A 71,633-nucleotide genomic window follows, 5' to 3' on the forward strand; every position below is an offset into this window, starting at 1 on the left:
AGCACTTCACTTCCTTCCTGTAGCGCTAAAGGACGCAGGCGGGGCGGTAGTGGTGCAGCGCTGCACAATGTCCCGTGCAGCGCTGCCGCAATCAGAGGCTCCTTCCCTCACTTAAAGGGAAGGGCCATCGCTGTAGGCTTTGCATTAGGACCAGTTAGCTGGTCCCCGACGGTGGCTGCGATCTGGTCCGATCATCCCCATGCACTCCGGCAGAGTGCCGGGCTGATCCATCGCGGCCCAGGAGCAATCGAAAAAAAATCACTTGAAGCGTTGTTAAAATTTTTCTCCTACCCGCGCCAACATCCCCTTTAACTTGCGCCCCCGAAGCGCCCAGCCTCCCGAACAACGCCTCCTGCAGCTGTCGGTGTTGTCGCCCGGCAATACTGCAGGGGGTGGAACCAAAGTTCCGGTCCGGGGCGATGCGCAGGACAATGACATCATGATCTCTGGGCGCAGGAGATCATGGCGCAAAGTGTTACCACCGCCGCAAACCTCGCGGCCAATTTAGCAGGCGTTGTTCGTTTCACCACGCCCGGTCAGTAAGTCGTTAGCGCCCCGTTATCGCCCCCCGGAGGTGATAACAGGAGGTGCTAAGGTACCAAATTTCTCCCCTGCTAGTTTTCTCTCTCTATAAACCTCCTAATCTTTTTTTCTATCTCTTCGCTCACCCTAAACTGACCTTGTCTATTTCTTTTTGCCAACTTCTGTTGCTTTCGATTTCTCAAGTCTTTCCTCCTCTACAATTTCTGCACTCAAATGTCTTTTTTCCTGTCACGTGCTGTTCCCATACTCGACCTCCTGTCTGGTTATCAGTGCTCACTCTCAGGATCCCAGCACAGAGAGTTGTGGAAATCTCCCGTTATAGAGCTGAAAAAACTGCAATTCAAACAATAACCGAGGACATGGGTGAAGTGACCCTAAATGCACCTTCTTATTTCAACAAAAATAATTTCATGCCATTACCCACCCAACAGACATTGTACATTTGTGATAGTTTGAGTATAATAATGAGCCCTTTCTTGAAAGATTAATCATTAACTGATAAGACAGTGAATTAAAGCAGTTTGTTTTCAAATCCCTCCATGACCTCGCCCCTTCCTATCTCTGTGACCTCCTCCAGTCCCACAACCCTCCGAGATATCTGCGCTCCTCCAATTCTGGCCTCTTGAATGTCTTTGATTTTAATCGCTCCACCATTGGCGGCCGTACCTTCAGCTGCCTAGGCCCTAAGCTCTGGGATTCCCTCCCTAAACCTCTCTGCCTCTCTTTCCTCCTTTAAGACGCTCCTTAAAACCTACCTCTTTGATCAAGCTTTAGGTCATCTGCCCTAATTCCTCCTTATTTGGCTCAGTGTCAAATTTTGTGAAGCACGTTAGGATGTTTTACTCTGTTCAAGTTGCTCCATAAATACAAGCTGTTGTTATAGAAACAGCTCCATGATGATGCCGATTTATGATTTTAGTCACACCCACACTAATGCAACGCCCTTTACATTAGTAGATTTCTTTAAACAGGAACTCAATGTACAAAAGTTAGGCAAACCATTTTCTGTATTTGTAAGGCACTGCAATACAATGATACTAATCCAGCTGAAACATGCCCATTGCATTGCAAAATCTTGCCATGTGTGAGATCATTGCAAAAAAAGGATCCCCAATTATTTTGGCATTTCTCCTCTTCCAGTGACAAGGTTGACTCTTTAAAGGGCAACTTCATCCAGATTTGTGTATCCAGTTGGGATAGGAGTGTATTAGAATTACATTTAAAAATAATTGTGTGACATTTCAGTGCGATTTAGTGAGTTAAAATCAGCCCGAGGGCATAGAGGTTGCTGATCTGTGGAGTTAGAATTTTTGAATGTGATGTGTGGATTCATAACGATGGGATGTTGTTGTTTTAAAGGTGCACTGTCATTTAAAGGGGCACCGACATTTAAAGGGGCACCGTCACCAGGCTCTCTGCCATATTTGTAAACATAATTGTGGGCAATTATGTGATGATTGATGATCGTGTGAGCCCTGAAACACCCTCCCCCACCCCCACTTTAAAGCCAAACCAAGAAGAAAATCAAAAACCATATCAAAGTTTGTGCCATGAGATTTGCTGGGAAGCTTTCAATGAGGTTATCTCTAAATGTTGATGCCTGAACAACCCCTCCCCTCAACACAAACGCTGTTAGTGCCAATTTAAAAAGTGTAAACGCTGATTGGATTTTTAGCAATATTCTATCTAACTGCAATAAACATTGAAACTCCATTCATCTGAACCTATGAAACGATGATAGATCACGGGACGGATTTAGCCAGCCCCACTTTATTGTTCCCTCTGTCAAACACAGCATAGTAATAGCCTATGAAGACATCTCCCAGGATCCACAGCGGCCCAGCAGGGGGAGGGATGTCCATGCCTTGGAATCCACTGCTGCAATAAACTTGTCCCCATTCGTCCTCCTGCTGCATAAGTGGAATAAAGTGGAAGTGGTTAATCAGTCATTATCTTTAACAGCACTCACTATTCCAAAGGAAGAAAGAACATGCATTTATATAGCGCCTTTCACGACCTCAGGATGTCCCGCAGTACTTTGCAACCAACGAAGTACTCTTTTATTGAAGTGCAGTCAGTGTTGTAAAATAGGAAACGCGGCAGCCAATTTGCGCACAGCAAGATCCCACATACTGCATGTGATAATGACCAGATCATCTGTTTTTAATGATGTTGGTTGAAGGATACATATCGGCCAGGACACCAGCAGAACTCCCCTGCTGTTCTTCAAAAGAGTGCCGCGGGATCTTTTACGTCCACCCGAGAGGGCAGACGGGGCCTCGGTTTAACGTCTCATCTGAAAGACGGCACCTCCGGCAGTACAGCGCTCCCTCAACACTGCACAGTGAGTGTCAGCCTGGATTACGTGCTCAAGTCCCCGGAGTGGGACTTAGAACCCATGACTTTCTGACTCAGAGGCCAGAGTGCTGCCCACTGATCCAAGGCAGACGCCGTAACAAATAAGGGCATGATTATCATTGCAAAATTGTACATGAATGGCATTTATAGATCTGTGAGGTAAATGTTCTGATTTAACACTGCTAGTGTGGAACTTTGTGTGACAGGAGCACATGCAAAGAATGAGTGCAGAGGCCACTGCTCCTGACTTGCAGCCCACGCGATTTTTCGCCTATTACTCCTGCGAGGACTGCAAGTTGGGCATGTTGACCTCAGCACTGGAACTCCCGACATGAACCCCCCAGCGGGTGAAGCTCTACCTTGGGAGTGTTAACTTGAAAATGTATCCCGTGTGCAGTGATGTCGACATTCTGTCATATTATAAAAAAGTAGAATTCCAGTTTTCAGTTGAGCCAGACAGTTCTTTCTTCTTATAAAGTAAATTTCCACATACCTGAAGTGTGTAGGCCTGAGGAGGAAGAACATAATCGACACCTCCTATTGTGAAGGTCACGTCAGGCATGCTGGATAAATAACCGCAATCTATGGAGTACTGTAAAAACACAACAGTGTCCAGTGACTGAATGGACAATTTTTACCTTGGGCACGTGGGTGGCGGGTGGAGGTGCCCGTGAGCCATTTTGAGGGCCCGGGCCTCATCTTAATATCATCAGCAAGTGAGCCACCTTACACCACTCTGACCGATGTGAGAGCACTGACACAGCTGCACACCCTATGGAGGATGCAGTTGGTGAGTTTGAGCACAGGTTGAAAGGGAGCAAGTGGTGGTGTGAGAGGGACAGCAGGAGCTTACTGCCCGAATGGTCACATGGCTGCCGCAAATCACCCTGCTGAGCTTTGTGAAGTTCAGCGGCGTGGTGAAACCGAGCAGTCATATCATGCTGCTGTTGTTATTCGGTGAGGAAAGAGACCAGAGTGCTAGCCCTACTGGCCTAGGCACCAGTCATCTGCTTGGTACATTAGTGGGCAACTACTGACTGATACTGCAGCCGATCTCTATGCTAGTCTGGAAGGAGGCAGAGGCCAAAGAGTTGACTGCCAGAGGCAGATTCATCCCCGGTGCAGAGGTTGGCTACAGGCCTTCTTGCAGCAGACGGCACGGCCCTGCAGCTGCCTTGCCTGGTGACCCAGAGCCAACAAAGGCAGTTCCCCTTGATCATTAATAACAACAGAAAACGCTGGAAAAACTCAGCAGGCCAGGCAACATCCATGGAGAGAGAAACAGAGTTAACGTTTCAGGTCGAAACCCTTCTTCAGAATGAGAAAAAAAAAGCAGGGAGTGAAACAGATTAAAAGGCCAGTTTGGGGCTGGGAAATGGGGGAGGGGATGAAAGAACAAAAGGGAAGGTCTGGGATCATTGGTGTGTTTATAGTTGGTGGCATAATGGTGGGTACTGGCCGTCTGACTCTGGTGCCCTCTGATCTCTCTGGTATGCTTCCTTTGACCTTTTTCCCCGTCCCTTTGAACAAAATCATATGATGAGATGTTCTGAATGCCCTGAAGTCCCATATCTTGGAGTAACTTGGCAGTTGAAGAAAAAATAGTCTATTGTGGCAAAGCCACTAAGAGACTCTCACAGTGATTTGTATAATTGCCTTTAATCATGTTTATTACCTTTCAATGTTGGCTCTGGTTAAACAGAACTAGATCGACAAAATCGCGATCTGACGCGATGACGTCATCACGTGGGCCATGTGACGTCCCCAACGGCGGGAAACGTGATGATGTCATGACGTCAGAGGTAGAGGGCGTGGCCAGCCAGTCCTCGTGTGGAGTGATAGAGAAAAGGCCTGTTTAGAGCTTCTCCTGCATTTTCTTGTTTTGTAAAGTTTCAATACATTAAACTCAGTTTGTTAACTTCCAGTGAGTTCATAGATTCTTTGCTAGGAGTGCAGAGACTCCTACACTATGAAGAAAGATTAATTTACTTTAAATAGCTCCTGACAGGAAATAACCTTATTGGCCTTCAATTGCTATTTTTAAATGGATGGGTTTAGCGTTGGGTGGGAACTGCGTGGGAAATATGGAAAATCGAGGGCTGCATCCCAATTTGCGTGGAGTTTAAATATCTAATGAACCGTTCGCACATTATGTGAAGAACAGGTCATGTCAGTGGGAAAGCAAGTACCCGATTTTGCATGGTGTGTGAACTGAGTGCGGAGTCGAGTTTCCAAACTCACTACTTTGCAGCTCCCATTCCACTTGGCCTCTGCTTCACCCTTATATAATGGATTAAGCTAAGTTTCTCATAAAAGTTCCTGTGGCGCTTAACTGAAAATGCACATTGTAGTATTGCTATGTCATGACTTGTGCAATAATACTTTCCTAATACTGTCTTTACATTATTTTAATACAGAAAGGCAGAATTGGTTTAAACTGTGTGCTCACAAATCTTTTCTCACAGCAGGGAGGGAGGGGAAGTTTTAAGAAGGAATTCCGATTGCCAGTGTAGATAAGAGGAAACTTTCCTTTGCAATAAAGATTGGAAGAGATAAGACATGAGGGATGCACACAACAGGATATAACAACTGATAAACTGAACGGCGGCAGTTGTGTCAACAGGATATATGATACCCACAATTTGTCCTAGTAATGAAACATATTAAAATGCAACCTCAATGAAGCTCAGTAGGAACTTTAGCTACCTTCAAGGAGGTATCATGAGAGGCTTTGGAAAAGCATTGCTCACGATTCCTGAAAAGTTCTTTACACGTAAGTTTCTAGACGTAGGGGACTGCATGTACTGCTCTGTATGTAGTTTTAAGATTAATGTTTTCATAAAATCATAGAATGATACAGCACAGCAGGAGGCCATTCAGCCCACTGTGCCTATACCGGCTCTTTGGTGGAGCTATCCAATTAATCCCACTCCCCTGCTCTTTCCCCATAAATGTTCTCCCTAAAAAGTATTTATCCAATTCCTTTTTGAAAGTTACTATTGAATCTGCTTCCCCCGCCCTTTCAGGCAGCGCGTTCCAGATCATAACAGCTCGTTGTGTAAAAAAATGTTTCCTCATGAATCAAATTTTAATTTGAAATGATTTTGAAACATTAATGAATGAAGTTAATTGTCAGACATGTTACTGTCTCTAGCTTTTCGAATCTGTCATTAAAAAAGGCCAAAAGAATTGAATTGTCCTCCCAACAACGCGACGAGAATTGTAAAGAGTATTTCAGAAATGCTTCAGTGAAATCAGATTTTCTTGTACATACCATTCCATCATTGCTGGAGATTGCACCGATGCTCCTCTGTAGTGCACTGATGCTCGTACTCGGGCCACTGAGGAGAGACGTGCCAGTGTCTACAATGGCTTTACATCCATTTTCACAGAGTACAACAGTACCGTCAACCTTCACACTGAAAACATAAGAGCGTATGAATTAGGAGCAAGAGTCGGCCATACGGCGCCTCGAGCCTGCTCCGCCATTCAGTCAGATCATGGCTGATCTTCTACAACAACAACAACAACAGCTTGTATTTGTATAGCACCTTTAACATAGTAAAATGTCCCAAGGGTAAGCAAAAAAAATTGACACCGAGCCACATAAGAAATTAGCGCAGGTGACCTAAAGCTTGGTCAAAGAGGTAGGTTTTAAGGAGCATCTTAAAGGAGGAAAGAGAGGCGGAGAGGTTTATGGAGGGAGTTCCAGAGCTTAGGGCCGAGGCAACAGAAGGCACGGCCACCAATGGTTGAGTGATTATAATCAGGGATCCTCAAGAGGGCAGAATTAGAGGAGTGCAAATATCTCGGGGGGTTGTGGGGCTGGAGGAGATTACAGAGATAGGGAAGGGCGAGGCCATGGAGGGATTTGAAAACAAGGATGAGAATTTTGAAATTAAGGCGTTGCTTAACCGGGTGCCAATGTAGGTCAGCGAGCACAGGGGTGATGGGTGAACGGGACTTGGTGCGAGGTAGGACACGGGCAGCAGAGTTTTGGATGACCTCAAGTTTATTGAGGGTAGAATGTGGGAGGCCAGCCAGGAGTGCGTTGGAATAATCAAGTCTAGAGGTAACAAAGGCATGGATGATGGTTTCAGCAGCAGATAAGCTAAGGCAAGGGCGGAGACGGGCGATGTTATGGAGGTGGAAACAGGCGGTCTTTGTTATGGCGCGGATATGTGGTCGGAAGCTCATTTCAGGGTCAAATATGACACCAAGGTTGCGAACAGTCTGGTTCAGCCTCAGACAGATGTTAGGGAGAGGGATGGAATCGGTAACTAGGGAACGGAGTTTGTGGCGGGGACCGAAAACAATGGCTTCGGTCTTCCCAATATTTAATTGGAGAAAACTTCTGCTCATCCAGTACTGGATGTCGGACAAGCAGTGTGACAATTTAGAGACAGTGGAGGGGTCGAGAGAAGTGGTAGTGAGGTAGAGCTGGGTGTTGTCAGCGTACATGTGGAAACTGACGTGTTTTCAGATGATGTCGTCAAGGGGCAACACGTAGATGAGAAATAGGAGGGGGCCAAGGATAGATCCTTGATAGATAGTGGTAATGATGCAGGAGTGGGAAGAGAAGCCATTGCAGGTGATTTTCTGGCTACAATTAGATAGATAAGAATGGAACCAGCTGGACAATGGTGGTGAGGTGTTGTAGGAGGATGGAGTGGTCAACTGTGTCAAAGGCTGCCAACAAGTCAAGAAGGACGAGGAGGGATAGTTTACCTTTGTCACAGTCACAAAGGATGTCATTTGTGACTTTGATGAGAGCCGTTTCGGTACTGTGGCAAGGGCGGAAACCGGATTGGAGGGATTCAAACATGGCGTTCCGGGAAAGATGGGCACGGATTTGAGAAATGACAACACGTTCAAGGACTTTGGAGTGGAAAGGGGGATTGGGGATGGGGTGGTAGTTTGCAAGGATGGAGGGGTCAAGGGTTGTTTTTTTGAGGAGGAGGTGATGACGGCAGTTTTGAAGGCGAGGGGGACAGTACCTGAGGATAACGAACCGTTAACAATGTCAGCTAACATGGGAGCCAGAAAAGGAAGTTCTACATCAACGCTACCTTCCCGCCCTATCTCCATATCCCTTGATTCCCTTAGTGCCCTAAAATCTATCGATCTCAGTCTTGAATATACTCAATGACTGAGCCTCCGCAGCCCTCTGGGGTAGAGAATTCCGAAGATTGACAACTCGCTGAGTGAAGAAATCTCTCCTCATCTCAGACCTAAATAGCCGACCCCTTATTCTGAGACTGTAACCCCTAGTTCTAGACTCCCCAGCCAGGGGGAAACAGCCTCTCAGCATCTAGCCTGTCCGGCCCTCTAAGAATTTAATATGTTTCGATGAGATCACCTCTCATTCTTCTAAACTCCAGAGAATATAGACCTAGCCTCCTCAATCTCTCCTCATAGGACAGCCCTCTGGCAGGAAGGCAGAAAGCGATCGGTCAACCTCTTAGCATTTGGGGGACTATATTGTGTTTTATCAGCGAGTGAACTTTCCCTGCAGTGTGGTATGGTACAGAAGGAGCCTCTTGGGAGGGCATTACTTTTTTGCGTTGTTATTACAAAATTAAATGACCTAATTTGCATGGTTGCCTAATTAGCGACTTCGTCGTATTGCTCTCTGAACTCCTAAGTGCCTGACTGAAAAATCCCGGAACTCTGCCCTTTTGCCAATACAGTGATGCTGGTTGCAGTGATCGATTTGGCCTGTAACTCAAATGACCACCATAACCGGCTGATGGCGGCAGCCCATTCCCCACTTGTACTGTTGCTCGGAGCTGAGCGAAGCTTGATGCATTGCTCACCTTCTCCTTGCCTCTCGCAGACGATGCTAAACAGATCAACCTTTCCGCGCCCCCGACCAACACTATGAGCAGAACTCTGCTCAGCTGTTTAACCTGCCATCCGGCAGTAATTATCGACCAGCTGAGCAGTAAACTATAAAAGTGTACAATTCCTCATTTAAAAATCCCTCTTTATTCTCAAATTGCGGCTGTTCTGGGTGACTGGAATAGCGTTGTTTTTGACAGAGGCTCATCCTCGGCATATTTTAATAGTCAGTTAAAAAGAATTCTGCCTTTTAACATCCTTTTTTCTTGCTGTTGAACAAAATATTCGTACCATCTTGAAGCAGCGTAGACTTGGAGGAATTCCGCGCCTAACAGTGTGAGGAAGTTGAGCGAAGTCTCATATTTTAAGGTGCTTTTGTCTTTGCTAAGGTTATCCTCGGGCGGAGGCACAAGAGGCTCAAATATCACGCTCACTCTTCATTTCACCTAATGCTGCCCCCTCCCATTGGAAAGCACTGACCCAAGATTCCCACTGGTACAAGCCAGGGAATCCAGCTCCACCTCTTCACTCTTAAACAGAGGGGACCTCTCGTCTCACAAGAGCCATAAACAGGCTGGCCTCTGCTGCTGTCGGAATATCAAACCTCAGGAGATTTATATTTGGGTTGGGAGAGCTGTGTATTTGCTGTTGGTGGCAATTTTTAAAGCACCTTTTAGGTGAAAGACCCTGGGACGAGGTTAATGGCCGGTCTATGATAGAATGATCGTACTTGGACTCTGAATGGGATGAGCTTGATGGGCCGAATGCCCTTTTCTTGTTCTGGAATTTTTCTTGTCCTCATAAGACATGATATTGGACCATAGCGCCCTCATTAAGGTGAGAATTGTACAAGTCCTTTATGGCTGCTGCAGTCTGCAGCCCTTGTAAAGACACAGATACTGCAGAATTACATAGGAGATAGTATTAACAGCACAGAAACAGGCCATTTTTTCCCAACAGATCTATGCTGGTGTTTATGCTCCACACGAGCCTCTTCATCCAACTCCATCAACATATCCCTCCATTCCTTTCTCCCTCATGTACTAACCTGTGTCAGCTGTGGCTCAGTGGGTAGCACACTCGCCTCTGAGTCTGAAATTGTGGGTTCACAGTCCCACTCCAGAGACTTGAGCACATAAAAAGCTAGGCTGACACTCCAGGGCAGTGCTGAGGGAGTGCAGCACTGTTGGAGGGGCTGTCTTTTGGATGAGATGTTAAACAGAGGCCCTGTCTGCTCTCTCAGGTGGATGTAAAAGATCCCATGGCCACTATTTCAAAGAAGAGCAGGGGAGTTATCCCCGGAATCCTGGCCAATATTTATCCCTCAATCAACATAACAAAAACAGATTATCTGGTCATTATCACATTACTGTTTGTGGGAGCTTGCTGTGTACAAATTGGTTGCTGTGTTTCCCACATTACAACAGTGATTCCACTTCAAAAAAGTACTTCATTGACTGTAAAGCACTTTGAGATGTCTGGTGGTTGTGAAAGGTGCTATATAAATGCAAGTCTTTCTTTCTTCCTAGCTTCCCCTTAAATGCATCTATGCTATTCACCTCAAGTTGTGACCAGGGACTTCTATTCTGTACTAATCGTGATCAGTTTTATCACAGCTCAATCCCCTAATGCTAAATTCTCCTAGAGTCTGGGAACTGACTTCTTAACCTGTCAGCGTATTAAGAAGGCTCTTGCGGTTCTGATGAAACCTCTCTTTACTATCACCAAAGAAATCTCTTGCTTGATTCAAACATGTACCTGTGGCACACCACTTCCCTCCCAACCCCTGCCCGCCCCAGGAGTTTCCTGTTCCACATCACGTTGATGTTGCTGCTACTAAACCTAGTTCATAGTTAAGATCATATCAAAGTACCACTGAAGGTTCTGTCTGCGGGAAGTATGCTTCTACCGCCATCTAATGGTTGGGTGCAAAACTACACTCCCTGTTGCACCAACATGTAGCTTACACTAGAGTTACATTTGTCCCTGCATTTACCTATCTAGCTGGATTTGCCAGTATCCCTGAATAGTCACGGGAATCCAGTGGAGTTCACCAGTGAAGTGAGAAGTATCAAATCCACCAAAAATGATTTCACTACCAGCCTGATCATTTGGATTCCTGGGAAACAAAACACAAAGAGAAACCATTAAAGTTTGGTCAAGATTAGACACTGCAAAAGTGGCAGTACAATATAATACAAAACAGTGTTAGTTAAAAAAAAATGGCTGGAGGATTCCTCTGTTCAGCATTTGCAATGAAATCATTACATGTTCCTTATACTCACTATTATGATTTGTCTGCAAGTAGCAAGCAGGGGACATCTGGCCCCTCTACCCATTACCACCATTCCCCTCCATCTTGTGTTAACCTACCTGTCAGTTGAGGCAATTAAGTGAGTTTGGGCATCTTAACATGGTTCCCAGTTTCCACACATTTGCTGCAAAAACACTGGACAAAATGTTGGTACTGCTCAGGAACATGGGAGAGGGAGATTCCAGGAACACTGAGGCAGGTCATGGGATCTGGAATCGTGAAAGAGGGGCATTGGGGAGGGATTCTTGAAGTCTGGGAAAATTGGGGTTGGTTAGAGATCAGCGAGCACTGTGTCATTAATCTAAAGGCTTGTCAGCACTTGGATGGGGGTGTGGCGGGATCTAGGAGTAGGCGGGGGGGTATTGATGGGGGGCTGAAGCCTGAGGAGTGAGATCTTGAAGCCCAGCAGGACTCGGGAGAAGGTTTTGGAGCATTGGGAATTGCTGGGATCTGGCAGTTTAGGGAAGGAGCAGAGTCAGCTGGAGAATTCAATCTCCAGTTTCTTTCAACATCTTTCAGAAAATAGCAAAGAATCTCCTGTGATCGTCACAGGTTGAGGGGGACACGCCTTTCTACCCTTCAATTTCTGCTGTACACAGATTGGACGCTGGAAAATTCTGCAAACTGTAAATCCTCAGAATCTACAGATGTAATTAAAGCTCTCAACTATTGCAAGGTAAAAATACCCAGCCGAAGTCCAGGATCTTGGGAGAGGCTGATAAAAACTTTAACATGGCACTATAAGGCACAAAAGACAAATTAATAGGTACATTTAATAATTTGAATGTGAAATTGTAATTTTATATTTTTTGAAATTCTGTTTAAACCCTTATTTTAGACATTATTACTGAGGAAAAAATGGCAGATGAAAACATTGTCAGAAAGCATTGTAAGCAATTTATGGGAACAATATTGTGTAATCATAGTGATGGGTTCACATAGGCAAAACCCATTATAAACATGGGCATAGGAACTTATAATGGAGAAAAGTTGACACATAAAGATTGACAGAAACATGACAACAGGACGTGATAGGCAGTGGATGCAAACATAACAATTTTAGGATATTGTAGATAATGGCCCGGATTTTGCGGCGGTAATGACGGCGAAACTGTTAGCATTCGCCGTCATTACCTCTCTGAAACTGGCCATAGCTTCAGGATTTAGCACACGCGCAGGTAAACACGGGAATCCTGAAGTTGCGGTCAGTCATTCCTGGCTCCGCCACAGGTTGTGCTGAGGAACTCCCCAGAGCCGGCAATCAGTGCAATCACTTGAACTGATGAAAACTTCCCCTTTTCCGCTCTAATATTGCTGTTAAACACCCCATAAAAAGTTAAGCCTTGTTGAAATGGGTGTAACTGGAATTTTAACAGTGTATTGACTGCTGAACAACCGTTCTGGCCCTGAAAAACTAATTTTCTATTTGTGCAATGTCAAATTTCTCCATTATGATAAAAAAACTAGATTTTTTAAAAAGTTTGTTTACGATATTTCAGTTTTTACCTTAATCCCATGTGCATGTCCCTCTCTGTAAAACTTTTAAAAAGTGATTGATAATCAGTGCTTTTTATTTCCTGATTTGCTGTCTGTGAGAGTTCTTCAATGTGATTGGCTGCTTGGACAGCTTGCTGACATTACTGCTAACGTACGCTGGGGACCCCCTTTTGACAGTGTTACAATCAAATTAAGGTGGAGAAAGCTAAAGTTATTGCCACAGAGATCATTGGAACTTTGTGGGCAGCTTCTGTCAAGGTCAGCAGCGATTGCCGTCGCTTCGCCGCTGACCGCAATTTCCGTGCCATTCTGTATGAGCACTTTTATTGCTCATTGCAGTGACTGATCATGTAACAAACCCAAGCACTTCAGTAAGAAATTAGATCAATACTGTTTCACCCACCAATTCTGGGCATGCCAATTGTTTCAATATGGTACAGGAAACTCTTTATTATCCGGCACCAACGGGACCGGCGTGGTGCCGGTTTATCAAAAAGTCCGGATTACAGAGAGGTATAGTTTAAAAGGTACGAGAGCCCCGTACACAGCAACAAATCCAGGCTTCCCTGTTGCTTAGCAACATGTGCAGGAACTCCGGCCACAGACCAAGTGTCCCTGTTGCTTAGCAACAAGTGTATGAACCCCAGTTACACAGCCACAGATCCAGGAACTGCCACTAATATGAAGTAAAACTTACCTGAACCTACTCCTGAATTTTGCCGGTTAACAGAGATTTCCGGTTAGGTGCCGGTTAAAAGAAAGTTTCCGGATGTTGTCACGCTAATTCTCTGCATATAGCCTGGTTTCATTGCAGACCAAATCCCCCCCTCAAATACCGCACCCATTCACTCTTCATGTCTGTAATCCATGCAGTTTCCAGCAACATTACTCGATAGTGAACAGGAGCTGATACTCTGGCTTATTTTATTGTTCCACTAGACCAGGTACACCGAAGTCAATTCCGCCACAGCGACTTACTCAGCACAGCCCAGCAAACCAACCCAGGGGTTTCCTGACCTGTAGAAGCTCGGTTACAAAACTAGGCTGTGTACTTGTTAATTGGGCCATCAGGGAAAGGTGGAGGAAGATAAGAAAAAGAAAGAAAGGTTTGCATTTATATAGCGCCTTTCACGACCCCGGGATGTCCCAAAGTGCTTTACAGCCAATGAAGTAACTTACTTAAGGGTAATACTTACATTTAATTTCAGTCATCCTTTTCATAAAATGCCACAGCATTGTGACATAGTTTTGTTTAAACAAAAGTGAACGCACAACAACAACAACTTACATTTATAGAGCACAGTTAACAGGGCAGAACGTCCCAAGGCGCTTAACAAGAGCGATATCAATAAAAACATTTTTGACACCGATCCACAGAAGGCATATCAGGACAGATGAACAAAAGATTGGTGAAAGAGGTAGGTTTTACGGAGCATCTTAAAGGAGGAAAGAGAAGCGGAGAGGTTTAGGGAGGGAATTCCAGAGCTTAGGGCCCAGGCAGCTGAAGGTACGGCCGCCAATGGTGGGGTGATTAAAATCGGGGGCACGCAAGAGGTGCTGCAAACAGAAACGTATATTAATGGAGTGAATTTGGTTCAAGAATATCTGGATTTGCATTGATGCAAGGGTTAAAGGCTTCATTCTTCTGGCTCATATTGACCGACTGTTTAACTACGTTCCATGTAATTACAGGAAACTTTCGATTAACCGGCCACTAAATAACCGGAACGCTCTATCCACCGGCAAAATTCAGGAGTCGGTTCCGTTAACTTTTATTACTTTTATTACCTTTTATTACTCCATTTGTTGCTGTGCAAGGGTGTAGCTGAAGCTGTTGCTAAGCTACAGAGACGCTTGCAACTTGTGCCGATTGTTTTGAAGCTGTACAGGGCTTGTTGCTTTATACGGAGCTCTGAGCTCCGTATCTTTTACTATAGCGTTCGGTTATTCGGCATTGTTGATGGACCAGCACCAGGTCGGTCCCGTCCGTGCCGGATACCAGAAAGTTTCCTGTAGAATGCATGGAAAGAATTCCAAATATTCTAATCTAGAATGCTGTGTAGTAATAATGGTGTCAAAGAAAAGGGAACTTTTATCTCAAAGATATGGGGGGAGAAATTCAGTATCGCCCCGTTTGGGACGCAATTATCGGCCGGGCACAAAGTTTAGCGCCTGGCGCTAATTATCGCCTCCGACTGCAAACTTGGCTTCTATCGCCCCTGGAGGTGATTGGAGTGCTAAATCAGGCGCTTCACACCTGTCCTAAGGTGCAAAGGCCGAGGAGCGAGGCGCTACCTCAGAGCGCTGGCGAAGCTCATGTGATGTCAGTCAGCAATGGAACACAGACACACTGGCGCTGGCCAATTCTTAAAGGGGAGGGTCGATCTTGCTCTCCATCCACACCCTGCTCATTGCAGCCTTGAATCTTGGCCTGGAGAGACCTGCACATCAAATCTGCTGGAAAGAACAATGGAGAGGCCCATGGAAAGAGCTCAGAGTGCAGCCACCACAGTCTCTTCTAAATCGGTACAAGGAAGGGCAAATCAAAATGAACCTGCAAAGTGCTGCTCAGTACCCAAAACTCCTTCACACAGCGTTGAATCTCTCCAGAAGTCTCTCTCTCTCTCTCTCAGAATGCGTGGTGCAAAAATGTCACCAACAAAAAAGGCAGGAAGCGGTCGCCTTTAAATAGCGCTCCCCCAGTCCCTTCCTGACTGCAAAACGCTCCCCTCAACCTGTCGTTGCTAGCGGCAGGCGGTAAGGCAGGGGGCGCCACTCAATATCTGGTCAGTTACACACTCGACTGACATCACGATCTGCCGGCGCAGGAGATCGTGGCAGTTGTGTTTAGCGTCGCCGCAAAATGTCTAGTTAATTTCGTGAGCTCCGCAAACATCGCCGCGCCTGGACGCTAGTTGCTTTGCGCCCCATTACCGCCCTCTTAAGGCGCTAACGGGAGACGCAAACCAACTGAATTTTTCCCCCATGCACTCCAAATGTTTCGTTTACTTCTTGTAAAGACTAGAAGAGAAAGCCCCACCTGCTGAGGTACACAGAGAAGAGGGGCAGTTCCACCAGGTCCTGCGCCATCATGTTGTCAAACACAGGTGTGGCGCCTGCAGCTGCGATAGATGGGTAGGCCAGTCCAAGAATCCCATCAAATGGGGAATGCATAAATGTAGTGCCAGGCTCTGTCACACTTTCACCAAATTTCTGGTCCACCACGGAGATACCTTCAACCTAAATACAGAAAAAAAGACTTGAATTTATTTAGTGTCTTTCACGACCACCGGACGTCCCAAAAGCACTTTACAGCCAATGAAGATTTTTTTGGAGTGTAGCCACTGTTGTAGTGTAGGAAACGCGGCTGCCAATTCGCGCACAGCAAGCTCCCACAAACAGCAATGAGATAATGACCAAATAATCTTTTTTAGTGATGTTGGGTGAGGGATAAATATTGGCCAGGACACTGGGGAGAACTCCCCCGCTCTTCTTCGAAATAGTGCTATGGGACTTTTTACGACTACCTGAGAGAGCAGATGGGGCCTCGGTTTAATGTCTCGTCCGAAAGACGGCACCTCCGACAGTGCAGCGCTCCCTCAGCCTAGATTTTGTGCTCGAATCTCTGGAGAGAAGCAGCTACGTGGACATAAAAAATTACAAGTAAGCAGGAGTGGGAACTTTTTTGTTGATTTTTTTCTCCCAGCCTGAAAGTTCTGAGGCCCATCGCAGCTGATAGCAGCAAACTAAGCACCCACCAGCGATCCAGCCTGGGACCTCCTGGCTGATACTAGCCTTGTTTGAAACGACTTGTCTTTTTACTAATTTGATATTCCTCAAGCAACATTGTGTAAGTGCTGTGTCACTCGTGACATTTCAGATTACTCTTTCGGATAAAACGATTACTTACTGTCACTGTGTCTATTCCAATTATTCCTGACAGACTGCCTGTACCATAATGGATCGAGAAGGGGCGCCCATCTCTTGTATAAGTCGATGATGTATCTGGGACAAACTTGTTATGCTGTCCTGTAAAAGAGCAAAATCTTCACACTGAGACACAATCCTAGGTAAAGATTTGATCATTTTAACTCACCCGATTTAATACTTCCATGCAAAAATTCTTTCATACTCCTAATACAAGGACGGGATTATATCCCAATTGGTATGATATTCTACAATATAAATTCTCATTGCTAACGCACCAGTCTTCCTTTACAAATGAATCCATATTTTGGAAGGGCAGGGGCTGACTAGAGAGGGTCCAGAAGTGTCAGGTCACATTTGACCAATTTATTTTTTGAGGAGGTTACAGATCTGGTGAATAGGGAACAGGCAGTGGATGTTACCTACATGGCTCGCACAACACCCAAATTCACAAGGTGCCTGCCCATGGGACGACGGTAAAGGATTAAATTGGAAAGATGCGTGGCTGGAGGATAGACAGCTTAGAGTGGTGGAGCTTGGGAAGGTGTTGGATTGGAAACTGGCTGGCAGTGGAATCCCGCAGAGGTCGGTGTGGTGGTTGCTGTTGTTTCCAATCTTTATAAATAATTTGCGGGAGGCAATATTGTCCAGGGTGTCTAATTTAGCTAATGACACCAAATTGGGTACAGTTGCCAAATGATGAATCATTGACAGCCCGAGGTGCTTCACAGCCAATGAAGTACGAAGTCAATGAAGGGGCAGGGGATGAGTGGACAGTCATTGTATCCGTCCCCTTGCATCCTGATGCTAGAGATGGAGGTGGGACTGATACGATGGTATCACCCACCGATATTCCCACTAGTCCCTCACCGCCCCCCTTCCCACCTCTGGTCCCTGCAAGATACAGGCATACAGTACCTCTCAGTGGTGGAAGTGGCGCCTGACGTAAGAAAACTACTAGGCACTTGGTCTAAGCGTTAAACAAAGCTTTAATCAACTGTTTTACAACATGGAGGTCTAGTTGTGTCCTTCACTAGTTCCTGTTAAGAATGTCCTGCGCAAGCTGGGCCCGTGCCCGAGTATTTATTCTCTCCCTGGACAGTGCCACCCGCAGGCCGCTCAGTTGATTCATGTCAGCGCCCACAGGAGTGTTCCAGGCAAGTTTCATGGCTTGGAACCCCAACAAATCTCTGACGTGGCCATTATGACATTGCCTTCTTAGAACGGGGCTGAATTACACTTGTCAACAAAGTCTTCAGCTGGACCTCCTGGCTCTGCTCCTAAGAAGATGACCACCTTGCATTTTCTAGACCCCCTCCCACACATGGGTGCCCAAGTTGTGCCAATACTGGAGTGGGTGCTCACCAACAATAAGCAAATTGCCTGATCCCAGGAAATCAGACAGGATCAGGCACTTATCTCTTGGACGCAATGAATAGATAAGGGAGAACCAGTGGATGTGGTGTATTTGGACTTTCAGAAGGCTTTCGATAAGTTTCCACATAAGAGATTAGCGTGTAAATTTAAAGCACATGGGATTGGGGGCAAGGTACTGACTTGGATAGAGAACTGGTTGGCAGACAGGAAGCAAAGAGTTGGAATAAACGGGTCTTTTTCCAAGTGGCAGGCAGTGACTAGTGGGGTACCGCAGGGATCGGTCCTTGGGCCCCAGCTATTCACAATATATATTAATGATCTAGACGAGGGAACTAGATGTAATATCTCCAGGTTTGCAGACGACACAAAGCTGGGTGGGCATGTGTGCTGTGAGGAGGATGCAGAGAAACTCCAGTATGATTTGGACAAGTTGGGTGATTGGGCAGATGCATGGCAGATGCAGTATAATGTGGATAAATGCGAGGTTATCCACTTTGGTGGCAAAAACAAGAAGGCAGATTATTATCTGAACGGCAATAGATTGGGAAAAGGGGAAGTGCAACGAGACCTGGGTGTCCTTGTGCACCAGTCGCTGAAGGTAAGCATGCAGGTGCACCAGGCGGTTAAGAAGGCAAATGGTATGTTGGCCTTCATAACGAGAGGATTCGAGTACAGGAGCAAGGATGTCTTGCAGCAGTTGTACAGGGCCTTGGTGAGACCACACCTTGAGTATTGTGTGCAGTTTTGGTCGCCTTATCTGAGGAAGGATGTTCTTGCCATGGAGGGAGTGCAGCGAAGATTCACCAGACTGATACCTGGGATGGCAGGAGTGACGTATGAAGAGAGATTGGGTCAATTGGGCTTGTATTCGCTAGAGTTTAGAAGAATGAGAAGGGATCATTGAAACTTATAAAATTCTAACAGGACTAGACAGACTAGATGCAGGAAGGATGTTCCCGATGGCAGGGGAGTCCAGAACCAGGGGTCACAGTCTAAGACTAAGGGGTAAGCCATTTAGGACTGAGATGAGGAGGAATTTCTTCACCCAGAGAGTGGTGAACCTGTGGAATTCTCTACCACAGAAGGCAGTTGAGGCCAATTCATTAAATATATTCAAGAAGGAGTTAGATATATTTCTTAAGGCTAAAGGGATATGGGGAGAAAGCAGGGACAGGGTACTGAATTTCGATGATCTGCCATGATCTCATTAAATGGCGGAATAGGCTCGAGGGGCCGAATGGCCTACTCCTGCTCCTATCTTCTATGTTTCTATGTTTCAATGTAAGTTCCGTTCCATCATTGAGTGGGTTCAGGGTTTTTGGGACATCTATGTTTAATCCTTATGAATCTTTGGAATTCTCTACCCCAGAGGGCTGTGGATGTTCAGTCGTCGAGCATATTCAAGACAGAGGTCGATAGATTTTTGGATACTAAGGGAATCAAGGGGTATGGGGATATTACGGGAAGGTGGCGTTGAGGTAGAAGATCAGCCATGATATTTGGATGGCAGAGCAAGCTCGAAGGGCCAAATGGCCTACTCCTGCTCCTATTTCTTAATAACTTAGCCTCCAAAAATAAAAAGTACTCAGTACGCCCTAGTATATCCTCAAGCACATGCCTGGAAATAGAAAGAAAATTGTATATTAAGGTTAATGATAACCTGGATTTTAAAGGGAGTACCAATCTGAGCAGGGACTTTAGACGTTACCCTGGTGACAATGCAGTCTCTCGCTGATCTGGTTATACTTACTGCATGCTTTGCTGTAACAGTAAACTGAAGGCACCCACAGATTGGATGAGCCAGTGTCGAATATGACTGTGAAATTCTGAGGAGGGGTGCCAATAGAAATTTGTCCTGCATACTGAGCCTGTTAAGAAACATGAATAATTATATTAATGTAGATAGCACCAGATTGCTCTGAATAGCTAGGCCCATGTCTATCCGATGAAACACTTGTTGACCCACCTGCACTGACTCACAAAACGTTCAAAACATAAACTAGGAGCAACTTAGGGTGGAGGCCTTTTCCCAATAAATTCCATCAATGCAAACAAAAGAAAGAAAGACTTGCATTTCTATAGCGCCTTTCATGACCACCGGATGTCCCAAAGCTCTTTACAGCCCCAATGAAGTACGTTTTGAAGTGTAGTCACTGTTGTAATGTTGGGAACTTTTATGATAAGAAGAAACTTTCTTTTTCTCTGGACTCTGTTGAAGCTGTTGAAAGCTGGAACAAGAGCTGAGACCTCAATAATGTTCACAACTGCTTTCCCAGGTCATTTAGGGTCGTTTTAAACTCTGGGTAGGGGGTGTAATTGGAGGTGCAGGGGGCGAACCGTCTGGCTCCCTGTAATTTGAGGCCCAAGTAGATTTTAACTACCGAAGCTCTCATGAATGACGTCACCGCCAGTGGATGGGAATCAAAATTGGTGGGGTTGGGGGAGGTTTGGCTGCAGGTCCAGTTACCGCCAGGGACCTACAGAAATGGTCCCTGGCAAGTTAAGTACAGAATCGGGTGCGGAGGGCAAGTCTGCAATCAGGAGATGGGCGGGGGGAAGGGGCTGCTGGGAGGAAGGGGCAGGGGAAGCCCAATGTATCCTCGCGGGGACAGGAGGAGCACTCCTGTTCCACCTGGCCCACAAAGAACCTTAACTTGGATCCGTGCTGACGGCAAGCTTTGCTGAAGGGCCGTAGACCATACGCGCCATAGTCCCCTTCGGCCCTGCTCCTCTGGGGTGGGTGGCCTTCCTGTCTCTGAAGTCAGGTGAGTACAAATTGGGTGTGGGGCGGGAACGGGTGCTAATCCCCCCCCCCCCCCCCCGCCATAGTGACCCCCACACACCAGCACTGTTCCCGCTGGGCGAGGAGGGATTAAAATTGGCCCTTAAGTTTCTATCAGTGCTACATGTCTTTGTTTCTCCATTTTAAGTTATTGTGAGTGCAGTTACAACTTCAAAGCACAGAAAATTAGCACAGTGATCTGAAGCATCTTGTTTTGCCTCAAGATTAAGTGAAGATGTACTGACTGTAGTATCTCCTAAAAGACAAATCAGTAAAACCAATATTCAAGAGTTCCTATCAATTTCATAAATTATGCCAGGAAGGAATCCAAGAAGGTGACATTTTTAATCTGGTTCTGTCTATTTGTCAAAAAGTGAATCAGAGACAGAGTAAACATTACTAACAAGCTCTAATCTTTTAGCCACAGATGGTACAAAGTCTAATACCCCTTGCCTCAATCTCATTGACACACCTCTTTGACACAGTCAATGAGATTGGTGCAAGTTAGGTGAAATAGCTGTAATGTATATTGCCATTTATTAAATATTAAATTCTGCTCCCTTTTATCTACTGGGAATAATTTTCAGCTTCCTGTTGCCTGATATCTGTAAAACCCTAAACAGATGTGCCAGATCAGGTACTGAACATGCTTCTGTGTAAGTATCTTGGTAGCATTGCAACGAATGTAGAACAGGCTACCCAATAAGCATTTATGTAATAACTATTGTGGTTTGTACTGAAGTGTTTCTTTAACTTGTTTTATTAAGATGGTTAAGAAAGGATTTGCCAAAAGATGTCAGAATACGACTTGAATCCTACCCACACATAATGGAGGGTCACTGTCGGTATGGATGGCTGATTGAGTCAGCAGGATGACACTAAGGTGATGCGCGATGCGTCGAATTGTTTCTTTCCCCAGGGTACAGTGTTACTGGCAGAGATAGTCTGGTAGGTCTGTGTGCTGCATGTACCACTGTTGAAATCCTCATGTGAAATAAGCAAAGGCCACAGCCCTTCATTCCCAACTTGGGACCAGTCTCAATGAACCCAATGGAAGGCCAAAAGGTCAGTTCTCAATTTATCACTCGGGTTAAAAAACAATGGTAGCTGCAATTTATTACTTCTCTGGTGATTTCTGTCCCCCTTTGGTTTATTTGCACACATATACTGGTGATATTCTGTCCGTACCAATGAAGATTTGGATGGCCCCGATTTTAACTCCAGGTGGATTCCCTGCTCAGGCCTGAGTTAAAATTGGAGTTGGATCTCAATGATGACATCGGGCCGCAATATGCATTTGTAAAGAAGGACCCTGTTGGCTCTGAGCGCGTGTCCTTGCTGCCTTCTCAGGAGAGCAGGTTAAAATTACAGATGTTGCGATCATGGCGGCTTTCGGACAGGTAAAAGCAAGGGGCGATTTTAACTGCCCACCCGCCAGGTTTCTGTAGAGCGAGCAGGGTTAAAATCGCCCCTTTACAAATGATTATAAAGGTGTAGGCCATCAGTGAAATAATTGTAGGAACAGACTTACATCCATGTAATTGAGAAGGGGCTCAGCTGACTTTTGAAAGGCAGAACACTCCTGGGTTTGACCCCATTGTACCATATCAATCTTATGGTGCTCCCAGAAATCAGAAAGTATCCCTTTCTCTTTCATTGTTTGCTTGATAGACTTGTGTCTCTTCAGTGGAATTCTGTAAAGATATATTAGTAAAACTGCAGAAGCCATAATCACTGGTTAGTCATTAATTTATGATCTCCTTCTTAAACATTAGCTTCCAAATGATTTAACGTTCACACTTCTGCAAAGCACGTATCTCAAATTCTTTTATTCATGAAACATCTTTTGGATATACAAACATACATGAAGGGAAGGACAGTTAAAGATCAACTGGTCCGTCTAAGTTTGTTGCATCCTAGCACAGTGCCACACCTGCACACCATCGCCCCTTCCCCTCCCACACACAGCCATCTCCCGGGAGAGGCAGCTAAAGAGAACAGGCCATAGCCCAGTCTTGGGAAATTCCTCTCTGACTCAGGAAGGTGATCAAGCAGTCTCCAGGAGACCAACCCCTCAGGCAGGTGTACTGCTCACTTGTTTGCAGGCCCGCCTGAATATGGCATCAAGTGGGCTTTGGGCGCACCTCCCTCCCCCACCCCACCCACCATGATTTTCAACTGCTGGCCGCCCTTCTTTCAGACACAAAGGGGGAGAAATTGGGTGAGAAGCGCCACCTGTTAGCGCCTAAAGAGGCAGTCAGTGGCTGTAGCGCCACTGGCTGCGCCTCCCGCGATATTCAGCAGGGGCGCTAATGGTGGCGTTAGCCATTTGCGCTGCGCCGCCACCGATGACGTCATCAGTGTGCGCAGTGCCCCATTCGCGCCCCGTTCGCGATATTTGATAGCGAACGCCGCAGTTGCGCCGTTTGCTACCCGCGCCCGGTTCACGGGGCCTTACTGTGCCGGCAGCGGCGCAAGTTAAGGTGGAGGTGCGGAGCGGCCGCCTTTTTCGGCGGCCGCCTGCCAGCACCTCCGTCCCCGGCCTCCTGACCCCCCCCACCCCGCGGCATTGCCGACTGTTTCCCGAGAGCCCGGCACTTCTCCTTGGTGCCGGGCTCGTTTGCCGGCACTCGCGAGCGGGGATCGCGCTGCTGCAGGCCCCTCCCCCTTAACAATGGGAGGAAGGCCTGCAGTACCGCAGCGTGCCGTGCCGCAGTATTCAGTTTCAGCGCTCTAAGAGGGACGCAGAGCGCCTCGAGCCTCGCCCCGTCTCCCTCTAGGGGCAATGGAACTGAATATCTGACGATCGCTAAAGCCTCGAACGCTGCGCTAAATCCTGCGCTCAGGCGACTTTTGCGCCACTTTGGCGCCCCAACCCAATTTCTAGGCCAAAATGACTGACCGTCAGCTGAATTATTCGAGGAGTGGCCTGACCGATGCCTTATCCAGAGAAAAGATAATCGAGGCGATTTTAACTCCCTTTGTCCGGCAGAATGGGTGGAGTTCAAACCAACTTAACCGGCCGCTTCCTGCGCCATTGCCATCTGCACTCAAGCATCCTACCAGGCGGCCCGGATCCCTTCCTGAATCAGGCAGGAGTCTCATTAGTCGATGCAAATCGGAGTCCTATGATGTACATAGGACCGCGATGCAATTTAGAGGGCCTACTGTGTGCCATGGCCAAGAGGAAGAGGCCCCAGAAAAGGTAAAGCTAAAATGAGAGTCATGGGGCCAGGAGGATCTACCCCAGTAATTATTATTTTATAGTAAATTGTCCTGACAATGCATCCTAACATGCTATTCACTATTACAACAGCTCATGGGCTATAGTGCACTTCAATGACTCATGTCCCATAAACCTCAGGGCCTTCTCCTGCTCAGCAGCATTGAGCACGCAACCCTACCCATATATTCCTCATGTATATCCCTACTCAAGTGCATCACGCTACATTTACATCAGCAAATTTTATTTATATAGCACCTTTAACGTAGTAAAGTGCCCCAAGGCGCTTCACAGGAGCATTATCAAACAAAATTTGACACGAGCCACATGAGGAGATATTAGGGCAGGTGACCAAAAGCTTGGACAATGTGGTAGGTTTTACAGAGTATCTTAAAAGAGGAGAGAGAGGCGGAGAGATTTAGGGATGGAATTCCAGAGCTTAGGGCCCAGGTAGCTGAAGGCATGGCCATCAACGGTGGAACGATTAAAATCAGGGATTCTCAATAGACCAGAATTAGAGGAGCGCAGAGATCTTGGGGTGGGGGTGGGGGGGGGGGGGCGTCGTGGGGCTGGAGAAGATTACTGAGATAGGGAGGGGCGAGGCCATTGAGGGATTTGAAAACAAGGATCAGAATTTTAAAATCGAGGTGTTACTTAACTGGGAGCCAATGCAAATCAGAGAGTACAGGGGTGATGGGTGAATGGGACTTGGTGCAAGTTAGGACATCGGCAGCAGAGTTTTGGATAACCTCAAGTTTACGGAGGGTAGATCCATGGGAGGCCAGCTATTTATCTATTTAAAAGTCATCTGCTTATCCTATCATCTAATTTAGTGACTTTTTGTGGTCTTATTCAGTTTTCAGACTATTGCTTAGTTTTGTTTTTACTTTTCCTTACTTTTTTTGCTCATCAAGGTGAGGGATGTTAGTGCTGGGGAATGGAACACGTCCCATTTTGGGCACTCAGAATAAGGATCAAGCACCCCCAGGTCACATAGCATAGTTACATGCAGAGCAAATGTTCTCTACACTGTCCAACAATGCACCTCAACCCCAACTGTAGAAAAGCACCTTCATTGTACTGGTGTAAGATTCTTCCATTACCCACACAGACCATCCTCCGTCTTCTCTAAGTATGATTTAGTTGCTGAATTGGGGCAGTACTCTGCTAATGGACATCAGTTTAGGAAAATGAGACGACAAACAGACCTATTGTTACACAGCTCGTTCAACTTTCAAGCCCTAAAGAAAAAAACAGTTAACTGAGATGATCATAAGAACATAAAAAATAGGAGCAGGAGCTGGTCATACGGCCCCTCGAGCCTGCTCCGCCATTCAATAAGATCACGGCTGATCTTCACCCTCAACTCCACTTTCCCTCCCTGTCCCTGTATCCCTTGATTGCCTTAGTGTCTAAAAATCTATCGATCTCAGTCTTGAATATACTCAATGATGATTGGGCATCCACAGCGGTAGAGAATTCCAAAGATTCACAACCCTCTGAGTGAAGAAATTTCTCCTCATCTCAGTCCTAAATGGCCGACCCCTTATCCTGAGCCTGTGACCCCTGGTTCTAGACTCTCCAGGGAGGTGTGATTCTAGGTAGCCTGGTGAAGGGCTAACCAAACTCACTACGTGAGCCAGACTGGCTCTAAGGCCACAAACCAAAGCTGAAATTATGAGGCGATGAAGCAGCCAAGATAACCCTTAGATTTCCTGGTCTGGACTAGTCCTTCTAAACTGATTTATCGTATTAAGTACCAGTTATATCAACAGTATAATTCCTTAAAATAAATGTTTTTGTTTCATTACCTTTTAAGACATTCTGAAAGATGGAAACAGCAAAGAGCAAGGATTATCCACTTCATTCTATAGTTTCAGAACAGTCTCAACGAGCTGAATGTAGGCAGGTTCAGGTAATCGTAACCTTTTGATGGAACCCTCCTGTCGTTTCAGGCTCTGGACTACTGTAGACCGGAAAACAATGCAATGACCAACCCCAAGTGCAAAGTCACAAGGAAATCAGGTAAGATTTATACTCTGTATGAATTATCAGCGCTGCTTTGATTAAATGGGCAGCTTGAACTTTTTCAGGCAAATGGCGTGGTTTCTTCAGAACCAATAAGAAAATGCATTGCTTTAGCATTAATCACTGTGAAACACAAAAGTCTGATAAAAAGGTATAATAGTTACACCCAGTAAAATAATCAGTGACTTGTGATAAGTGGAACCAAACAGATGAATGATTTAACTGAAGTAGTTGAACTGCCAGCTGAAATAACCCATGTTACATATTGGATACACAATGTAGACTGCAGAATTGTAGAATGACTCAGTTTCTAATTACTAGTGTGAGAGTACAGACCGCTCAATAAATATTTGTCATTCAACCTGCTCAAGCCTGTCAATGGAGCTCTGGACCGACTTGATGGTCATTTTGCACTCCCTGTAACCCTTAGAAGGGCTGCTTATCCATAATTTTTGAACGTTCCATCCATAGGCCAGAGAGAGACACACACACAAAAAGAAAAAAATCTGTGATTGCCTGAAATCTGAAATAAAAATAGGAAATGCTGGAAATATACAGTAGGTCAGCCAGCATTGTAAAGAGAAAAGACAGGCTATGACATTTTCGGTGTGTACCCTTCAAAATCCAAGTATCCAAGTGTACACTGTCAGCAGGGAACCATACCTGCTGGCTGCCTGTGGCTAGAATTTGTGATCACATAGCCACCACCTCCCAAAGCCACGAATTCCACCACCTAGCAGGACAAGGGCAGCAGCCGCATGGGAACACCATCACCTCCAATTTCCCCTCCAAGTTGCACACCATTCCGACTTGGACATATGTCGCTGTTCCTTCATCGTCGCTGGATCAAAATCCTGGAACTCCCTCCCTAACAGCACTGTGGGAGCATCTTCACCACACGGGACTGCAGCGGTTCAAGAAGGCGGCTCACCATCACCTTCTCAAGGGCAAATAGGGGTAGGCAATAAATGCTGGCCTTGCCAGCGATACCCATATCCAAGGAATGAATTTTAAAAAGTAATTGGCAGATATGCACAGCCAGTGGGCAAGACTTCCTGCCAGCAGCACATACTCAAAAACTGACCCTATAAACCCATTACCCCGCCTTGTTTTTACCTTATCTAAGCCATTTAATATTTTCTACACTTCAACAAGGTGCCCCTTAACTGTCTTCTCTCTTGGCTATTTTGTCGGAGGTGCTGTCTTTCAGATGAGACGTTAAACCGAGGCCCCGTCTGTTCTCTCAGGTGGATGTAAAAGATCCCATGGCACTATTTTGAAGAAGAGCAGGGGAGTTATCCCTGGTGTCCTGGCCAATATTTATCCCTCAACCAACATAACAAAAACAGATTATCTGGTCATTATCACATTGCTGTTTGTGGGACCTTGCTGTGTGCAAATTGGCTGCCACGTTTCCCACATTACAACAGTGACTCCACTTCAAAAGTACTTAATTGGCTGTAAAGTGCTTTGAAACGTCCGGTGGTCATGAAAGGCGCTATATAAATGCAAGTCTTTCCTCTTTTCTTTTTACTTTAACTTTTTACTTATCGGTTTCCACTAGGAATGTAGGGGGTGGCGGGTGTGACGCATGCGCCCAGTCAGTTATGCCCCTGACTGTTGGTGAGCGGTTTGAATCGCTCCCACGCCCCTGGGTTCTAGACACCGGACTTAGGTACAGGTGGCGATACAGAAAAACTCAAGTAGACAAGTGGTTTGGATGTAAGAAAACCAAGATTTTATTAAAACAGAAGATAAAGCAGTCTTATGAGAAGTCACTAGTATTAATTACAGGCAAAATACAAAATAACTATAATTATATAGGGAATGGGGAACACACGGCACATCGAGGGAAAACAAACTACATTAACAATCGCCTTATCCTTATCCCACCCCCTATACCTAACTAGATTAAGCTATGAGGGGCCAGAATTCATGCTCACCAATCCAAAGCAAAACTAACTGTTTTAATGGATGCAAAATTTTGAGGTCTGGTCTTCTGTCCTCTTAGGTACCCCGTCGCCACGTGGTCTTCAGGGGTGCGGTGCTGGAGCTGCTGCTGCGACACACCTTCTTCTCCTCCGCTACCATCGTCGTCTCGTCGCGATGGGTTCTCCTCTTCTTCTCCCTCGGGTGGTCGTTGGTGGTAACATTGTGCCTATAGGGCAGTTGGCAGTTTTAACTGCCTAGACTTTCCTACCCAAGTGTTAAAACGCCAGTATATTCGTTGTGGCGTGGACACCTGCATTTTCGCAGCGCTCAACAAGAATGTTCGCCTCACCAAGCGCCAGCTTATAACTAGACGCTTGGCCTCATCAATACATTTTTTTCGCTGCCCTGCTCTGCTCTTATCGAGTTGTTACCGTCTTCTTCGTCTCCTTTCGTCTCGTCTCGTTCGGTTACTATACAAGTCCTGGACTGCCTACTCACTTTTGTCTCCCCCCTTTTTGTGGCCTGGGCGTCCTGGATGGCTATGGACTCGGGTCTCGTTCCCCTCCCCCGCAATTGGTATGGTGTCCTTAGTTGCTGAAACTCTGCTACGGGGAGCGAGGAGAGAACCTGTCACGAGGCCAGGGTATGAGTACGGGCGGCGGCAGCCCAAGACCAGACGAGAGGTCAGAGTCAAGAGCGCAAGATTGCTACCCGGGGCCCACAGTTATACTCCTTTCAAAGCCCCTTATCTATGGCCCTTTCTCCAGCGCGCATGGTCAGGCCGAGGAATTTCACCTCCTGCTGGCCGATCTGCGCTTTCTTGGGGTTTACCTTGAAACCCTTCTGCCCTAGCAGCTCCAGCAGTTCGGCCAATAGTGGGCCACGCTATTCTTTCGAATTGGTGAACAGGAGCAGGTCATCCACATATTGGACCAACTGTCTGGGTTGGCTAAAATCCTTTAAACTGTCTGCCATGCACTGATGGAAAATGCTGGGTCTGTTGTGGAAGCCCTGAGGCAAGCAGTTCCACGTGTACTGTTGCCCTTTAAACGTAAAGGCAAACTTGTACTGATCCTCCCTCCTTAAAGGGATGGACCAAAACCCGTTGGAAATATCCAGCACCATGAACGTGGTCGCGGATGCTGGAATACTTCCTATCAGGTCGGCAACTGCTGCTACTGTGGGTGCACAGGCTGGGATGTTACTATTGAGCACTCGATAGTCCACCATGGCCCTCCAGGAATTGTCCGGCTTTCTAACCGGCCACAATGGAGAATTCACGTGGGTAGCTATCGGTCTCAGAACTCCCTGCTGTACTAACGAGGACATGGCTGCTTCCATGTCTGGCTCTGCTTCCCTGGGGAAGTTATACTCTTTCTGTGGTCGGGCCATGGGGTCCACGCCTATGCTGACCTCAAACCCGTTGACCCTCCCACAGTCGTGTTTGTGAGTGGCAAATGTGGCCAGGTGGGCCTGCACAAATGCCTGGAACTCCTGTGGGGTGTTACTGACCATAAGCTCGAGGTTATAACCCTCTTTGGGCTTCATGGTGCATAGGATCCTCTTCCCTTCCTATCCTGGGATCACTACTACCTCACCGTTCTTCACTTTACCTGCCCCCCATAAGCAATGATTCCTCAAATCTACTAGGATCCCGTGGCCTACAATAAAGTCGGCCCCCAGTGTAATGATCAGTAACCTGTCATTCTGGAATGGTACACTCGGTGGTGCTGTATGTATATAAGAGTGGGCTACCCATGATGCACTAGGCTACCCACAAGGCAGCAGTCAAGATGGAGGCCTCTACAGATACTGTGCCTAGTTCACATGTGCTCAATAAAGTGTCTAGCAAAAGCTAGCTGTTCTTAATAAAAACAATTAGTTATTAATGAACATAACATGGTACCAGGATTGGTAAGATCTGCTGAATAATGTGCAACGTGACATGGAGAATTTGAAGCCACCAGAGCGTTTGAAACTCACAGGAAATGTCGACTACAATTGGCAGACTTTTAAACAACAATTCGAACTCTACATTGCTGCCATCGGGTACGGTACGAAGCCAGACGCAAGGAAAATAGTGTTGCTGCTCACAGTTGCAGGCCCACAGGTGATAGAGGTATTTAATACATTTGTATTTAATCCAGAGGAGAACAGAGAAAATGTAGACGATGTGCTAAAGAAATTTGATACACATTGTTCTCCCAAAAAGAATGAAACCTATGAAAGATACATGTTCTGTTCAAGGACACAGCAGCAAAATGAGACTTTTGATAGCTTTGTGACTGATCTGAAACTGAAAGCACAGACATGTAATTTCTCTGAGCTGAAAGCATCCATGATTCATGTCCAAATTGTGTTTGGTATTCATGATAAAAAGGTCAGGGAACGTCTGTTGAGAGAAACCGAACTGACATTGGAAAATGCTGTGAAAATATGCCAAGCCAGTGAGCTAGCTCGAAAGCATGCGAAGACTTTCAGTGAAATCAGTAATGATGCGATTGTAGTAAGTGCTGCTGTCGGTGCTGTGTCCTACAAGGGGAAGAAACATGGGCAGAACAGAAATGAAAAGCAATCGGAGGAAGGAATTTTTAATTGTAAACGCTGTGGTTACAAACACCAGTTAAAACAATGTCCAGCGTTTGGAAAAATGTGCAGAAAATGTCATGGAAAGAATCACTTTGCCAAACAATGCTTTTCAAAAGTAAAAACTAAGAAAGGGTAACGAGTTAATGTAATTGAGGACACTGATTTAAGTGAGACATTTTTTGTACGAATGGTGTCATGTGACAATGTCAAAAAGGATACAGAAAATGTGCAGCCCTCAGATATGGACACTGCTGAACATAAAATTAATGCAGTAAAAGAGGACAAATGGATGATCCCACTGCAGGTAAATGGAGCATTAGTTACATTGAAACTAGACACTGGGGCAAAAGCAAACTTAATCAGTATGAGTGACATTAAAAATATGAAAGAAAAGCCCAAAATACAGAAAAAGTCAGTACTACTGAAGGACTATAATGGACAGAAAATAGATAGCTTAGGTGTATGCAGACTTAAAGTGACAGTCAAAGACAAAGTGCATCATCTCATGTTTTCTGTTGTGGCTGAAGGACTTGATTCACTACTGGGTGACAAGGCTTGTGAGGACTTAGAACTGGTCAAGAGAGTATACCGTATAAACTGTGCCATAAACAGACCAGATGACTCAGTGGATTCTGTAGTAAATAATTTCCAGGATGTGTTCAAAGGATTTGGAGTTCTACCATTCACTTACAAGATCCAGCTAAAGGAGGATGCTCAGCCAGTGGTACATGCTCCACGAAGAGTTCCAGCACCCCTGCGTGACTGGCTCAAGAAAGAACTGGACAGAATGACCACACTAGGAGTCATCAGGAAAGTCGAAGAGCCAACAGACTGGGTTAACTCCATGGTATGTGTAAAGAAAAAGAACAATGATCTAAGAATATGCATGGATCCAAAGGACTTAAATGCAAACATAAAACATGAACACTACCAGATTCCCAAGCGAGAAGAAATCACCAGTGAAATGTCAGGTGCCAGATACTTTACAAAGCTCGATGCCTCACAAGGATTTTGGCAACTAAAACTGGATGAAGAGAGCACCAAATACTGTACCTTCAACACACCATTTGGCAGGCATTGTTTCCTCAGAATACCTTTCGGGATAATATCTGCATCTGAAATCTTTCATAGAGCGATGGAACACATAATTGAAGGTCTGGAAAGAGTTTGGGTCTATGTTGATGACATCATCATCTGGGGCTCCACACTGAAAGAACACAATGAGAGACTGACTAAAGTGCTACAGAGCATACGCCGGAATGGACTGAAGCTCAACAAAGCCAAGTGTCAGTTTGGTGTCCAGGAAGTCGCTTTCCTAGGAGATAATTTATCTGGTAAAGGAATAGAGCCAGATATGGAAAAAGAAAACGCCATACTCAAAATGCCCCGACCCACTGATAAAAAAGGAGTGCTATGCATCATGGGGATGATAAACTTCATTGGAAAGTTCATTCCTAACTTGTCAGCCAAGACAACCTGTCTGCGAGACCTGCTACATAAAACAAATGAGTTCGCATGGACAGAAAGACATGAACAAGAGTGGATGAATCTCAAAACAGTGCTGACAACCACACCTGTACCACCTTCTTTGACCCAACAGAGAATCAAAGTGTCAACGGATGCATCAAAGGATGGCCTAGGTGCGGTCTTGCTACAAGCAGAGGGTGAAGATTGGAAGCCTGTTGCCTATGCCTCCAGGTCTATGACTGATACTGAGTGTCGATACGCCCAGATTGAAAAGGAATGTCTAGGCTTGGTAGTTGGATTAGAAAAGTTCCATGGCTACATATATGGACTTCCCACCTTCACAGTTGAGACAGACCACAGCCCACTGGTTGCCATCATAAAAAAGAACCTGAATGAGATGTCTCCAAGGATTCAACAACTCATGATGAAGCTGCAAAGATATGACTTTGAACTGATCTACACACCAGGCAAATACATAGTGTTAGCAGATGCACTATCCCGAGCACCCACAATGAGTCATGTGAGCTCTACTGAAGAAGACGTGGATGTTCATGTGAGTATGGTCACTGCTGCGCTGCCTGTGTCAGACACAAAATCAAAGCAAATAGCAGAAGAAACAGTAAAAGATACAGTATTACAAACAGTAATAGAGAACATTCATCATGGTTGGCCAAAAGGTTCCTGTCCAAAATATTTTCACATAAGGTCAGAATTGAGTGTCGCAAGTGGACTATTACTAAAACAGAACAGAATAGTCATTCCACAGGCTCTACGTCAAGACATGCTCAAAAGGATTCATGAGGGACACCTCGGAATTGAAAAATGCAAAAGGAGAGCAAGAGACACTGTTTATTGGCCTGGCATAAATAAGGACATTGAGAACATGATAGGCAAATGTGAGACATGTCAGAAACACCAAAACAAACAAGCAAAGGAACCAATGATAGTAGCTGACATACCAACAGCACCATGGCAAAAGGTTGGTATGGACCTTTTTCATTTAGATGGTAAAGACTATCTAATAGTGATTGACTACTATTCTAACTATCCTGAGATGGCACTGCTCTCAAGCACCACAGCAAGCAGTGTCATAATGCATGTGAAATCCATCTTCGCCAGACATGGAATTCCCAGGATTGCCGTTAGTGACAATGGTCCGTGCTTCAACTGTAAGGAGTGGCAACAGTTTGCAGCACATTATGACTTTCAACACATCACATCCAGTCCTTTGTATGCTCAGTCGAATGGTAAGGCAGAGAAAGGTGTTCAAGTTCTCAAGCAGCCACTGAAGAAAGCAACAGAAAGCAAGTCTGATTCTTATCTCACCCTGCTGAGCTACCGAGCCTCACCTTTAGACTCTGGTTCTTCACCTGCTGAACTCCTAATGGGTTGCAAGTTGCGTACCACGCTACCCTGCTGTGCAAAAGAAAAGCAGAGTAAGGAACTGAGACAGAGACTTCAACTGTTAAAGCTGAAACAGAAATCATACTATGACAAGTCATCCAAAACTCTGAAACCATTGACAAAGGATGATGTTGTCAGGATTGAGGATCCAGATGCATGGAACAGGAAAGCTACAGTTCTTGAGGAAGTAGGACCAAGGTCATACACTGTTAGAACTGAGGAAGGACAGATTCTCAGGAGGAACCGCCGTTCCCTCCTACAAACACAAGAGACTATCGAAGAGCAAATCGATGACAATGCCGCAACTGAATCTTGTCACTCACCACCAGAACAATCTAACACAAATACACATACAGGCTCTCATGAAAACACATCAGACTTACCTGTGCTGAGAAGATCCACACATGAAGTTAAAAAGCCTGATAGACTTAATCTTTGAGTACAAAGAAAACTACATTGAAAATGTATTGACTGTTGAAGATGTTTATGTTGTAATGATTGATTGATATTGATTGATACTGATTTTGTTTAACCTCAAAGAAAGGGGGATGTAATGATCAGTAACCTGTCATTCTGGAATGGTACACTAGGTGGTGCTGTATGTATATAAGAGTGGGCTACCCACGATGCACTAGGCTACCCACAAGGCAGCAGTCAAGATGGAGGCCTCTACAGATACTGTGCCTAGTCCACATGTGCTCAATAAAGTGTCGAGCAAAAGCTAGCTGTTCTTAATAAAAACGATGAGTTATTAATGAACATAACACCCAGGACCCCTCTTCCACCCTCCACTTCCCATTTCATCAGGAAACAGGTCCACTTGGAGCGGAGCGGTCCTAAATGAATGGCGAGCGGGATGGAAAATGAGCCAGCCTGTTCTTTACCTGTGAACCCCGACAGACTGTATGGGACTCTGTTAGAGAGAGGCGAGGTGGTGGGGTTAGCTGAGTAGACCACGGTGCATGATGCCCCCGTGTCTAACAGATAGGTCCCTGTCACCTTTTCTACCTCCATCTCCAAAAGGGGTCTTTTCCATTCATCATACCGGAGAGGACACAGGTAAACAGGCTGCGCTGGCTCTAGCCAGGGCTGTGGGTTGGATGGGGCTGACGGGGTCAGAGCACTGGTGGCGGCTGCTACTTTCCCCTGGCCAGTCAATAAGGACCTCATGGTGTCCAAAAGTGACTCGACCTCTGCGGGAGAGATTCCTGTCTCCGTCTTTTGGGCTGGGGCTGTGGAATTCTTTCCCTTGTTATCTTTCCAAGGGTTTTTGCACTCCTTCCGCCAGTGACCATCCTTCCCACACCCGTAACAATTCGTCTTTGTGTTGGGGGGCTACTCCCTTCCTGGTGCCACTCTTTCCTACCCGGTCCGGGTTTTGCCTCATGCACCTTTCCCTTGGGTGGGTGTGCATCGGCTCCCCTACCGTTTTTATATGCCAGAGTTAGCTGCCTGATCACCGTAAGCTCGATGGTCTGGGGATTTTTGGGGTCGAACCAGACTTCTGCCTTGGCCCGGACCTGTGGCAAGCTGTTCGCCACCAGGCAACGAAGCCAATGGGCCAGGAGATCCCGGTTCAGGAACCCCCGGTTCGGCGTCCCTGGACAAGCCCTCCGGTACACCGGCCACAGCCGGTCCGCAAAAGCCTGCGGGGTTTCCCCTGGGAGCTGGACCGTCTTCTCCACATGGGAGAAAGGACTTCCCTCATTCATCCCCATGGCCTCCAGAACCACGTCTCTAAGCTCCTCGTATCCACTCTGCCCCCTTTTACACTTGTCAGAGAGGGATTGGAGGAGGCTACTCTCCAGGGAAAATAGCAGCACCTTGGCCTGCTTAGCGCCATCGCAGTCGTTGATGCTGGCTGCCTGCTCCATGTCCCTGAAGTGGATCGAGGGGTCTCCCTTTTCGGAGAGCTTCGGGATATGGTTGACCATAGCCCTAAGCTGTTGGGTGTTAAAGGGTAATACAAACTGGTTTTGGAGGGGTCCCTCATCGTCGCCATCGACGGGTGGGCCGAGCCTCCTATGCCGTGCTGGGCACATCGGTCCCGGCTCTGACTTCTCTGGCGGGGGTTGCCCTACCTCCGCTTCCACCTCGGGCTCCACCCCTGGCTCCACCCACCCTTGCTGCCAAACCTCGCTGAAACTTGGCACTACGGGTGGTGGTCGTGAGATCTCTCTCTCAACCGAGTCGTCCCTGGGCACTACCGGTGACGTTGGAACTGTCCTCCCCTCGTTCCTCATAAAATCTGCCTGACCTGCCTTTGGGCTTATGAGGCATACCATGCCCTTTGCCTTCCGGAGGGCCTGGCTCAGATTTTCTATCCGCTCTTTACAGGGGCCGTGGTCTGCCTCCTCAAACCCCTGCTCGCTCGCTAGATTGTAAGCTGCCTTTACCTCCTGTACTTTCTCTTCCTGTTCCCTAATCTGCCTTGCCAAGCGGGCGTTCTTCTCCCGCAAGCTTAGCTCATTTCCCTTGGCCTCCGTGACTTGGCACCGTAGGTATTCCAACTGGGCCTTGTGTTCTCCCATTAAATGCACTCTCTCCTGATTCAAGGCCTGCAAAGCTACTAATAACTTCTTCCCTGCTAGAGCCTTATCCTGGATCTCCAGGGCTGACTCCCTCAGCTCGACTGCCTGTGCTGCAACGAGCCTGTCCAAAAGCTGGACCTGCTTTTTGAAACACATCAGTCAGACTGCCTTCTCTAAGGACTTCTTGTGTTCCTTTCCCTCTGTCCACTTAGCTGCTGCATCTACCGGATGCCCAGCCCTTAACAGAGTGGTGATCCACTTCTTAGTGATATTCACCTTGTTAAACACATAATCAGAAATCCTTTCCTCCATCATGGTTTGCTCATCCGAACCATTGTCTACTGTATCACACCCCTGTTGCCGGTGTCCTGTCGCGGTCGCCATTTTCTGTAGGGGGTGGCGGCTGTGGCGCGTGCGCCCAGTCAGTTATGCCCCTGACTGTTGGTGAGCGGTTCGAATCGCTCCCGCGCCCCTGGGTTCTAGACACCGGACTTAGGTACAGGCGGCAATACAGAAAAACTCGAGTGGACAAGTGGTTTGGATGTAAGAAAACCAAGATTTTATTAAAACAGAAATTAAAACAATCTTATGAGAAGTCACTAGTATAAAATGCAGGCAAATACAAAATAACTATACTTAGACAGGGAATGGGGAACACACGGCACATCGAGGGAAAACAAAACTACATTAACGATTCCCTTATCCTTATCCCACCCCTTATACCTAACTAGATTAAGCTATGAGGGGCCAGAATTCATGCTCACCACGTGGTCTTCAGGGGCGCGGTGCTGGAGCTGCTGCTGTGACACACCTTCTTCTCCTCCGCTACCGCTGTCGTCTCGTCGCGATGGGTTCTCCTCTTCTTCTCCCTCGGGCGGTCATCGGCGGTAAAGTTGTGCCTATAGGGCAGTTGGCAGTTTTAACTGCCTAGATTTTCCTACCCAAGCATTAAAACGCCAGTATACTCATCGTGGCGTGGACACCTGCATTTTCGCAGTGCTCAACAGGAATGTTCGTCTCACCAAGCGCCAGCTTATAACTAGATGCTTGGCCTCATCAATACATTTTTCGCTGCCCTGCTCTGCTCTTATTGAGTTGTTACCGTCTTCTTCGTCTCCTTTTGTCTCGTCTCATTCAGTTACTATACAAGTCCTGGACTGCCTACTCACTTTCGTCTCTCCCCTTTTTGCGGCCTGGGCGTCCTGGATGGCTATGGACTCAGGTCTCGTTCCCCTCCCCCGCAATTGGTATGGTGTCCTTAGTTGCTGAAACTTTGCTACGGGGAGCGAGGAGAGAACCCGCCACGAGGCCAGGGTACGAGTACGGGCGGCGGCAGCCCAAGACCAGACGAGAGGTCAGAGTCAAGAGCGCAAGAGTCAAGAGAGTGATTGCTACCCATGGCCCACAGTTATACTCCTTTCGAAGCCCCTTATCTGCGTGCCAAATCAGGTTAGTTCATTGTTCCAATTTTGGCGGGCTGTTTTAAATGATTATAGCAATCTAAACTAACTGCTTTTAGATGGCCGTTTATCACACCTAACGGCCTGATGTCCGAGCTGTATTGTTATTAATGCATTCTAATCGGCCTGTCCAGCCTTGACGGCTCCCATAAGCTGGTACCGATTATTTATGCAAACAGCTTGATGGCCTCAAGCATAGGCCTAACTGGTTTTGATCTGTCTACGATCCGGCATAATGCATATTTAACGTTTGCTGTCTGTTTTCCAAAATACAAAGTCCCTTTTCACAGAAACTGCATTTTAGGTTTCGATTTCCCCAAAAGCTGCTTGTGCTGCCACAGAGTCCAAGCTTTTAAAATCTTGCAGGCTTTTGGTCACGAGGTGCGGACGCCATCTTTTGGGTACCCTTTTTAAAAAATGTCCATGCAGGGTCCATTTTATTAATAACCTTGGGGGAAACGTGGGAATTTTGCGAATCTTACAGGAATCATTCTTTTTCCTTTTTATGCCTAGGTGGAAAATGAAAATGAATGGCATGTAAAATCACACTCTGGTGCAAGGCACGTTCTAGGAAGCAGCAGTTAAAGATTTTATTCAAAAAAGTTGTTCAAAGAAACCAAATCACCCACAACTGCTGACAGTCAAAAAGCTTTTTCTAAATTAAGGACCGTGCTTTGAGCTTGAGACTTGTAGGATCGATTCCTCCCCCCCAACGGTAAAAATATTGGACTATGAAATATAAAAACCCAGAACTGCAGAGACCGCAAAAAGGGCTCGGCAATAAAGGGTTAATTCAAACATTGCAGCCAAAACTACGACTGGATCACAATCTAAAATCTGAACAAGAACATCCGCATATTCCTGTAACTTAAGGGGTTACATTGTTCACCTTAGACCATGGCCCCCGAATAACTAGTTGCAGTGCAGGCCTAGACAATAGGCTGGGCCTTGAACCTTTTGAATACGAATGCTAACAGAAACCAACAACTTCGCATATGCAGTCACTTTGGGTAGGATGCATTGTCAGAAAGATATCTCTAATCAATGGACAATATCAGGGACAATTCACACATTTTGAAACGAATAGTATGCTCAGGAAATGTGTGTCAAGATACTGCAAGTTAGTTTTGGTTTAAAGTAAGATCACTTTGAAGACAGTGGTGTGGGAAGTCGACGGCAGAACAGCGAACAGAAAGATTCGGGCCTACAATCAACTCCAAGAGACAGCCGATCGGGAGTGGTGATTGTATGTTTCAGTCAAATCATAGAGGGGGCTTTTATGATTGAGTCTGAGTAAGTTTGTGAGTTTCAGTCAGATCACAATAAGGGCTTTGTGATTGAGTCTGGGTAACTTTATATGTAACAGTCAAATCGCGGACAGGTTTAACTGTGTCATATTGTGCCGATACAAATGATCCTTGTGTAGGGGTTTGTATTTTGGGGTTGTTAGCCTGACATAAATCGTAGGGATTTATACTGGAGAAGTAATTGTGTGTGTGTGTTCAATAAACGAACGAATCAAAGGTTGAGCCAAAACCCTGTGCCGTTTGTATTTTGTTCTTATAAATCCTGACATCCAAGAACTGTGTGTAACGGGGGACCAGTATCGGAGAAAACCCCTTACAGACTTGAGCATATAATCTAGGCTGGCACTTCAGTGCAGTGCTGAGGGAGCACTGCGCTGTCGGAGGTGCCGTGTTTCCAATGAGACGGTAAACCGAGACCCCGTCTGCCCTCTGAGGTGGGCGTAAGAGATCCCACGACACTATTCGAAAAGGATCAAGGGAGTTCTCCTGGTGTCCTGGGGCCAATATTTATTTCTTAACCAACATCACTAAAAACAGATTATCTGGTCATTATCACATTGCTGTTTGTGGGAGCTTGCTGTGCGCAAATTGGCTGCCGCGTTTCCTACATTACAACAGTGTCTACACTCCAAACGTACTTCATTGGCTGTAAAGCACTTTGGGACATCCTGAGGTTGTGAAAGGCGCTATAGAAATGCACGTCTTTTTGTTTTTTTTGACATGCTCATTGTTGCTGATATAAAAATTAGTTGGGCCACTAAACATAACGTTGTACTCAGTGGGGTCAAAGAATAAGAAAGTTTTACAGGACCAGCTCCACCTCCTCGTTTATTTGCAGTCACAGAATGATATTGACAGCTACTGAAAATAAAAAAAATGCATTTGCATCATAAGGCACAGGAGTTGAAGAAACAAACTTCAGTTTTTGCAAAAAAAACAGGCCCTTGGGTCCCTTTTACATATGTTTTAGAAATTTCTAGATAGCTAATTAGTTGGCATAAAGACTATGTCAGTTCACTCACCCCCCTGCCAACCCTCCCATATCCAGACACTCAACTGGCCTGTCCAATTCAAAACCAGGCAGTAGGGAATCCTCACCCAGTCCAGATAGTTTTGTGCTTGAACCACAGCCTCGCCTGATACTCAAAATGCATGTCTCCTGATCGGGGTGCTTCACTGACCCTTGGTTTGGCCACGAACTATGATGGTTTATTCAGAGAGGGGGAGGGGAAAAGAAGGAAGACCTTGTACGACTAACTTCATCCACAGTTTGCCTGTAATCATTGACCTGCCCTTGAGCCTCATCTACTGGTCTGACAAGTGAACAACACCTTGAGCTGGATTTTCCAAGCCCTGAGGAGGTGGGCACGGAGTCGGGACAGCCAGTAAATTCGAAGAAAGTGGGGGCGGATGGCAAAGCTGCCCTCATCCCACCTCCGTGCCCTTTTGCCAGGAGGCGGGAAGATGTGCAGCTTCGGGTCCCGTCTCCTGGAGGCGGGAAAGGCATTTAATCCTTTTAACTGCCTGTTAACAGGCAGAAAAAAGGATTAGTGCCATTTTACCTTCATAGGTGAAGGTTTCCCAACCTCAGAGAACCCTGTCGGGTTGGAGGAGACATGGAGGAGGTCTGCGGTGGTCGGAGGCACCTGGATGTAAGGTGTAGAGGTGAGTGATGGGTGCAAGTGTGGAGTGGTAAGTATGCAAGGTGAGTGATAATTTTAAAAATGTGTTCACTTACCTAGTTTTCTTCTTACAGCCTTTAGCCATGGTGGATCGGAAGAGCGGACATCCTACTTGTCAATTTCACATAATGGCTGTTGGAACCTCCTTTCCAATAGCCATGTGAAATTTACAAATTTGAAAGGTTTGATGAGTCCTCAACATAAGGGCTCATCAAACTAAAGAGAATGTCAGTGTTTTGACAGCTTCACAGAGCTGTCAAACGCTGATATTTCTTCTTTGAAGAAGTTTTGACAGATAGCACTTCTGACATTGACGTGCTCTGTCAGTGACTTCCTCCCTAATGGGCCTGCTGAGCCCGCAGGGCGGGCTTAACAAGCTCAATCAGGGGAAAATCCCTCTGGTTGGTCAGGCGAGGATGGAGGCGGGACATTGACACGACAAGCAGCAGTCCCGCCTCCAACTCGCCTCCATTCACAAAATCCAGCCCAAGAGTTGAGAGCTTTGGCTTCACAGAAAATCCTACCTTTCGTTTCATGTAGATCTTCATTATCCTATTATCATAGTACTTTAATTTCAACCCATTCTAGTTTCATAAAGATCTCATTCACAACATTTACAAGAGAAGAGTTTTATAATTTTATAAGGAATAAAGTGTATGAATAAAACTAGACTACCTTTGTGGTATAAAGAAAATTATTGTTAAATATGTGCTCAATGAGGAACCGTTACTCCAAACAGCATGGAAAACACCAATAATTCAGACTGAGACTTTATTAATTCCAGTGTTATTCTTTATTGAATGCTATTGTTTCAACACAGAAACTGCTATTGGAATAACACTGGAAAACCCAAACTATCACCTTTGGCTCCCGCCCAAAACTTTTACCCATGCTCCTGGCACTATTCCCCTGCCCAGGTGCTCACCGAGGCTGAACCAGACGATGTATACCCTCAGTGTCCTATTCGCCCCGGAGCTGAAATACAAACCCCACATCCTATCATAAATGCCAAGAACTGCATACTTTCACCTCTGCGACATTGCTTGCTTTCACCCCTGTCTGTGTCCCCTGTCATTGAAGCCCTGACATGAATCTTGTCATACATGTGGAAATAACTTATGAAATGATACTGGGCAGCCTGCTGGTGGCGCTGTCCAGGGAGAGTATAAATACTCGGACATGGGCCCAGCTTGCTCAGGACATTCTTTAACAGGAGGTGAGGCCCGATCAGAGCATCGGACCTGTGAAGGGGCAGTGACCGGCGGCAGTTAAAAGCGGCGGCAGTTTCAAATCGGCGGCAGTTGCGAGGTGAGGCCCGATCAGAGCATCGGACCTGTGAAGGGGCAGTGACCGGCGGCAGTTAAAAGCGGCGGCAGTTTCAAATCGGCGGCAGTTGCGAGGTGAGGCCCGATCAGAGCATCGGACCTGTGAAGGGGCAGTGACCGGCGGCAGTTAAAAGCGGCGGCAGTTTCAAATCAGCGGCAGTTGCGAGGTGAGGCCCAATCAGAGCATCGGACCTGTGAAGGGGCAGTGACCGGCGGCAGTTAAAAGCGGCGGCAGTTTCAAATCGGCGGCAGTTGCGAGGTGAGGCCCGATCAGAGCATCGGACCTGTGAAGGGGCAGTGACCGGCGGCAGTTAAAAGCGGCGGCAGTTTCAAATCGGCGGCAGTTGCGAGGTGAGGCCCGATCAGAGCATCGGACCTGTGAAGGGGCAGTGACCGGCGGCAGTTAAAAGCGGCGGCAGATTCAAATCGGCGGCAGTTGCGAGCTGGTGCAGTCGGGAGAGCAGGAGGCCAGTAACTCTTATATAGGTGGAGCTGTTGCTAAACCCGAAACACTACAGTGTAGTGTCTCCCACCCTTCCACCTCCTCTAACCTTTTAGGGGTTAGGGGAAGTTGAAAAGGTAGGTTCAATTTATTTTATTTCAGGAGCCTAACCTAGGTGGAAAAGGTTCCAGGACAGGAGGCGGCAGTGAAAATACAACACCAGAAAACAGGTAGGTGACTGGTTGGTGAGTACTTTCACAAACTTATTCTAAGTAGAATTCAATAATTAAGCTAAATCGTAGTAAATAAAAGGGTATTGTAAGGGTTAAGTCATGGAAGGGCAGCTCAGACCCGTGTCATGCTCCTCCTGTGCCATGTGGGAAATCAGGGACACTGTCCCTGACAACTATGTGTGCAGGAAGTGTGTCCAGCTGCAGCTCCTAGCGGACCGCATGGCGGCGCTGGAGCTGCGAATGGACTCACTCTGGAGCATACGCGATGCTGAGGATGTTGTGGATAGCACATTCAGTGAGTTGGTCACACCGCAGGTAAAGGCTAGCTCAGACAGTAAATGGGTGACCAAAAGGCAGGATAAAGGCAGGAAGGTAGTGCAGGAGTCACCTGCGGTCATCTCCCTCCAAAACAGGTTTACCGTTTTGGGTACTGTTGGGGGAGATGACTTATCAGGGGAAGGCACCAGCAGCCAGGTTCAGGGCACCATGACTGGCTCTGCTGCACAGAAGGGCGGGAAAAAGAGGGATAGGGCTATAGTGATAGGGGATTCAATTGTAAGGGGGATAGATAGGAGTTTCTGTGGCCGAGACCGAGACTCCAAGATGGTATGTTGCCTCCCTGGTGCAAGGGTCAAGGATGTCTCGGAGCGGGTGCAGAGCATTCTGAAGGGGGAGGGGGATCAGCCAGTTGTCGTGGTACATGTAGGTACCAACGATATAGGTAAAAAGAGGGAGGAGGTCCTACAAGCTGAATTTAGGGAGTTAGGAGCTAAATTGAAAAGTAGGACCTCAAAGGTAGTAATCTCTGGATTGCTACCAGTGCCACGAGCTAATAAGTTTAGAGAGAGTAAGATAGATAAGCTAAATACGTGGCTTGAGCAGTGGTGCAAGGGAGAGGGATTTAAATTCTTGACGTATTGGAACCAGTTCTTGGGGAGGAGTGACCTGTACCAAGGGGACGGTCTACACCTGAACTGTGAGGGAGCCGATGTCCTCGGGGTAATATTTTCTAGGGCGGTTCGGGAGGATTTAAACTAATTTGGCAGGGGGATGGGAACCTAGGTAGTGGAAAAGAGGGAAGTCATATGAAGTCAGAAATAGATGGTAGAAAGGTGAGAAGCAATAAGCAAAGGAGAGAAACACAAAGGGCCAAACTAATTCACAATGAGAGTGTGAAAAAAGCAAGCCTGAAGGCTTTGTATCTTAATGCTAGAAGCATTAGGAACAAGGTGGATGAATTAGTTGTGGAAATAGAGGTAAACAAGTATGATTTGATTGGGATTACAGAAACGTGGCTGCAGGGTGGGCAAGGCTGGGAACTTAACATCCAGGGATATACAATATTTAGGAAGGATCGGCAAAAAGGTAGGGGAGGTGGGGTAGCATTGCTGGTAAAGGAGGGGATTAATGCAATGGAAAGGAAGGATATTAACTCGGATGAAACGGAATCTGTATGGGTAGAAATGAGAAATAGCAAGGGGAGGAAAACGTTAGTGGGTGTGATATATAGGCCTCCAAATAGTAATATGGAGGTGAGGGAAGGCATAAAAAGGGAAATTAGAGAAGCGTGCGATAAGAGCACAGCTGTCATCATGGGTGACTTTAATTTACATATTGATTGGACTACCCAAATTAGTAAAAATTCTGAGGAGGAGGAATTCCTGGAATGTTTTCGGGATGGTTATCTGGACCAATATGTCGAGGAGCCGACTCGAGATCAGGCCATTTTAGATTGGGTATTGTGCAATGAGAAGGGACTTATCAGCAATCTTCTTGTACGAGGCCCCTTGGGTCAGAGCGATCATAATATGATCGAGCTCTCAGTCGAGATGGAGAGTGAGGAAATTGAATCAGAGACTAAGGTCCAGAACTTAAATAAAGGGAATTACGAGGGTATGAGACGGGAATTGGGTAAGATTGATTGGGTGGTGTTTCTGGGGGGATTGACAGTGGATAGACAATGGCAAGCATTCAAAGATAGAATGGAAGAATTCCAGAACATGTTTATACCGGTTTGGCATAAAAATAAACCTAAAAAGGTGACTCAACCGTGGATAACGAGAGAAATTAGGGACAGCATAAAATCAAAAAAAAGGGCATATCAACTGGCAAAAAAAAGCACCAGACCGGAAGATTGGGGGCAGTACAGGATACAGCAAAAGAGGACAAAGGGATTAATCAGGAAGGGGAAAATAGAATACGAAAGTAAACTTGCAGCAAACATAAAGACAGACTGCAAAAGCTTTTATCGGTATATCAGGAGGAAAAGACTGGTAAAATCCCAAGTCGGTCCCTTGCAGTCCGATTCGGGAGAATATATAATGGAGAATAAGGAAATGGCAGACCAATTAAACTCATACTTTGGTTCTGTATTCACAAAGGAGGACACAAATAACCTCCCAGGAATATCGGCAAACATAGGGACTAATGAGAGGGAGGAGCTGACAGAAATTAGTATCTCTAGGGATATGGTGTTGGGTAAGTTGAGGGGACTGAAGGCCGACAAATCCCCGGGGCCTGATAAACTACATCCTAGGGTACTTAAGGAGGTGGCCCTGGAGATAGCAGATGCTCTAAGGATCATCTTCCGGAACTCCATTGACTCGGGAACAGTACCCGTGGATTGGAGGGTAGCTAATGTTACCCCAATATTTAAAAAGGGGGGTAGAGAGAAAGCAGGGAATTATAGACCAGTAAGCCTTACATCGGTTGTGGGCAAAATGCTAGAGTCCATTATTAAGGATAAAATAGCGGAGCACTTGACAAATGGGGAAAGGATCGGACAGAGTCAACATGGATTTACAAAGGGTAAATCGTGTTTGACTAATCTGCTGGAATTTTTTGAGGAAGTAACTGGTAAAATAGATGGGGGAGAGCCAGTGGATGTGGTGTACCTTGACTTCCAGAAAGCCTTCGATAAGGTCCCACACAAAAGATTATCATGCAAAATTAAGGCTCATGGGATTGGGGGCAAAGTATTAACGTGGATAGAGAACTGGCTGGCGGATAGAAAACAGAGAGTTGGAATAAACGGCTCGTTTTCGGAGTGGCAGGCAGTGACCAGCGGGGTGCCGCAAGGATCTGTCCTGGGACCCCAGCTGTTCACAATATATATAAATGATCTGGATCAGGGAATTGGATGCAATATTTCCAAATTCGCTGACGACACTAAACTAGGAGGAGGGGTGGGCTCTGATGAGGATGTCAGGAGGCTACAGTGCGATTTGGACAGGTTGGGGGAATGGGCAGATACGTGGCAGATGCACTATAATGTGGATAAATGCGAGGTTATCCACTTTGGGGGTAAAAACAGGAGGGTAGATTATTATCTAAATGGCAATAGATTGGGAGATGGGGAAGTGCAGAGGGACCTGGGTGTTCTTGTGCACCAGTCACTGAAGGAGAGCATGCAGGTGCAACAGGCGATTAAGAAGGCAAATGGTATGTTGGCCTTCATATCAAGGGGGTTCGAGTATAGGAATAGGGATACCTTACTACAGCTGTACAAGGTGCTGGTGAGACCGCATCTGGAGTATTGTGTACAGTTTTGGTCGCCCCATCTGCGGAAGGATGTTCTTGCCATGGAAAGAGTGCAACGGCGATTCACCAGGCTGATACCTGGAATGGCGGGAATGACCTACGAAGAGAGATTAAATAGTTTGGGCTTGTACTCACTGGAGTTTAGAAGATTGAGAGGGGATCTCATCGAAACATATAAAATTATGGCAGGCCTGGACAGGCTGAATTCAGAGAGAATGTTTCCAATGGCCGGGGAGCACAGAACCAGGGGCCACAGTCTAAAAATAGCGGGCAAATCATTTAAAACAGAGATGAGGAAAAATTTCTTCACTCAAAGAGTGGTGAGCCTGTGGAATTCCCTGCCACAGAGGGCTGTGAAGGCTAATTCAATAAATATTTTCAAGAGAGAATTGGATATATTTCTGAAGGCTAAGGGGATTAAGGGTTACGGAGAAAAGGCGGGGACGGGGTACTGAACTGGTAAGATCAGCTATGATCTCAGACGAAGATCAGCCATGATCTCATTGAATGGCGGAGCAGGCTCGAAGGGCCGAATGGCCTACTCCTGTTCCTATCTCTATGTTTCTATGACACAACTAGATCTCCATGTTGAAAAACAGTTGATTAAAGCTTTGTTTAATACTCAGACCAAGTGCCTAGTAGTTTTCTTACGTCAAACCCTTAGTCACCTTCTCGAAGGCCCTGCTCACTAGCCTCCTGAACTCCTCTCTACACACATTCCAACTTGCCAAACTCTGCATCTTACACATCTATCATCTGTGTCCCTGCTGACCTCCACTGCCTCCCAATGCATGAAATTCAAAATGTTTGCCCTAATTGACAAATCCTTCCATGCCTCTTCCAACGCTCTACATGCCAGTCTGCATCCTATGACCCTCCAACTCTGTGTTGTCGTGTAGTTTCCCTCACACCCACCCTAATGCCCCCCTCCCTCCCCCACCCCACCTCATACTGGTATTTACACCTGGTGATAGAGATGTTAACCATCTTGCCCACCCACTGAATTCCCTCCCTAAACCTCTTTGCCATGCTACCTCCCTCCCTGTCCTCGAAACCTACCCTTGCTGACCATGCTTTTGGCCAGTTCATCCTAAATCCTCTACCATTCGGTCCATCTCTCTCCTATATGCATCACCTTAGGACAGTTTATCACATTAAAGGCACTATACAAATGTATGTTGTTGTTGTTGTTGTTTTGAGTACTTTCTGTTACTTCAATATCAATCAATTATTATAGTTACAGGTGTAAAGCTAGTTAGCAGCCACCAGCTCCTGTGACCAATTCTTAGGGAGTAATTGTGACACAGCAAAACATGCAAATGATTAGAGATCCTCTTGCATTCTATACTTTAATGTTTGCAGATCTGGGTAACTATAGGCCCATTAACTTGACTTCAGTAATAGGTAAGATGCTTAAAGGAATCATTAGGGATGCCCTATATTTTTTTATTTATTCATGGGATGTGGGCATCGCTGGCAAGGCCAGCATTTATTGCCCATCCCTAATTGCCCTTGAGAAAGTGGTGGTGAGCCGCCTTCTTGAACTGCTGCAGTCCGTGAGGTGAAGGTACTCCCACAGTGCTGTTAGGGAGGGAGTTCCAGGATTTTGACCCAGCGACGATGAAAGAACGGCGATACATTTCCAAGTCAGGACGGTGTGTGACTTGGAGGGGAACTTGGAGGTGGCGGTGTTCCCATGCGCCTGCTGCCCTTGTCCTTCTAGGTGGTAGAAGTCACGGGTTTGGGAGGTTGACCACTTAGATTAGAAGGCCCCATTAGCGACACCCAACATGAGTTCTGGAAAAGAAGGTCGTGCCTTACAAAAAATCAGCAGGTTAGTGGATAAGGGTAACCCAGTAGACATTGTCCTCCTGGACTTTCAGAAGGCTTTTGATAAGGTGCCTCACAAGAAGCTTCTCTACAAGATAGAATCTTGTGGCATTAGTGATAATCTGCAGCAGTGGCTTGAGAACAAGCTGAATACCCATAGGCAGAAAGTTGTTGTCGGTAGATTTGGATCTACTTGGTGATCAGTTACCAGTGGTGTCCCACAGGAATTGATGTTAGGGCCTTTGCTATTCACTATTCTCATTAATGACCTAGAAGTAGGTGTTGGGAGAATGATTCGCAAGTTTGCGAATGATATCAAGCTTTGTGTGAGTGTTAGGACTGCAGAGGATGCTCAACCACTGTAAGCAGATCTCAACGCGTTGTGGACATCGGCCCATGTTCAGCAAATGATGTTTAACTTAGAAAAGTGCTGTGCACGTGGACAGATCTAATGCTAAGTATACATATATCCTGCAGGGAACAGAATTAAAGCTAGTGGTGTATGAATGATATTTGGGTGTTATAGTGCATCACTTTCTAAAGGTTCATGGCCAATGTTTGAAGCTATAGCTAGAGCAAACAAGGTTGGATTCACAGGACAATGCACTATAAAACAAATGCTAGAAAATAAAGCACCATTTTGTCTTTGTACAAGACCTTGGTTAGACCTCAGTTAGAACACTGTGTATAGTTTTGCTTGCCTCACATGGTGAAGACGGCCACTAGATTAATTCCTAGTTTAAAACACCTTATTTACCCAGATAGGCTCAAAGAGCTGAGTCTGTTTAAACGTAGACTCAGGGCAAATTTGATCGAGTTTTATAAAATAATGAATGGACGAGATTGTGTTTATGTAGACCAATTATTTCAACTGGATAGTTCAGGGAGGACCAGGGGTCAAGCTTACAAGTTATACAAGGGCAAACTAGGCTGGATGTTAGACGGTTCTTCTTTTCCCAGAGAATAGTGGAACTGTGGAACAGGCTGTTGGCTCATGCGGTGAACGTTGATTCGTTTAAGTCCTTCAAGAGAGCTGGACCTGTTTGTGGCTGGGGTGGAGATCACCTTGTACCAAAAGTAGGTACCCTTTAATACAAGCCAGGGTCAATGTGAGCTCCTGGATTAGTTTTGCTCGCCTAAAGGGGTCGGAGTGGAATTTTCCAGTTTTTAATTTCCCTAATTGGCCTGGGTTTATATTTGGGTTTTCGCCTCTCCCAAGAGATTACATGGGTAGGGAGTGTCTGTATCGTGGTTCATAAGACATCACAACTGCATGGGGCAGACTAAATGGATCAGCTGAGCTTTTCCTGACTGTCAGTTTTGTTTTCATATTTGATAGAAAATAAAATACAAGGTTAGTCAGGATCTTTCGTTACTGAAGCTGTGCAGGCGAAGATTTACTAGGTTATCATACAGGTAATTCTCAAGTTTGTTCCTGAAAGTTGATTGTATTATTTTGCCTGTTATTGATGTAGGACCATCTGTAGTTTCCCAAATTAGATTCTTCACCTTTACTGATTTTGGGTACTGTTCTGGCTTGTTTCCAATCCAGTGGAACCTGCCCATAACTGTTTCATGATGACTGTCATCACATCACAAATCTCATCCCTTGGTTCTCTTAGTACTCTGTGATTCGTTAGTTTTGAGCCCTTTAAGCCAGTGTAGACCTTCCAACTCATTAGTGTTGGAATCCATCAGTATAATTGAATTATTGAGTTGGAGGATATCGTACTATAGACATCTCCAGTGAATACTTCAAGCAACTGCTCTTAAAAACATGAATTTGTCTTTCAAAGATGCTGACCGCCTGTGCGTTTCTAACACTTTATACAGTTAATTTCATCACACATTGGCTCTGAATTTGCGGTAGTAATAACGGCGAGGCTGTTAGCGCTCATTGTTATTACTGTGTAAAACTGACAGCAACTTCTGAAGTCCACACATGTGCAGTTAAACATGGAAATCCGGGAGTTGCTGTCGGTGATAACCTGCTCCGCCACAGGGTGCGCTGTTGCAGTCTTCGCAGATGGAATCATTAGAAATCACTAATTTGTTGTGAACTTCAACTATTTACACACTATTCTCACTATAAAACAGTGAAAATGTTGAGCCTTGTTCAAACAGGACTGAGTTTTTAATGGCATACTAAGACATACATAGTGCTGAACAAACTCACTGGCCCTGAAAAACTAATTTTACAAGTGTGGTGACTTAGTCCCTCAGAAGAACATTTAAAAATTGCAGATTTTTAACAAAATAAAAATTATTTATTTATGTTTTAAGTTTTTATTCTGATATTTACGATTCTCCCTTAATCCCAATCTTTATTCACTTTCTGTACAATTTTTTTAATGTGATTTATATTCCCTGCTTTTTACTTCCTGCTCTGCTGTCTGCAAGAACTCTTCAATCTGATTGGTGGATCAGCCTGCCTGCAGCCTGCCCTACGCCACAGATCCCCTGTAGAAGGTGGCAAATTGAAACTGACATTGGAAAAGAGGAAATCTACGTTCGAGAGCCTGCTAAATCAACGTGGGCAACTTTTTTCAAGGTCAGCGGTGCCCGTAAAAAAATGGGCAATTGTCTCTCAGAAATGTGGGTAACATTGCTGGCCATTTTAAAAGTTCTAGGCCAGGGTCCATGAAAATTCAATCCAAACGGAAATGAGATCCACCATCTTGAATCAATGGGTGCATGTATTTGAATTATTCTGATACCTCAATTATAGCCAAAACTAGACTCCATCACCCCTGTCCAAATATCTGAGAACATCATTCAACAGTCACTTCTCATGTGATCTGCAAATGCCTGCCTGTCTTTTGTAACTATTTCAATGAGTTAACCACAGCATAAATCAAAGCAAATATGAAATGAATTGAGGCCCCCTGCCCACACAGACATAAAAGGAACAAGAGGCAGGAAAGCTAGGAGTATGCGGTTGATGATTATATTTTATTGAACAATTGTAGAAACTGTTGTAATAAGGAGATTCCAAAGGATAGAAAAAGCTGCTGTGTGATGTTAGGATCACATTTACATCAAATCAGGTTTCACTGCAGAGCTCGTCCACCTTCAGCAGAAATGTGTACGGCTCTGGAGTGAATCACTGCACCAATAATATATCACAGCTGAATGTCAGAACCAAGAAAGAACTGAGTGAAAGTGCTACACAATCAGAGGAGATATAATTAGACTATATCAATATTCTCATTTCCAATGCCGAACCAATGTTCTAAGACTATTCCTTTAAAAGCCCACCCTGACAAGGCATTGATTGAATTTTTATTTCAGTTTTCATTGTCTTTCAGTTGTAACTTAGTGCAAAGCATTGCTGAGCACAAAGCCACAGCTAAGCAGTCAATGGCGTATCTCTGTTTATAGTCATCCAAGATACCATGCCTTGATCTCTTACACTCTGCAACCAGGTGACAATTGCTGCACTGGGGAATCATGTGATGGCTTAATTCAACCTGAAAATGCGAATCAGGGTGTGCTTTCAATGAGAACATGGCTGAATAAATTAGACAGCCCGAGCCAAGCCCACGTGGTTGTTCCCTCTGTCGAAAATAGTGTAATATTCTCCAATGAACACATCTCCCAGAATCCAGAGGTCTCCACCAGTGACGCCAAACCCACTGGTGCAGCTTACTTGGTCGTAGTCGTTGTACTGTAAGAGAAAGGAAAACAATTAACACTGGGTCACATGTCTATCTCCTTTAGTGATCTCTACAGCAGGTTTGATTAATTCCTGAAAAATTATTCCATTACACCTTTTGAAATGTTAAGCTTATTCTAGCAGCCTATTGCTGTCCACTAACATACCTTCAATGTGTACGCTCGGGCAGGAAGAGGAAAGTCAACTCCATTGATTGTGAAGACCACATCGGGCATGCTGTTCATAGCGTTACAGTTTATGGATTCCTGCAAGAAAATAGTAACAGTATTCAGTGATTGTGTCAGTGTAGGGATTTACCACAGGTCATTTATAGCGCAATGGCGTGACTAGGTAATCACTACTGAGATTAAGATGAGGTGAAATTGGAATAAACAAACAGGCTAAAGGAAAATGGTTCTAGGTGTTCCCAGGATATATTTAAGATCAATTTAGCAACGTCATGCTGAAACATTTCGAAATATTAGTGCTCATCTAAACGTTAAAACAACAATAGGATTGGGGGTTGTGCATTTCTTCTTCTGACGCTGTGGCCTATTTCAGCACTACTTTCTGTCCTTGAATGAGTAGATTCAAAAATGTAAAGATTCTTTACCTTGAACTTGCTACAAATGGTGATGCATTTCCAAATATTTCTGGGGCAGTACATCCATGCTACAGTGATTGTTGCCTCATTTCTATGGAATTTAATTTAACACCCCCCAAGAGGCTGAGGGAACTTGTTACAGTGCCAATTATATATGAGAAATTGCAATATTATTACAACTATATCTATTTCTACTTTGTAATAACTTCAATGATCTGCTACAGGCTGCAGTGTGAAACAATTGTTGATGCAGACTCAGACACTCCCACTCCACAGTAGATATTGTAACATGCCATCTTTACCATGCCATAGTAAGTTGGAGTTGCTCCAATGCCCTGCTGAATGTTCTTGATGGGTGTGCTGGGGCCAACAAGAAGAGAAGTGCCAGTATCGACAATGGCAGGACAACCTTCACTGCAGGCCACAACCTGACCATTGATTGTCACCCTAAGGGAGAAAAATGCATCAAGAGTTAGTCAAAGATCTAAAACTGCCAGACATTTTTTTACAAATTTTTTACGCAGCGAGTGGTTAGGATCTGGAATGCACTTCCTGCAAGGGTGGTAGAGGCAGACTCAATCGTGGCTTCCAAAAGGGAATTGGATAAGTACCTGAAGGAAAACATTTGCAGGGCTACGGGGAAAGGGCGGGGGAGGGTGGTTGGAGGGTGGTTGGAATGTGGAACTCAATGCCTGAAAGGGTGGTAGAGGCAGGAACCCTCACAACATTCAAGAAGCATTTGGATGAACACTTGAAATGCCATTGCATACAAGGCTATGGACCAAATGCTGGAAAATGGGATTAGACTGGACAGGGATGGATGGGCGGCGCAGACACGATGGGCCGAAGGGCCTCTTTCTGTGCTGTAAAACTCTATGACTCTATGACTCTATGAGTGGGACTAGCTGAAGTGCTCTTGCAGAGAGCCAGCACGGGCTCGACGGGCCGAACAACCTCCTTCTGTGCTGTAACCATTCTATGATTCTATGACTTATTAGACTAATTGAATAAGTAATACCAAGCTGGGTTTCCTAATCAGCGGAGACATTCGTTATATTTTCAGTAAGTTCTGACATAACTGAGATGTTAAACACAGTCTCAGTATTTTAATCCTGTACTTTTAGTTCATATCTTTCGCCATAGTTTGGTAAAGCCACCTTCTGGGGCTTCAGTAGAGAAGCCGACAGTATTGCGTTCCACATTCCACTGGCACTAATAGCTGTTGGTCCAAGGATGTCAAGAACAGGTGCCCCAAGTCCCAGTTCCTGACATTGCGATGAGAAACCTCATTCATGGGCACAGCTATGAACCAACCAAAAGTGGTTTGTAATGACTCCAATAGTTCCACCAATTGATGGCACATTTGGATACCTTTGTATATAAAATTGCCGGGCAACTTCAGGCCCATATGTCAGGCCCCGTTGTCCCTGCCAAACCAATAAGGTAACAAAAATGCCAATACAGTATAAGGTTATGGTTGCCCCCAGACAGCCACTTGCCTTCATTGTGTGAATGGGGCTTAAATGTAATTAAAATGGGCTTTGGCCTTTGACTACCAACAGAATTTTCATGTGGTCACTATTAACTAAAAGTACTTGAAGTAAAATATGTCTACTTATGTTCATATGATTGGAGTTAAACATTGATTGCAGGACTGAAAGACAGCAAATGAGATTTTTACTGTAACCAGCCTGCCACAAATGTTTACTCCTGAGAATGATAAATAATTATGTCATCAGCACATTGTCTCGATAAAAGTTGATCTTATTCCAAGATTGATTTGTCGAATGTCACTTTCAGAACTATTGCACTTGTAGATGTGTAATCACTCACTTGTCAATGACGATTTGCCAGTAGGCGTCACGAGTGACGGGTACCCAGTTAATTTGACCTGTGTAGTGGCTTGAATCAATTCCACCAAATACAACTTCACTTCCGGACTGGCCATCCTGTCTGTAAAACAAAGGTGAATAAAAAAAGCTCAGAGACAAAGAAACAATTTCATTAACATTGTAATATTTCTGGATTAGAGGTCTAGCACCTGGTGGTGTCGCTGCCTATTTAATATTGTATCTAAAACATCATTTTTCCAAACAGTTACTAAAAGTCATTGATTGCAATATGTCAGTATCCTTGCTATAAGTACTCCAGGAAGCTCATACCATCCAATAGGACCCTATCAAGCAATTATGCCTTTTAACTGAATTTTACAGGATTTAATCTGGGTTCTGCTTCATTCAGGAAAAGAAGATGCAGCAACAAATGCATAAGAAATGTTTACCTTGACAGGTACACAGAAAAGAGGGGCTCCTGAACCAGCTTCTGAGACATCATGTTATCAAACACAGTTGTGGCACCTGATGCTGCAAGAGATGGATAGCCCAAGCCCAGAATTCCATCGAATTTACAGTAGCTAAAGAAACTACCAGGTTCGGTCTCGCTCAAACCAAATTCTTGTTTGCTGATATCTATGTTTGAAACCTGGAAAAACAAGTGACAAATCATGGGGACTTAAGCAGAACGTTATCCTGTGAATTATATCCACTGGATAGTTAACGACTGATTTGGTTCCCTCTGCAAAAACGTTTATGTGTTAGTGGAGATTTGCTTATTTCTTTTGCAACCATGTTGACTGCCCCTCTGATATGTGACTGTGGGCAAACCGTTTAGATTACAGACGTTTAGACTCGAGGTACAAATATTCTGATGTGATGGTAGCTTCTTCATAAATTGATCGCACTTAGCGAGTAGGTTTTTCACAACCAACTGCCACTGATAGTCCATCTCGTCATCAGTTTCATGCCCCTTTGTTACAAAGTGCAAGCATTTTAGAAGTGACCCCATGATTTCAGTTCTTTGGTACTTACCAGAGATGTTAGTTGTAATTAGTGTTGGGAGGTAAGTGTTGAAGTTAACAGTTTTGCTTTTCCGAGTTAACTTCACAATTTCTAGTCTATATCATGTCAATATAAAATTGGCTCTGCTGATAAACCAGGAGAACTTAATGCTTTCTTAGTGTTCGTGTTTTAAGGAGATTCTACAGGTCATTACTTGTTAAATGTTGTTGTAATATGTTTCTTTTTCTCTCTGTATCTAAAACCAGAAATGAAAGAAAGAGAAAGAATTTGCATTTATATAGCACCTCAGGATGTCCCAACGCGCTTCATAGCCAATCGAGTACAGCAGTGAGAGAGATGACCAATTAAACTGTTTTTTAGCAATGGCAGTTGAGGGATCAGTGTTGGCCAGGAATCTGGGAGAACTCTCCTGCTCTTTTTTGACTAGTATCTTGGGATCATTTACATCCACCTGAGTGGGCACTTCCAACAGTACAGCCCTCTCAGTCTGGATTATGTGCCCAAATGGACTTGAACAAGCAACCTTCTGACTCTGAGTGCTACCACTGAACTAAGGCTGACATCTAAATGATGTCATATCCCACCTACAACACAAATCGGCGTAAAGGTCTGAGTTGAACTGAATGGTTGGAGAAAGGGAGTACTTTCATCAAATTTGTATTGTTCCAATGAAAATGATTTCTGTCAATAAATTTCAAAAGTCTGACTTAAAATTAGTTTTATTTCAAATCATCGACTTGCTGCTCAAGCCACCCTCTGCTCTGCTACATCATCATTACACATCCACTCAATTGTCTGGCTTCTGAACTGATAGAACTCATTACGTTTGATACCAAGGTCTTTCTATCTTTGAACCTATAGCTTTTGGTAAGCAATTATCACTGCTTTGGGCTTTGATTTACTTGATGAAGGTTGCAGTCTACTTACTCTGACAGTGTCATATCCCAGTATTCCAGTCATGCTGCCTGTGCCATACTGGATCGACAGGGGCTGGTGATTTGAAGTAAATGTTGAGGATTTTCTTGGGTTGAATCTGTGATGCTTCACTGCAAAGAAACATCCATTTCATCAAATTAATAAAAAGATTTCAGCACTTCGTCCAGTGCTGGATCAAACATTGTGCCAAAAAATAATCTAGTTCTTCACATTTAAGGAAAGGTTTACTTTTGTTACCAAGCATCCCACCCAATTTTCTTCAGCCTCATGTGTGTAGTTACTGGTTGCCTTTTCTTTGGAGGGAGATCCTGGGAGCATGAGGAGGGTCAGGAACTTTCACGCTTGAATAATGTTTCAGTGAGGCTAGTGTGTGTATGTAGTTGCGGGGGGCTCTGTGTGGAGGTGTGTATATGGGTGTCAGGTTATGGTTTGTGTGTGAGTATGCACGTGTGCGAAGGAAGATGCTACTTGCCAAACTAGGGGAGGTCCGCTGTCCTCTTGTTTGCCTACTCAGTAAATGTAAGCTTAAACCTAGTAAACTCCAACTAGACACTGTATTTTGGAGAATCTGTCTTCATTGTAGATGTTTGATTTTGCTCAGTTTACTTATGAAGCTTAATTATCACTAAGGATTAGCAACATCCTTCTAACTTCTTTCTGGTTTTCAATCTGCTTTGATGTTTCAAAGTTTGCACTGCCCATTATCTTTGTCTGTAACAATGCTGCCCAGGAGTAAAGTCTGTTCCTGTCTCGATACGCAACTGCACAGCGCTCTTTCCTGCCAGTTAGACATTTATATTAGAGAATGGACAGGGTAGAATCCCTGCTCTTTAGATATTTAAATTGGAGTCATATAGATTTAAAAGGATTGTTCAACATTATACTTAGGTTTGACACTAAACTGTACGTACACTTCATATGACGTCAATCAAAGTGATGTGAGGCTACCACCTTCAGGGTATTTCACTCCCGAGTTAGACTGGGCCCTAACTACAGATTTAGACTGCAAGGTTAGCATTGGTGCGAAGTGGAAATTGTTTTATGCCAATGCTACATCTGCAGTGTATATCCACCCTAGGATTCGCCCATCTCCAGAGGGAGAGAAATAACCACAGCTAAAACCTCCAAGAAATCAAAGCTCTGTTTAACTTTCTCTCCAAGCCCAGAGGTAACCAAGTGAGATGGCAGGGTATCGCCCGACCCTACTCAGCACACCGCCAGCTGTGACTGTTCCAGAAATGTTATTCTCTTCCAATCCTAGTTGCAGAGCTGGCCCTAACAATAAGAAACGTTAAGAGCGGAAGCGTGTTTAACAGCAGGGTAATATTAACTCACTGCATGGTGTTCCAGAACAGTAAATTGATGGAACCCAAAGGTTGGATGAGCCAGTGTCAAAGATGACGGTGAAGCTCTGTGGTGGACTCCCAATGCTGATTGCTCCAAAGTATGACAACTGTCAGCAAAAACAAAAAGACCACAATGTATCAAATGGAAATATACCAGTGCAACATGTGTTATTAGATTAATATCCCTCTATACCCTCAGAAAAAGTAAAACTCCCGATCACTCCTTTTGAAATCACATGGTACAGAAGCAGAAGTCTGCATTCCATTTAAATACAAGAGAAAGAATGAGTGAGAATAAGAGATCACTCTGTTTCTATGTATTATATTGAATAATGTATGTCATGTTTGGGCTGATGTGGAGCATTTTGACCATTAGCTCTTTTGATTTCAGGTGTCATCGCGACAATACTGCCAGCATTGCCAAAAGCCCACCCAGCAGCACAAGCCATACTAGTTAAGGGTATCCAGAAATAATGACCTAGTAACCATCAGCAATGTTTCGGCCAGGGGTTGCTAGTCGGTGGGTCTACCAGAAATCACCAGTAACTTCTCACGTTGAACCAGAAGTCCCACCTCCAGATCAAAAGGATTCAATGCTGTGATCACCAGTCCTTTCACAGCTGTCAACAGCATAAGCTAGCACAGCTGAATCCTATCCATTAGCCCTTGCTGTCTATGTTATAGTAGGTATAAGATCTACAGCATATGGTCTACCAGCACAGACGATCTGCGACTGAACTATTACCTTTGAATAAAAACTAGCTCTGAGAAGAAAATAAATTATAGGCAAAAGCTAAAATAAATGCATAATAAGATATACATTTGTTTGTATTTTTCTCTTTTGTTTACAGACCTCACAGATTACTTACATCCAGGTAGTTAATCATTGGTTCTGCTGATTCCAGGGAATGGGTCTGGTACGGTCCTTCAAATTTTGAACAGGGATCATATGGATGCTTCTTCAGGAAGTCCTCCAGCAACCCCTTCTCATGAAGAACTTCACGGGCAGATTTACCCTTAAACAAGGGCACTCTGTAAAGAAAAGAAGTTAGAAATTTCATCAACTTTTACTGTTCCTTGGTGACAAATTATACTTTCCATGTCTGATCCTTAGGTAATGATTTCCTACCTGGTAATACATTCAGAGAGCTGAATGCAAGCGAGCGTGATGAGTAGCCACTTCATCTTGTCAGTTGAATTGGTTCAGACACTCATTGGAACCTAAAGTTTGGCGTCTGCGCAGCAACATTTATACTCGCTGAGTTCAAACCATTCCATTGTCACGAGGACTCAGATAAGATCATTCAATATGAGAAGTAAATATTAACATACTCATGATTAGTTTACCTCAAACACAATCACTTTTATTAAGGACACTATTCAACTTAAGTGGTAATTAATTTGGATTATAATAAACATGTTAAGTGTTGCAGTATTAAAGTTTAGCCTTATGACTGATAACACAATTATAAATATATTTGGAAATCAGGCTAAAAACAGTCTTATCAAAACCACAAAATAGAATTGTCACATGTGCATCAGAAGATAACATAACAGTTTCACTGCTGAATATAACATTTAAGAGATAGAAATTTATCCGATGCTGTATTCCCAGGAGTGTGCTACCTGATTATACTTTAATTGAGGGGCTTCAATTGACAACATCAGCTGCAAGAGGAATGATCTGCTCCCCTTCTTCCCATCCCCCTCTTTCTCTCTCCTTGTCCTCACTCTGCCTCTCCAAAAGGCACCTCTTTTTTATTTTTCTATTGACCCATTGAGCAGAGGGAAGGAAGGGCCCCCCTTCCAATTAATACCATCAAGGGGAGAGGCGGGCCAGTTAATTTACACTCCCTCTGCTCTGGGAAAGACTTAACGACCAAGGCCATTAAACATCTTGGGGCCTGTGACTTTTGGGGTGGGTGTGGCTCTTCCTGAAAACCACCCCACGATGGCGAGCACTTCTTCGGCGGCGACGGGGCCGGCGATGACATATGCGGCGGCGGCGGCCAAAGCCTCGGCCGCTCCCGCTGCTGCTGCTGCCCCGTCGCCGTTCCGATTGATGACCGTCAAGCTCGGGGTGAAGAGCTACACCCACCCCGACATGACTATTGAGGCGTGCGTCAAGGCTATGGCCGGGGTTGTCGGCCCCCCGGCCATAGTCGCCGCCTCAAAAATGTATGGGAAGGCTGTCTTCTTCCTGGAGTCCGAGCGGGCGGTGGCCCTGGCCATCGCTCAGGGGCTCACCGTGGGCGGGACTTTCCTGCCGGTGGACCCGCTGGAGGCCACCGCGCAGAGGGTCGTTCTGTCGAACGTCCCGCCCTATATCACCGGTGAGCTCCTCCTCCCCCACCTACGTCAACTCGGGGAGGTGAGGTCGGGCATTTCCCCGATCCCGCTCGGGCTCCGGGAAGGCAGCCTTCGCCATGTCTTCTCCTTCCGGCGCCAAGCCTTTGTTCAGCTGGCGCGGGAGGGGGAGACGAACGGGGCTTTCACGGTCCTCCACGGGGGGACCCCGTACCGCGTCTTTTGGACCACGGACGGCGTGCGGTGCCACGCCTGTAGGGAGGTGGGGCACGTGCGGAAAAACTGCCCCGCCTCCAAGGCCGCCAAGTCATCCGGCGCGGCCAAGGCTGGCGCCGCCGCCGCTCCTCCCTCCGGGTCTAGCCGCGCTCCCTCCCGAACAAAAGCTAACGGGGCGCGGTCGTCGTCGGAGGCCATCGTCGTCCAGGCCTCCGGCGGGGGGGAGGAGGGATGTCCGGTCGGAAAAAAGGCGCTGGGGAAGAACAAACACCATAGGGTGGGTCCCCCCGAGGAGGGCGTACCCTTTGATATGGACCCCCTGACGCCCGAGAGCATCGCGGCGCTAATAGTGGAGTGCGGAGCGGGGGGGGACCCCGTGCCTGAGCCCGTGGCCGTGACCGCCGAGGCGGGACCGCCGGAACCTGCGGCCGGGCTTGGGTCCGGGGGACCCAAAGAACTCGCTCCTCTGGAGGGAGCAGGGGAGGCCCCTGAAGACATGGAGGCCTCCCTTTACCCCTCCGCGCTCAAGCGAAGGCGCGACTCCCGGGACGAGGGGGGGGACAGGGAGGTGGAAGGCCCCTCCGGTCAGGGGGAGTCGTCGCCCGCCGCGGACACTGCGCCCCACCCCACCGCTAACACTACTACGGGCGAACGGCAGGGGTCGCCTGTCCCTGGGGAAGCTGAGGCAGAAGCGTCTGCCCGGCTCGTGCCTCCCGGGGATGGGGACGAGACCCTGCCCGTGGGGGGGGGTCGCGGGACGACCCACGGCGGGGACGGATCCTTTGTCGGTGGCGTTACCCCTCGACGGGTCGGGTGGCCAGGGGACCGGGCCGGGCGAGTCCTCTGATGATGAGCTCGCCCAGAGCGGCCCGGACCTTTCCCAGGTGCTGCTTGACTTCGTCGAGGTTTGTGGAAAATTTACCCCATCTGCTGGGTCGGAGGCCGGTGGCGTGGCGGAGGGGGACCCTCCGTCTGTGTCTCCGGCGCCGGGCGACTTGGAGATGATCGGGTACGCGTGTTCTCCCGTCTCTCCGGTCTCTCCGGTCGTTCCGGCGCCTGGGGCGGAGGGGGTCTCCGGGCCGCCGCCGCCTTCTGGCCCGGCCCCCCTAAAGGAGCCCGGGGGGGAATCCTCCGCTACCGATCCTGGGGGTGGGATCGGGGCGGAGGCGGGGCCGGCTGTCGCGGCCGGGCCGCCCGACGCGCACTGCGTGGCGGACGGTTCGGCCGCCGGTGGCGACCCCCCGGAGGAGGACGGGGACTCGGTGGTGGGGGCGGAGGAAGACTTAGAGTCCATCGCCGACGAGGCGATGGATGACCTCGCGCCCCTCGCCGGGACCCCCCTCGTTCTTATTCCCATCAGGGAGCTCCGGGAATTTGTGGCCACGAGCCAGGGTCGCCGCAGGACCCAGCAGGCCCTCGACAGATGGTCGGGGCTGGCGCTGCTCGTCGGGTCGGCCCGCGTCGCCTACAAGACCATGGGTGCGGACGCGGGCGTGAGCCCGTCCGAGCTGTGTCGGTTCCGAGCATTCCTCACCGGGCTGCTAAGGGAGTGGCGGTCGACTAGCGGCCGCCCTCCCTTCCCCCGTTAGGTTTAAGTAGGGGTTGGTTGTGCTTCTGTAATGAAGATAACCATAGCCAGCCTCAACGTCAACGGCAGCAGGGATGCTAGCCGCAGATTTGAAAACTTTTCGGTCCTTCGGGACGGGAAGTATGCGGTGTGCTTCCTGCAAGAAACCCACACCGTTCCGGGAGACGAGGCTACGTGGCTCCTGGAGTGGCAAGGAGGGGTCAACATGAATCACCTCTCCAGTGTTTCCAGTGGGGTGGCTATCTTGTTGGCCCCGCATTTTCAGCCGGAGATCTTGGGGGTCAAGGAGCTCGTGCCGGGCCGCTTGCTCCAGGTCACTGTTCGCCTGGGGGGCGTGCCGTTCCATCTAGTGAACGTGTACGCCCCTCAGGCTGGTGCGCAGCAAGCGCGCTTCTTTGAAGAAGTGTCCACTCTTTTGGGCTCCGTCGACGCGGGCGAGTGCGTCGTCCTCGGGGGGGATTTTAATTGTACCCTCGAGGCGAGGGACCGCACGGGTACCCAGCCGAGCCCGGCGTCGGTGGGGAAGTTGAGGGACCTGGTCGGGTCCCTCGACTTGGTGGACGTCTGGCGTAATCTCCATCCCGACTCCAGCGCCTTCACTTTTGTGAGGTCTGGGGGAGGAGCGTCCAGGATCGACCGCCTCTACATTTCCCGGGCGTACGTCTCCTGTGTTCCGACGGCTTCCGTGCGGCCGGTGCCGTGCACGGACCACCACCTGGTGTGGGCGGAGCTCGTGCCGCCGCGCGCTGGGGGGCGGTCCGCGTACTGGCACTTTAACAACCTGCTGCTGGAGGACGCGCGGTTCCGGGATTCGTTCGGTCTTTTCTGGGCCGGCTGGAGAAGGAAGCAGGGGGGCTTCCCCTCCTTGAGGCTATGGTGGGATGTGGGCAAGGCTCACATCCGTCTCTTCTGTCAGGAGTACGCGAAGGGGTCGACCAAGAGGCGGGAGGCCCGGGTCGGGCAGTTGGAGAAGGAGGTGCTCGACCTGGAGTCCCGTCTCGGTCAAGTCGCCGAGGACCCGGCCCTGCGGCTGGCGTACGAAGAGAAGAAGGGCGCGCTGAAGGACCTGCGGCTCGTCGGGTCCCGAGGCGCGTACGTGAGGTCGCGGATCCAGTTCCTGCGGGACCTGGACCGCGGCTCCCCCTTCTTCTACTCGCTGGAAAAAAGACGGGGGGTCCGTAAGCAGCTTTTGGAGCTGCTGGCCGACGACGGATCTCCGGTCTCGGATCCGGAGGGAATCCGCGCGGAGACCCGCGCCTATTACGGGGCTCTGTTCTCTCCGGATCCGTCCAGCGAGGACGCGCGCGGAGTTTTGTGGGAGGACCTGCCGAAGGTCGGCCTGGAGGGCGCCGAAAAACTGGACGCTCCTCTGAGTTTGGAGGAGCTGTCCGGCGCCCTCCGCCAGCTCTCCAGGGGGAAGTCCCCGGGGCTGGACGGGCTGACCGTGGAGTTCCACAGGGCGTTCTGGGGCGTCCTGGGGGGCGACTACGTGCGGGTCCTGGGGGAATGTCTGGCGACCGGGGAGATGCCCCTCTCGTGGCGCAGGGCGGTGATCGTCCTGCTGCCTAAGAAGGGTGATCTCCGCCTCCTCAAGAACTGGCGCCCGGTCTCCCTCCTCAGCACGGATTACAAAATCTTTGCCAGGGCCATGTCTGTTCGCCTTGGCGCCGTGCTGGCCCGCATGATCCATCCCGACCAGTCCTACACGGTCCCGGGCCGGACCATTCACGATAACATCCATCTGGTCCGGGACCTGGTCCACCATTCCCAGAGGGCTGGTCTGTCGGTCGCCTTCCTTTCCCTGGATCAGGAGAAGGCGTTCGACAGGGTGGATCACGAGTATCTTTTCGGGACTCTGCGCGCTTTCGGGTTCGGGACGCATTTCGTCGCCCGGATCCGACTTCTGTACGCTGCCGCGGAGTGTCTGATTAAAGTTAACGGGTCCTTGACGGCGCCCCTTCGCTTCGGGAGGGGGGTGCGTCAGGGATGCCCCATGTCCGGCCAGTTATATGCCATTTGCGTGGAGCCTTTCCTGCGCCTCTTGCGGAAGAGGTTGGCGGGATTGGCTCTGCGAGGGCCGGGCGTGGAGGTGGTCCTCTCGGCTTACGCCGATGACGTGCTCCTCGTGGTCACGGATCCCGTTGACTTGCGGAGGATGCGGGAATGCCAGCAGATTTACTCGGACGCATCCTCCGCCAGGATCAACTGGGGGAAATGTTCTGGACTCCTGGTGGGTCAGTGGCAGGTGGACTCTCTACCGGAGGAGTTCGGGCCCTTCGCCTGGAGTACCACGCACCTCCTCTACTTGGGAGTCTACCTCAGCCCGGCCGAGGACGCCTGGCTGGCGAACTGGCATGAGCTGGAGGCCAAAGTCACCGCTCGCTTAGGACGCTGGACAGGATTGCTCCGAGTGTTGTCCTACAGGGGTCGGGCATTGGTCATAAACCAACTGGTGGCCGCCATGTTGTGGTACCGGTTGGTTACTCTGATCCCCCCCCCTGCGTTTGTCGCCAAGATACAGAAGAAGCTCGTCGACTTCTTCTGGAACAACAGGATACACTGGGTCGCTGCCGCGGTTCTGAGTCTCCCGCTTAGGGAGGGCGGTCAGGCGTTGGTGTGCCTCCGCACCCAGGCTGCGACTTTCCGTCTTCGGACGCTGCAGAGATACCTGTACGTCGAGAATCCTCCAAGATGGTGTGCGCTGGCGACGTATTTTTTCCGCCAGCTGCACGGCCTCAATTACGACACGCAGCTCCTGTTTTTGGAGGTGAGCGGCAGGCGTGAGAGCCTGCGGGAGCTGCCTGTCTTTTACCAGGAACTACTATGGGTTTGGAACTCCGTCGCCTCCAGGCGGAGCTCTCCCCCGTCAGGAGCGGCGGCTGTCCTCCGGGAGCCGCTGTTCAGGAATCCGCACCTCCACGTCCGCGAGTTCGGGTGGCTGGCGGAGCACAGGGCTGTGCCTGGCAGGGTGACTAGAGTCGGGGACCTACTCGATGGCGGAGGAGCGGGCTGGATGGCGCCAGAGGAGCTGGCGCGACGCATGTCGTGGGTCGACGTCCGGCTCGCGGTCGATGCCATCGGGGCGGTGAAAGCGATGTTGCCCCCCGACGCCACGAGGTGTGTCGAGGCGGCTCGGGCGCGTGGGGAGATCCCGTCCGAGCTTACTCCCGTTCGGACGGAATTCCTTATCGGCGCCTTGCCCCGAAACTCCCCTCGGGGATCGGTGCCTCACAACTTGAGCCGTCTCGAGAAAATACCCTCCGTGCTTTTTCATTGCGGAGGGGTTTCCTGTACGGGCTGCTCTTGCACACCTTCCACTTTGCCATCTTCGCCTGCCGTCCGGACACGCCGTGGCGTGCCGTTTTACCTCCGGACGGAGACGGAGGTCCCCAATGGGGGTCTCTCTATGCGGGAGTCCTCCCTTGTTCTATTGGGGACTTGGCCTGGAGGGTGTTGCACAGGGCAGTTCTGTGCAATAGATTTTTAAATAGGTTCACGGACTCCCAGACCGCCTGTTTGTTTTGCGGTCTGGAGGAGTCCGTGTTCCACGTATATATGGGGTGTGAGAGGTTGCAGCCCCTCTTCCATTTTTTGAAGGGGCTGCTCCTCAAATTTTGGTTGCACTTCAGTCCCACGCTCCTGATCTACGGTCACCCCGTGCGGAGGGGAGCGGGCAGGTTGGAGGACCTCCTCGTGGGCCTGCTCCTGGGCCTGGCCAAGAAAGCCATTAATTGGTCCAGGCAGCGGGCGGTCGAGGGGTTCGTCCGACCGGATTGCCTCCCCCTCTTCCGTGGCCTTGTTCGCGCCCGGGTGGCCCTAGAGATGGAGCACGCGGTGTCCGCCGGCACGCTCGAGCTTTTGCGTGACCGGTGGGCGCCGCGGGGACTGGAGTGCATAATTAGTTCAAATAATCAAATTTTAATTTGAGGGGATAAGGTATATTTAAGGGGTTATTGGTTTTTAGTTACAATTTATTTGTTAATTTGGTTTCACATAAAGAAAGAAGAGGAATGATCTGCTCATTTAGAAAAGTCATTTAACCGCAAGAGGATGATTTGTGCATTTGAAATGTGCTCTTATGTCAGGTGTAGAGCTTGGCTTAGTGGTAGAAATTTCACCTTTGTGTCATAACGTTGTGGCTTTAAGCCCCAGTCCAGAACCTGAACACATTGGGCTGGATATTGTCAGTGTGGGCGGGCTGGGGCGTGTCAGGCGGAAATCGTGTCAGGACCCCGACTCCTAATTGAAGTGCTGAAAAAGTGGGATTTTCCCCTAATTGGGCAATTGATTTCCAGCGTGTGGGAACCCCTGGCCCAATTAGTCTTTCCATCCAGAAAGTCGCCTCCGAAGATGTCATCAGTGCTGCTGCTTTTAAGGCCTGCAAGCAGCCTTGCTTCTTCTGGAGACTGCAATCTTTATGCTGATTGTACTGAGCAATTTATTGTACGAATATGTCCACCAGCAGGCAAAAATGTGCTCCACGATTTGATGAGCCCTCCCTCCAAGCTCTGGTGGAGGGAGCAAGAACCAATAAGAAGGTGCTCTTCCCTTCCTCAGGGAGAAAAAAGCCACCACAAAAATCTAAAGCTGTGTGGCTGCAAATGGCCCGGGAGGTCAATGCAATCTCTATGTTCCGCAGAACCTGGCTGCAGTGCAGGAAGAGGTTTCATGACCTTCTCTGTACAGGAAAAGTGAGTATGACTTTCCCATCACCCTCAATCTCATCCCCATCGCCTCTCCTCACCAGCACTCTGCTTTGCCAACTTCTTCCTCCACATCCCACTTGACACTGACATCCCTGCACCCTTACCCACTCCCTCTCTCTCTATGGTCACATTCACTTAACTATTTGACCATGCAGCCCTCACACTCTCTATCACTGTGATGCAATAGCAACAACTTACAACACACAGGGAGGGCCCTTGGTATCCTTCTAAGCATCTATGCAATGGATTCTCTTCACTCACTCCTTCATTCTCACTCAAACTCCACTTGTGTCCCTCATTGCAGGAAAAGAGAGCCCACAATAAGAGGGAAAGAACGAGGACAGGAGGAGGGCCACCCTCAGTAGCCCAGCTCACCACCTCGGAGGAGGCGGCCCTGGAAATTGCTGGGATCGAGGAGGATTCCCAAGTGGGGGACGGACAGGCGGGCGCATCACAGCAAACTGGTGACAGAATAGTTTGGCATCTCTCTCATTGACATTGCATGAGTGACTGATAATGATTCTGATGCTCTAACAGATTGACTTATGATCATCTGCACAATTCAATGTGCATGCAACCTTTACCTCACATCTCTAACTCTTTCCTTTACTCCCCACAGGACCATTGAGAGCCCCTGTCCCCACTGTCCAGGAGGAAGAGCCTGAGCTTCCAGACTCCTCAGAAGAAGCTGCAACCTCTGAGGGCGCTCCATCAGCAGAATTAAGCACATCCTGCACCAGTGCAGACACTCACACCTCGGTGGGACCTTTGGGACATAGAGTAGTGTTGTCACCTGGTGTATCACAGCTCACAAGTGAGCATTAGCTGATGGTGGAGACAGGGACAGCAGTGGAGAGTCCTCGTTGCAGTGGAGAGGACGCTCCCAGCTCGGCTCCGCTGCATGTCGACCATGTGCCTCCGGGTCCATCCAGAAGGAGAGTGGTGCTGGAACTCCAGGAACAGGTGCAGGAGTCTCTGACAGGTTTTGTCTCCAGGGTCGCTGCGAGTGTGGAGTGAATGGAGGAGTCCATCGCTAACATGAGCAGAGCCTTTGTGGAGGCATTGCCGCATGAACGCATCACCATGGAAAGGATGGCAACCTCTTTGGAAAGGATGGCTACCTCCATGGTAAGGCTGGCTACCATAGAGGAGAGGATGGCTACGGTAGATGAGAGGATGGCTACGTCCATGGAGGAGTTTAGTCGCCAGGGTATGGAAAACATGGTCATTGTTCAGAATAGACTGACATCTCTTGAGGAGCGATGGTCAGCTATTGAGCAGAGAAACCAGACCTTCATGCAAGTCCTCTGGAGTAGGACTTCCAGTGCAGAAATGGGTCCTCATGGCCCCCCTGCAGTGCAGCAAGGTGCTGTCCAGCCACTTGCTAGCTCTGAAGTGGGGCTGACCCATGAGAGGGATGTTGGTGGCATACAAGGAAGTGGGGGCTCCTCTCCAAGTGCTCACATGACCATGCCACTGCAGAGCCCTCGGTCAGAGCCCCACCAGAGTCCCCACCCAACTGAGATCGGCGTCTCAACCCCTGCACAGCCGCAGCAGCAGCAGACTGTTGCCGAGTCCTCACAGGTTCGCAACCCCAGAGGACACCTGCCAAAGGTGTCGAGACAGGAGCAGCAAGAAAGTGAGCAAGTGGTCTCCACATCTGCTGAAGCCACAGGGGAAGCACCATGTAGGAGCATGCGTAAGGGGAAGATAATGCACAAGAAGTCACAAGGGTAGTCACTTGGGTGCCATGTTGTGTTTATTTTTGAAATGCCACCAGTTGCTTGTTGTGATAAAAAATTCTGATGGCAAACTGTTGCAGTTGTGGCGTGTGTCATTTCGCAATGGGACTTCAACATTGAGGGCTTAGAGCGACTTGCAATTGTCAGTATGGTGGTCAGAGTGATAGGAATCCGCAGGTTCTTGTCCAGTGTTGATACCCTGGTAAGAAGGTGCGAGGCAAAAGTGTTTGATTGTACAGGCTAAGCAAATGTGACCAACATGAGTGTGTCCCTTGCATCCCGGGCAGCAATGTGGTCGCGCTCTGGTGACATCTGGCCTGTGCATCTTCAGGTGGGTGACTAGCAGCTTGGCGCTCCTGTTGATACTCCTGCTGTTGGTGCTGCTGTTGCTCATGGTTCTGCTGCAGCCGTGGCTGGTCTTCATCCGAATCTGATGTCCAGGAGGAAAGGAATTAAATGGTCGCCATGCTTCTGGTATATGCCTCAGTTGAAGAAGCGCTTAGTCAAGGCGGGGAGAGGGGTTTCCCAGGAGGTCACACTGGAGATGGGTGTCAGGCTCCAAACTTCCACAACACTGAGTATGCCTGCTAAAAGTTCCCCCAGACCTGAAACAATAAAGTTCTGCCACCTTCAAATGATCATTGGTGAAAACTCCGTTGTAATCTACTAGTGAGGCCACCAGCATTACCTGGCATGTTCCAGAGGAGGCATGAGGGATGGGGGCAATGACTAAAAATCAGAAAGGCCTCTTTAAATGGGATTATAGAGGCTATTAAGTGGTTGTTAAGGGCCTTAAGGGCCTTTCCCACTTCTTGGAGGCGGGATGGAAAGGGGGGCCCGAAAACACGCTTTGGGAAAATTGCTTGGAGGCGGGATGGAGGCGGGATTGGGCCCGCCCGCCATTTTTGGCGATTTTAACAACTCACACGCCTCCAATCCCGCCTCCTCGGGCCTGGCAAAATCGAGTTCATAATCTAGGCTTACACTTCAGTGCAGCACTGAGAGAATGCTACATTGTAAGAGGTGTTGTCTTTCAGATGCCATATTAAACTGTGGGACGTTCTGCCTGTTCAGCTAAACTTTATCAAAGAAGACTAGGGATTCGCCTTGTGTTCTACCCAACATTCATCCCTCAACCACCACCACCAAAAGCGATTCACTGTCATTCATCTCATTGTTGTTTGTGGGACTTTGCTGTTCGCAATCTGGCTGCTGCGTATGCCTACAAAACAATTGTGCCTGCACGTGTGTGTTAACTGTTTTCAACCACAGTGTTACAATTGATTCCAATTTTCCAGCCCAAGAAAGGGACAAAGCCAGGGTTCCCTCTCCTGTTCATTATCCAATGGACTCTGATGGAAGGCTGTATCTATGGACATTGGATAAGGACAGGAGGAGGCTCTGCTCTGATCACTGTTGGATCCATGGTTCAGTGGATAAATAATCACACGGATGCTGTACATTAACAAATAACAGGTCTTTACTGGAGGAGGGTAATCTCTAGACTGGGGTACAGAGACATGCGCAAAGCTTATATACTGGTGTGGTCACTGCCGGTACTACAGTATACAGGAGCTGTAAAAAGTAGTTCTGACTTAAAGGCACATACACTACAATTCCTCCCCTTTTAGATTAATAATAACCCCCTTAATATTCAAATAACAATTACATTTTTACATGTACATTAAATAACAAAAGTCCATTTATAGATTCAGTCTTTGGGGCGGCTTCCTGACCCTTTCGGGATAGCGCCTTTCCAGAGGTTCTTGTTTTTGGTGCAGAGGCGATTCTGACCCCTTTTCATCAGGTAGTTCATTGGGTAGCACTGCTACTGGGTCTGAAGTAGATGCTACCGGTATGTCGGGTTCATCCCCAGGTACTCGAGACATGGGGTTGACGCGTTCCTGTGACGCTAAGATCTGATCGACGTGGCATCTCACAATGTTCTCCCCGACATCCACTGTGTACATTAATGGCCCCTGCCTTGTACATATCATTCCAGGCTGCCACTTCTCTGTTCGATAGTCACGGGCCAAGACTGGTTGCCCGACATTGAAGCTCCTTGTCGGCTTCTCATTGACGTGCTGGAATTGTTTGTCCTCAACATTTCTTCACACATTTGGTCTGAGCAAGTCCAGACGAGATCTCAACCTTCGGTTAAAGAACATTGTGGCCGGGGTCTGGTTGGTAACTGCATGTGTCGCGTTTTGGTAGGCTAATAAGAAATTGTCCATCTTATGCTGTAGTGGAATTTCCTCGTCGCACATGGCCTTTATCGCCTTCTTAAAGGTTTGTACGAACCTCTCAGCCAATCCATTGTGGCTGGATGATACGGGGCGGATGTGTAATGCCTTACCCCATTCCTTTTCATGAATTTTTGGAACTCGTCGGACACAAACTGTGGTCCATTATCAGAGCAGATCTGCTCTGGCAAACCGTTTCTGGCAAATATGGTCCGTAGGACTGCAATCATTTTCTCTGTAGTGGTTGAAGACATCTTTATCACCTCAGGCCACTTTGAATGAGCATCCACTGCTATTAAGAACATTGAGTCCATGAATGGACCAGCGAAATCAATGTGCACCCGTTGCCATGGAGAGGAGGGCCACTCCCATGGGTGTAGAGGGGCATGTGGTGGTGCATTTTGGACCTTCTGGCATCCTAAGCAGCTCTTAGTTAGGTCTTCGATTTGTTGATCGATTCCCGGCCACCACACATAAGCCCTAGCAAGGCTTTTCATTTTCACTCCCCCCAAATGACCTTCATGTAGCTCATTTAGCACTCTCTCCCTTAATTTGGGTGGAATCACCACTCTGGATCCACACATCACTGTCCCCTGGCATACTGACAGCTGTTCTCTTCTGGATGAGAATGCTGGCAACAGTGAGTCGCCATGTGTTGGCCATTCCCTCACCGTCAATTCATATACCCGTGACAGCGTCGGATCATTGCGGGTCTCCTTCTCTATCCGCGTTTGTTACTGGCAATCGTTCAATTATCGACGAATAAAATATCTCGATAGGGTCCACTGCTGGTGCTTCCTCCACAGTAGGCAGTGGCAGGCGCGATAGCCCATCAGCGTTCCCATGCTGTTTCGGTCCTTTATATTCTATTTCATATTGATTCACCCCTAGAAACAGGGACCATCTTTGTAACCACTGTGCAGTCATTACTGGCACGCCCTTCTTAGGATTAAAGATGGAGACAAGTGGTTGGTGGTCAGTCAGCAAGGTGAACTTCTGCCCATGCAGATAGTGGTTGAATTTTTTTACTCCCCATACTAGGCTGAGGGCCTCCCTGTCAATCTGGGCGTAGTTGCGCTCGGCTGAGGTTAGTGACCGAGACGCAAAGGCTACTGGCCTCTCCAACCCGTCTGGGAATTTGTGCGACAGCACCGCTCCAATCCCATAGGGTGATGCATCACATGCCAAACGAATTGGTAGTGCTGGGTTGAAATGGGCCAACACCTCTTTTGATGTGATCAATTCTTTGCACTTCTGGAAAGCTCGTTTACATTCATCATCCCACTTCCATGGTACCCCTGTTTGCAGTAGGGTGTTCAGTGGGTATAATACCGTGGACAAATTTGGTAAGAACTTGTGGTAATAGTTTACCAGCCCGAGGAACGACCTCAGTTGTGACACATTTTCCGGTGCTGGAGCCTTGACTACTGCCTCAATCTTGTCAGGGGACTTATGTAACCCCTCTTCATCGATGACGTGGCCGCAATACGAGATCTGTTTCTGGAAAAACTCGCACTTGTGGCGATTAGCTCGTAGCCCATACTCCTTTAATCTGGTGAGCACCTTCTCCAAGTTAGCGAGGTGATCACCGTCATTTTCGCCCGTGACCAAGATGTCGTCCAAATAACACTGGGTCCCTGGAATCCCTTGCAGGACCTGATCCATCGCCCTTTGCCAAATAGCCGGAGCCGAGGCTACTCCAAACACCAGCCGGTTGTATTGATAGAGACCTTTATGAGTGTTGATCGTAAGGTAATGTTTCGAAGCTTCTTCTACCTCCATTTGCAAGTACGCCTGGGC

At 47.3% G+C, this 71,633-nt stretch overlaps 2 protein-coding genes across 2 annotated transcripts; both read right to left on the minus strand.

Moving 5' to 3' along the window:
- Positions 1–2,285: 2,285 nt before the first annotated feature.
- LOC147105091 (cathepsin E-A-like) lies at positions 2,286–25,729 on the minus strand. The gene is made up of 9 exons (XM_086011169.1): positions 25,674–25,729; positions 22,171–22,333; positions 19,608–19,725; positions 16,464–16,582; positions 15,594–15,793; positions 10,739–10,861; positions 6,176–6,320; positions 3,395–3,493; positions 2,286–2,450 (listed from the first exon to the last, which is right to left on the minus strand). Exons 1-9 carry the CDS (start codon positions 25,727–25,729, stop codon positions 2,286–2,288), a joined length of 1,188 nt encoding a protein of 395 aa, XP_085867295.1.
- Positions 25,730–50,495: 24,766 nt separating this feature from the next.
- Positions 50,496–58,312, minus strand: LOC147105092 (pepsin A-like). Its single transcript, XM_086011168.1, has 9 exons — positions 58,161–58,312; positions 57,901–58,063; positions 57,021–57,138; positions 55,677–55,795; positions 54,173–54,372; positions 53,725–53,844; positions 52,194–52,338; positions 51,455–51,553; positions 50,496–51,299 (listed from the first exon to the last, which is right to left on the minus strand). The coding sequence occupies exons 1-9, from the start codon at positions 58,214–58,216 to the stop codon at positions 51,153–51,155; spliced, it is 1,167 nt and encodes a 388-aa protein (XP_085867294.1). The 5' UTR covers positions 58,217–58,312; the 3' UTR covers positions 50,496–51,152.
- Positions 58,313–71,633: the final 13,321 nt, after the last annotated feature.

Source organism: Somniosus microcephalus, chromosome 18 (assembly GCF_052327205.1).
Source record: "Somniosus microcephalus isolate GS21.2 chromosome 18, FLI_Smic_1.0, whole genome shotgun sequence".
NCBI classification, from domain to species: Eukaryota; Metazoa; Chordata; class Chondrichthyes; order Squaliformes; family Somniosidae; genus Somniosus; species Somniosus microcephalus.

Excerpts from the sequence above, each read along its gene's own strand:
- LOC147105092 (XM_086011168.1), bottom strand. The coding sequence starts at position 58,216 with ATGAAGTGGCTACTCATCACGCTCGCTTGCATTCAGCTCTCTGAATGT. Across the intron at positions 53,845-54,172 it reads TTTTCTGTGTACCTGTCAAG|ACAGGATGGCCAGTCCGGAA; the intron begins GTAAACATTTCT and ends TTTGTTTTACAG. Across the intron at positions 51,554-52,193 it reads CTCCAACTTACTATGGCATG|GAATCCATAAACTGTAACGC; the intron begins GTAAAGATGGCA and ends ATTTTCTTGCAG.
- LOC147105091 (XM_086011169.1), bottom strand. The coding sequence starts at position 25,729 with ATGAAGTGGATAATCCTTGCTCTTTGCTGTTTCCATCTTTCAGAATGT. Across the intron at positions 10,862-15,593 it reads TTCTCTGTGTACCTCAGCAG|GAATCCAAATGATCAGGCTG; the intron begins GTGGGGCTTTCT and ends TTTGTTTCCCAG. Across the intron at positions 6,321-10,738 it reads TGGCAAATCCAGCTAGATAG|TGTGAAGGTTGACGGTACTG; the intron begins GTAAATGCAGGG and ends TTATGTTTTCAG.